Raw genomic sequence first — 72,089 nt, 5'->3', positions numbered from 1 at the left:
TAAACAATAATCAATCAACAAACTAACTAAAGGGAACTGAGCTTGGCAGTGGTTTATGTTCATTACCTCAGGGTAATGTTTTATAAAATTGGAATTTTCAAAGGGCTCAGTTGCCTTCAAGTAAGTCAGTTAATATTTAGTATCTCATCAGTCATGACCATACCATATTAGCCATTCAATATATACTAATGTGTACTTGTTAAAATGCGTGGATAATCCACTTTGTATTCTTTGTGATGAAATGAGGGTATGTAAGTAAATTTTGATCCACCAATTCAAGCCTTTAATTGTAGCATTGTTACGAGAGTGTATTTTCTGTAATTTGTAATATTATTCATTAAGTGATAGTTATTCTGGGTCACATTTCGTACCATCGATTATAGTGTTTTAGCGACACGCCTTTAAGGCATCACTTTACACCCTTTGTTGTGTTTTGACTGTTGGTAAAGGAGGCCGATCGCGAAGCTTCGATACTTCGCTGGAATACTCAAGAATCAGTGACTGTGTTGTTTTGATCGTAACAGTATAGTCACTTAAATTCAAAATTTAAAACGGATGAAATTCCACCTTTTCCTTTTTTTCGGTTTAATCAAATAATACTAACACTTAATATATTAAACATGTACAGTAGTAAAGTGTGTGAATGCTTTAATTACGTGGAGATGGAAAACACGAAATGCACTTGTGAAAATTCATGAGGACATTCTGTTCATGTTTGTTTAAACCGAACACGCTCATTGAATGTGAGATGGAAAAACAACTTTTCGTTTAAATCCTTGTTTGGAAATGCCTCGCCTTTAAAGAAAAGAACGCAGTGCTATTGGAAAGCTTGGTGCTTCTCAGTCTGTTGCCATTGTTGCAAGAGTGATACTCTTGTTGTTCCAGTACTCATTGAAGAAAGGTTATATAATACATATATATCCCTCATGTCAAATTTGTTCTCATCACGATATGACTGAAATGTTGCTGATTTGATACCAAGCCTTATCTTACTCTGTCACTGTGTATGATACCTCGCCTGACAGTATCCGATATTATCCCCTGTTATGGCCTTCATGAGTTTTCATTCGCTCTTACTTACTTGAACTTTTTTTAAAAATAAAATTTGTGGAAGTGGCACAAGACATGTTGATCGGTTTCGGAAACACCTGTTGTCATTACTGAGTGCTAGTGATCTTTTCCTACTTACCCCGTCTTACCCCTACTGTTCAAGACCGATGTCTGCTGGCGTTGACGCTAAGTGTTATCATGTAAACATACCGAGTTGAGAAAACGTGTCTATATCAACATGAATCAGTGGGAAACAGACAGAAAGAACAAACACAAACGTGAGAGTTTCACTATGAGTTTACTGTATATCCTTCTTCAACATGCATGACAAAGGATACTGGTTACTTTAAAAAGACCTGTCATTATTGTCGACAATGGTTTGCGTGCTCATCGCGGCTGTCGTGGTTGGCTAGAATTCTACCTGGATGAAATAAAACAAAGTATTTTACAACGTTTCTCACCTTCATAGTTTCCTAATTATTGTCATTAGAGGCGACTAACGACATCGAACGGTCAGGCTTGCATGCCATCATCCCATCATCCCAAGTCATTTTAGATCGTGTACATGCTGAAGCCAGGAAGCTGATTTCAACGTTACACAACAAATTTCAGAGGTCACACAGTTTTTTCTGATCAAGATAATCAAAAATACGAGATAATCAAGATTGACAGTTTCCTTTGTTTATGGTGTCATTTGATAAAGTATAAAGAATAAGTTCCTCGATATTGTTGGAAATAGCAAAAGAAATGCAAAGGTATTTGATTTGAGGAATGTCTGTGTGATAGACATTTCAGTATAAATGATTACATAACGGATGACTTTCGCTTAAAGACATCTTAAGACTGTCTAAAACATATATCAACCATAAGAAGATATGCATAGTACCGTCATTTTGTGGTTTTATGCTAGTCTTTTGTCTAAATCTGTGTTGGGTTATATATTTTAGTCCTTCGCTGACATTAATTCATGAAGATTGTAATTGCTTTTTAACAATATATAGGTTTGATAGTCACTATATCGCTGAAATACTATGGGATTACACACACACATTACGCGCGCGCACACACACACACCAAACAAACAAACATTCAGTCTTTACAAAAAATACATTTAATATTTATGCCAATACTCTAACCTGGTGAACCAGTAAACTTAGTGAAGCCAATGGTCACAGATGATAAGTGTTCTTCTTCACTTGGTAAAGATAATCAGTAAAACATTTAAAGGTCTTACCGAGGTGTAATTGCAGAGCAAGGTTGTCCGAATTTAGTGGGACAAACATCACAGCAGCCGCAAACGTCTTTTACGTAGTTCTTTTGTCGGCATCCACACGGCGGTGTACATGTGACAGCACTGCATGGCAGGCAACCTAGACACTCGGTTTGGTCAACCAGTACCATGAAGACTACCACGGCGAGAAGAATGCATCTCATGGCTAACTGTGATTCTTTACGAAAGTACTTGGACAAATACCAGGCTACAGCTTACCTATTCCTTTTGCATGTGTGAACATGCAGAAAACGTTCTAATATATATTTGGAGGTGATTAGTGACAGGTAGTCTAACAGCCGTTCATCCATTGGATACACTATTATGTGGTCTTATGGTGATGCCTCTATCACGCCCACTGTTGTTTGAGAGTCTTTTGAGTTTTGAGTGTTTTGAGACCGTCTCCTGCAATCGAAATGGCGCTATTGTGTAGTGATTTCGGAGTGCAGACGAGAAGCATGCGAGACAAGGGAATATCACTGCATGCTTTCTATCCTGTAACATTTATTCTCAACAACTTTGACTTTCCTTATAAATAATGGAACTGATTCGCCAAGTGTTGTGTTGTCGTAAAGCTGTACTCCCAAATGAAATAATTAAGGAATGGTCATGTTACATATTTTGCATTTTAATAGAAAAGTAATGACTTTGACTATATAGAATGCATGTTTCGTCAAGAGCCTTGTTGTGTCGTAAATCTATAACCACAACTGAAGTAATTAACAGATTTTGATGTTATATATTCTCTATTTTAATAGAGCAGTAATGACAGAGGACATTGCGGACTTACTCGTGTGGAACACCTATGGTCCCCAGAATGGTGTTCTTCACTTGTAGGCGATCTGCTGCCTGTTCCCGATGGTTTCATTGTCAAATGGACAGTTTTAATTTACAACTAGTTTTAAACCAGTCTGTGATATACGTTTAGACTCTGTCCTTTAATCAGTTCATGATTTAGGTGTGGGAGGGAATACCTTAAGTATACAAATCTAGTTGGGTTCTTGGCACGAACTAGCCATCTGCAACACAAATAAACCTTCTCCTTTAGTCCAAATCAAAGTACGTTTAGGACAAACACAGCAACTCATGTTTGGTGTTTCATAAGAGTCAATTATTGTGTATTTGCTTGCTGCCTAGACGCCTGGATGAAAGAACCTGTGTGTGCATTTTGGAACAGCATGATGTGTCAAAAATAAATAAAGGCCCTGTACAGTTCTGACTTTATTGCTAAACTCCAAAGTTTAAGGTGCAGCTTGATTTGTTGTGCTTGTCACGCATTCACAACATCACATTTGGCGGCACCTGAAAATATAAATACCATGATTCACTAAACCATGGATATCATCGCCGTCATACACATTTCAACAATAGTGAGTGAGTGAGTTTAGTTTAACGCCACACTATGCAATATTCCAGCTATATGGCGACGGTCTGTAAACAAACGAGGTATGAAGTATAAAGAATACACGCCTACACAAACTCATCTGCCCACTCATAGTCCCAAGTATGTGGATCTACCTTCAGTTGCTGGCAATCTATAGGCTGTTTTCATACGGTATTGAGATTTATAGATAAAATATTTCAGATTTAATTACTATTTTGAAATATATTTATGTGATAATCTAGGTATTTTACTTTTCTTCACGTTTCTTATATCTCAACATACCCACTTGCTCGCTCACTCACTCACTCACCCATCCACCCACCCACTCACTCACTCACTCACTCACTGCAGCTGGATCAGAGTCTACATGAAACCGTTGCTATATACATTACATATTCTGTTCCATAAAGTTATTTATCTACGTCTAGAAGTCACCATCACATTTTGCTTCATTGTCATAATATGCCTTTATAAAAACTAGATACGGATTGTATTATTTGAGCAAATACCTGAGGACATGTTTTACGCTTTTGGAACTTGAATCCTCCCACAGACGCCCTGGAAGGGATCACCGTAGATCAACTTTTTCCTCGCCATAGCACACACCTTACGCTTTGCGATGCACCAATAATTTTGTTCGCACCTGGAACCAAATAAGATATATTTCACAGCAATATCATCGCATTTAAACATCTGCTTACTGTAAAGTTACTGCTGGCCCACTGAGTACATTTCATATATACGAGGGTTGGCTGAAAAGTTCTAAGCCTCATTGTGAAAAAAAGTTACAAAGTCCACGTTTGTAATTTATTTTTCTACACAGTCCCTTTCCAAGTTCACACACTTCTGCCAGCGATGCTGCAAGGCCCGAATCCCGGTCAGGAAGAAATCTTCTTCAGGTACCCTAAAAAAATCAGTCACAGCGGAAATGACGTCATCATTACTTGCAAAATGGTGACCGGCGAGTTCCTTTTTCATTTTGGGGAACAGGTGGAAGTCAGAAGGAGCCAAATCAGGTGTATAAGGAGGATGGTCAATGAGTTCAAAGCCACAATAGCGGATTGTTGACATGGCCACCACCGATTTGTGAACAGGCGCATTGTCTTGGTGGAAGAGGACACCTTTAGCGATCATCCCTCGTCGTTTGGCTTTGATTGCTCCTCGCAACTGGTTCAGTAGATCAGCATAGTATCTGCCGTTGATAGTTTGACCTTTTTCAAGATAATCAATGAGCAGAATACCCCTGGAATCCCAAAAGACTGATGCCATCACCTTTCCAGCTGAAGGACTTGGCTTTCTTCGGAGCTGGTGAATCAGGATGCTTCCACTGTTTTGACTGTAGTTTTGTTTCTGGTTGAAAGTGATGTATCCAGGTCTCATGCCACAAAATCATCGGGATCTGCTTCAAAACGACGCAAATTGTCAAGGGACGTCTGGAACCTGACACGTTTCTGTTCTGCTGTCAAGAGCTTTGGCACCCATCTTGCAGAAACTTTAGTCATTCCTAATTGGTGATAATATGCTCAACCCTCTCATGAGAGATGCCCACTACACTAGCAATATGTCGAGTAGTCAATGGTCGATCATTCATCAACATATCGAGCACTCGCGTGATGTTTTCTGGAGTGGTTGCTGTTGAAGGCCTTCCTGAGCGTGGGTTCATCAAGGCTTTGTCTGCCACGCTTAAATTCTGCAGCCCACTTCTTTACTGTGGAAAATGAAGGCGCATCATCCCCTAGAGTGGAGACCATGTCAGCATGTATCTGTGTTGGGGACATCCCTTTCTTTTGCAAGTACTTGATGACTGCTCTGTATTCAGTTTTGTCCATTTCTGATGATTTCAGAGGGTAGGTTTACCAAAAGAGCTGTAGTTGAGATAAAACTATTAGTATGTTTGTAGTTCTTGTGTCTATGATTCACTAAATGATTGTCCTCATTGGTGGCAAACACCTGTCTCTACCTGGTGGGGAAAAACCACTCAGGCTGAGAACGTTTCAGCCAACCCTCGTATATAGTGGCATTTTTAAACGATATATATATTCGCTTAGGGGATAATTGTTTGTGCCTTTCGAGATTATTCATCAATTGCAGAATTACATGCTCAGGCATATCAAGTATCTCAGACACAGTGTACGTAAACGTATTGGTAAAATTTTAGGGGCAATGTTTGTTACTTTGTACCAAGAGCCTTGGGCAGTTATGACACTTTAGACGTCGTGTTGTGGTCGTATGTTAAGATGGTACCTCGAAAAATAACAAAGTTCAGAACGACAAATTAAACGGAACATTCTTTTCATTTTGACATTGTATATAAGACGTCTTCACTGTTTATACATGCCTTAATATGCCTCTGTGAAGATCCTTGTTAGAATAAACCGAAGGCACTGTATTGCCTGTCCTAAATAATTGGTTGTGGTATTCCGAGAACGTCAACTCGTTCATGATAAGTAGACGATTTAATACCTGAGACATTGGATGTAATATAAAACATTGGATATACTGGGGTATAGACAAATATGTTCATACTGACAGGCATCAAGTAGCGTCAAAGGCATACACACTCTGATTATTCATTACATGTATTGTAATGTTGATATCATAATGTCATCATAATGTGGCAGTTGGCATCTACTTAATAATGCATTACGCTGTTTATCTGCATACGGTATTCTACAGTCTCAAATAATTTAACACAATCACTATCAGTCTGACTTTATTGAATAGGGACAGGTTTTAAGTTACAAACTCACATAACACTCACATGAAAACATAAAGAGCAAGATATACTTGCAAAATACGGAAAATTGTATGCTGGTAATTTGTGATCGGAAGGAATGACAAGGTGACAGAAGATATTACCTTGTCTTCTTCGAAATCGGTTGGTATTACAACCGAAATTATATGTGAATTACTTACGGTGGTGTCAGTCCAGAGCAGATTTTTCCATACTTTGTGGGACAAACATTACAACAGTTGCAATTGTCCTTTACGGACCTCTTTTTGGAGCACCCTTCAAGCTTCGGGCACTTCTTGCGGTTACATTTTGGACACTTGAGTCCGTTGATAAGGTCTACTAATAGGAGACCCACAATAACAGCCACTACAAGGTGAATATATCTCATAACTGGTGGTACGTCTTTGTGGATCTGTGGACCTGCAGATAGAAATGAAATATTTCAGTTTACTTTTTGCGAATACTGATTGACATTTGAAACTGGATATCGTTTTCTACTTACACTTTATATGTTAATCTGTTTTAAAATTTTATTTGGCCATTTTTTCTAATGTTTGGCAATCCTGTTGTTTTGGCTGGCTATCCCATAGTATCGTCCAGCTATAGTATCGTCAATAGAATTAAATACTCACCCGGCCAGTATCATGTTGATAAAGTCACAGTCTGAATTAAATCCCAACAGGACTGTAACATTTATGAATACCAATTCAATATTAACAACGTTTCTGAAAAACGATCATAATTCATCCCAAAAGGACTGTACATATTCACAAAAATATGATAAAAACATGGACAAAATCTTCAGGTTCAGTTTTGCAAAATGTACAAATATATTCTTTTCGTATATATAATCTTATGAACACAGCTAAACTGAAAATACAGTAGCATAATATCACGTGTACATTGTCTATAGTTTTCTAAAATATCACTGCGTGGTAATAAACTTTCCCATTTGGTACACACATCAGGTACAACATCAGTTTTTGTTAGTTTGTCATACAGCATTCTAAATCCTTTGGCAAAAGAGAATATACTCCATCATTGATCACAAGATTTTGGTATAGGAATTAATGATTACTTTCAGGATCTCCCCGGGGCACTGGGATATGTTTTTTATCACCCTGTTCCTCTAAAAGAACGTCTGGTCTTGAAATCATCAAACCATAATAGTCCATTAGAGTTACAGAGGTCCTTTATATCTGTGATTCCGTTATCAAAACAATCTTTTAGAAATAGGGGTGAATCCAAAAGCTGATGGTTGAATCAGAGCATTTCAGAAAGTATTTTGGAAATATCAATGTGATAGGTTATAAAAAGGCCTCTCTATCTCTTCAATTCTGGTGCAAAAGAAGTGGGACACCCAAGTGGGTGTAAATAAATTACATGCAATAAACCCTTAAATTGGTTATACATGGAAGATTAAATTAGTAACTCAAATCGTTAGTGGCTGTACCCTCAAAGGGGGTTGACGTACTGTAAAATAATTGTCCTCCTGAGAGGGTACTTAAGTCCTAAAACATTTGAAGTAAATTTCAGTTTTCCAGGTTTTTATCGTAGAATAGGTGTTCTTTTACTTTATGGCTAGATTTGTCTAAATTGCTAACAGCTGAAGGGATGATGTAAATCCAGCTAGGGTCCATGCAGGAAGCAAATGTACTGTAAGTCCCCATGGTCCTTAGTATGGTGATCTACCTTCACTTGTTGGCAACCTATAGCTCATTTTTATATTGTACTGTACTCTATAGCTACATTGTTTTAGGTCTAATCACTAATTTTACATTCTACTCTGTGGTATTCTAGTTAGTTTTACTGTCCTTCGTTGACATGATTTTACAACGTATGTGTTATTAATTCATTTATATTTTTATAATTAATAGTTCTCGCCACCATATGGCTGCAATAATGCCGATGTGACGTTAAATATTAACTCACCCACTCTTCCATTTTTACAGGGAATCTTTCCAAAATGATTTGTTCACATTACAATACCTTTATGGAGCATATTTTCTGTGCATCAATAAAGGATCATATGTTAACACAGTAATAAGTGATAATTCAACGTACATACATGTGTTCAGTTCACATGGGCACAATGTGTGAAGTCCGTCGCAGGTATCCCCGGCCGTGATATTGCTGAATTATTGCTTAAAGCGGTGTAAAAAGATACTCATTCATTCAGTGTCAGCGAACGTGCCTACACAGTCCCAAGAACGTGTAATCCCCAAAATATAACATTATGATTTATGGCATATGGTTTCTGATGGAGTGTCTTATCTCAGAACTTCGCAGACAGTTTCAAACTTCAGATGTTGGAGACAACACTCAACCCAACAACAATACTGGAATCTGCATGTTACTGAGAACGTGTGATCTCAAATATAACACGTGTCACATTTGGACACTTTCTGAGTAGCATTGTATATTCCTTGGCATCTCGGCAGAGAGGATGAGGTGGTAGTTCTGTTGTATTACTGAGCGAAATGAAGCAGGTCTTACTCGTTTACCAACTTGAATCCAGTGGGATGACATTGCGCTGTCAAACCAAGGATATAAGCAGAGCGATTCCGGAACGATCACAGATTTAAGCACACGCCCGGGAAGGTATCAGTCGAGAAGGACGACCGTTAACATACAGTCAAGGACGAAGCTTGGTCCGCTGTAGGCGTGAGTGGTCACGATTTGAGCCATATCACGGATTGCCCACAACGTACCCATGATGTCAGCTACAATAGTAACAACGCCCTACACCCTGTCTTCATGAGAAACTTTAACGCATATAACTGTTACTCACCTTTACTTTGCCTTGCCTGTAATGGAGGACGGCTGTCTTTCCAAGCAAATCAATGCACGAAGATGTTCGTACAACTTGCTATGATGCGTCCAATGACAACCATCTGGTTGGCATGGTCATTTATACTGGAGGCAAAATTTGCTTCATACATCTGTAATGGAATTGTATATATATATGCATTACGTTTATCGCTATCACCCGGTTTCAGTGACAAACATGAACATTTATAAATAATAATACTTATACAGAGCGCCGAATTTCCCATTAAAGGAGTTCAGTGGAGGTATTGCAAGGTTAAAATAGTTTTCAACATTTGTTTGATTAGCATTATTAGAAGCTGGTATTGTCACTCGTATACCGTGGTCACTCTTGCTTGACAACGGTACCGAAACATCTCACCATATGTAATAAAGAAGTTGTTTTTCAACATTGTAAGATTGAAAGGCTGGATGAAACAATTGTACTGTGTATACAGGCACAAAGAGGTGAGATTTTAAGAGGGTCATGGGAGCATCCTTAGAAAGGGATATTTCCAGTTTCTTTATGTAAAAAGTTCCACAGCGACTCCTGAAGATTCGGCTCAGATTTAATATTTAGTATCTCATGCTTGTAGTAAGAAATGACTAGCGGGATCGGGTGATCACATGACACGTGTCATTTTATCTCAGGTGTATAGATAGATGCTCCTGTTGTTGATTACTATTGTCTGGTACAAACTCATTTAGAGACCGCCGCCATATAGCTGGAATATTATCGGGAGTCACGGGTTCGAAAGTTTACAACTTCGAAAACATGGAGCAATGTCACAGAATCCATTTCATGATTGCAGTTGAGTTAGTTAGGTATCGTAGACTTTGCTGAGGAGTGTGGAGACGGATAACATCCTTGAGGATGTTTTCATGTAGAAGCAGACATGGACTGTCAGGAATGAAAAACAGGATTGAGTGATCATTTCGGAAGCACGGCAACTAAATCTTAGATTCTCGAATGTTATTCTAATGGATTTAATTGTACGGCTGATATGAACAAACTTTTATAAATGGATGAGGCGTTTCGGTATAGTTGCTTACACCGTTTTCATAGGCTTGATGACGATGTTAACACGTACACTGAAACATCTCATCGACGGCAATAAAAACATCTGCCCATACACTATCCATTCCTCCCTCCCATTGATTCATTAAGGGTTGGAATTCGTCAACATACAGTGTATACTATTCACCTGGTGTAAACCATATGTCTTCAAAGCATGAAAAATGGGACGGCACTTGACAGATCTTATTCATACATGCAAACTGATGCATACTGCCGAGATCACAGACGTTAAAAGCAATCATTTGTGTAATCTGAATAACATTCATCACAGTAAATCACAGTTTAGTCAATGTATGGTATAGCAATAAAAGCAACAAACACGTTCTATATTCATACGCAGTCTCTGCCCAAAAGATACGGCTCCGATTACATAATGAGCATTCATCCCTGAATCGCCACCAACCAGTATTGATACCAGGTGCTCGTGAAGGACGTGGAGACAAGAAGTTGTTACAGTAACGTTACTCTATTTCTAATGAACTGTAATATAATCGAACGAGTTTATTATTCACAGAAACTATTGGGTTGGACTGTGGTATGAACCAGTGGTATACATAAGCACGAAACTAAACTGGTGTCTGTCCGCTAAACATAGATTTCTTGGTTTGTGTGTTTGCTATTGTCTCACCCAGCAATACCCAACCTACATGGTGGCGGTTTATGAATATCCGTCCGGACAACCCAGTGGTTTACATCACGAGCATCAATCTGCGCTACTAGGATACGATGACATGTGTCAACCACTCAGCGCGTCTGACCATCCGATCCCGTTAGTCGCCTCTTAAAAGCATGGGTTAGTTAAAACCAATTCCAGCACGGACCGTCACGGGTACACTAAACAACGAACTGTCGACTTAAATGTACTTTGTCTGTTTCGAATATCCCAGCGCGTCAGTAAAGAGGACTGTGGATCGCTTGATTTTCAAGTTGGTCTTTTTTCAACCATTTGATCAGTGCATAGTGAGAACAAGAGCAAAATTGAAAATAATTGAAAGATCTTAATAAGCAAATTTCAGCAACTGCTGATAATCCAAGGGTCGTCACGCACGTAATAGTGATTGATTCGTGTAGAAGCAGACATGTGAAAACTTGATTTAAGCAGAGATCAGTATCAGAACTGAAATATGGAATTGATGTGATCCAGGAAGTTTAATAGTTGGTGTTTCTTGCTGATGGAACGCTATGCCTCACCAGGGCAGACCGTATATGATGAAATTTTAAAGGAAAAAGTGGGAACTGATTCTTAATACACTCATTCTGTTCCAGCTTCACAAGGTATCACCAATAGCGTCGAGATGTTGAGCTGTATTCCTACTGACAAGCACTGGACTAACATTTCAACTTTGTGTACCAAAGTTCAGTGAAAACTTCCACTTCATGGAAGTATACCTTAGAAGTATTTCTTTCATTTTTTTCACAAAACGTTAGTGAGCGAGTGAATATTGTTTTCCCCTTTTTTGCGATATTCCAGCAATGATCGGGGACGTGTCTGGAGAACTTCTTGGCCACTGTTGTACGTTCACGTTGTTCCTCGTGAACCAACGACGACCAACTCGGCCCCAACGTAATCTGTGACGTGTGTGTTTAGGAGTCAACGCTAACAGTGAAGACCCACCGGCAATATATCGCACCACGAAATAAAAATAATACTGGTGTATTATTTTTGACCAATCAGAGAGCAGCTCGTCGTTGGTGCAAGCCTATTGATGGTGGAGGATAAACATGGTGGACTCGATTACTCGATACCGCTAATTTCCCAACAAAGTTGCGTAGTGCAGGTAAAAGAATAACCTATTTCATTTGAGAGGTTGTAGAAGGAAAGTGGAATATCTAGCGCTTACGGAAAGGTTAGGTTTCTTCGCCGATCGGGTGTTTTGGAGTGAAATACATTGTATTTTTTCTCCGAGAGGCGATGATTTTCGTAGGCAGGTTTATGGCGTACAAATGAACCGGAAGCTGGCAGGGGTAATGGAGGCGAAGAACGCTCTGTGAGAGCACCAGCGGCGCTTAAAACGTTGATTAAAATATATTTCACGTGAGTAATTGTTAAGTATGAGGTTGGAAATCTGACAGCACAACCCTGTGAGTAAATGTGTGTCTATATTTGATGGTGGCGATATTTTATTTTGACATGAAAAATATTTTTCGGACCGAAGCGAGGGAAGTTTGTTGCCAAACTTTGCTCGCTTCGCTCGCATATACGAAGACTGGTCAGTTTCGTTCTGCTGCGCAACCCATTTTGCGCTACACTTTGCCTGTGGTTTAATCGGTTAAATGATTTAAATAGCGAAAGGGAGTTGTGATTGGTTCGCTCAACTTCCCGCGTAGACACCTGACTTGATAAAACGCTAGCCAAAAGGACGTAAGAAATGTATCGCCATAGATGCATCCAGGGTATAGTGGAGATTCATCGGAACGTATACCCTTGAGGTATCGAGGATATGTGGACCCGGGACAGAATGTGTCCACAGCACGCCATTGCTGGTCGTAAGAGACGACCAAATTGAGCAACCTGATTGTGGTGGCTTGTGTCCCTGTGTCGGCGGAGGGGGGCATTCTGGTGGTTGAGGGCATACGAGCTATGGACTGCGTTCCTGTGCCCAGCATATCACTTTGGCCCTGACGTCCCCTAAGACGGGTGGTAGAATGGGTCCGGTTCTATCCATTGGCTGGTCATGCAGACCCTGTGCACTGACGTTATGAAATTGCACAAAATTTCACCTGGAATTATTTCATTTATGGCCTCGGCACCTTTTGTTCATGTAACACCGTTTGAATTTTATCATGAACTTTGCCTAGAGTCTTATGCCCAGAAGGCGGTGGCTCATTTAGTTTTGCTGCAGGAGTATATCATCCGAGTATCCTTGATGGTGTTTAAATAAAATAAATAAATGGTGGCTTGAAAACTGCTTTAAAGTCTCTAAGTCAAAAACTAACTGTCTACACTTTTGTAGAAACTATAAGCCGCATGTGGACCCTCAACTATCTTTAAATGGCACGCCCATCAAAGTTGTGAAGGAGGCCAAAATCTTGGGTTTAATTTTCGATTCTCATTTAACCTTCTTACCACACATTGAATCCCTTAAAGCTAAATGCCTGAGGGCTCTAGATTAGTTAAAGGTTGTCTCAAATTCAAACTTGCGAGGGGATCAAACTACCCTCCTTGACATATGCAGATCATTGGTACGGTCTAAACGTGATTTTGGTTCCATTGTCTGTGGTGGAGCCTGTAAAACCTTAAACTTTAAAATCCTTGATTCTGTCCAACAGAAAGATCTAAGATTTTTTCTTTGGTCTTTCAGAACTTCTCCTGTTGACAGTCTCTGCGTTGAGACCGATGAACCATATCTTATGCAACGCCGTATAACATTGTCTTTACAATACAGTAGTAATACCAAATTATAATCTAATGAATCGAACCCTTCCTATAACTGTGTGTTCAGTCCCCTTCATGAGGATTGAGGGCGCGGTGGGCGAACTGGCTGAAGCGCAAGGGTAGTGATCCAGCGAGGTTGAGGTGTCGGGATCGAGCCCACCTGTGACCGAGTCAGTTTGTGTGCAGACTCTTTCCGTGTTGTCACAACCCACAGTACACAACCCTGTACACTTAAAAGAACCTACAAATCAGTTGGTAGATGACCAGATGGTGACCACATGAATACGTGCAAACACCCAGTTGCGTTCACAGCAACATGCAGTGAACTTGGACAAAGTACTGCGACTATGTGTCTCAGTCCACCCAACTGTGAACTGGGTTCCTTGTTAGGGTGTGAGAGCCACAAGATATCGGTGCGCCTAGTGGCAGCATACTCCGCAGGGATTTCAGATTGATAATACGGCGTGATTGAGATTGACATCCAATGATCGAGGGAGACAAATACCAGCGCCTTGAGAAAGCACTGGGTGCATGGATATGTGCGTTCTGTAAATATCCTATAATACAAATAAATGTATGCAACAAGAAATCGTCTCTTCTTCGGCCTCAAGGGCACAGACTTAAATCATTTATTTCTGCTGCCGGCATTGAGCTGGAAAATGTAGCTCCTTTCCGTCTTCATTCTTGTCCTCCTTGGCAGTTGGTTAGGTCGAAAGTCGACCTAACATTAACTACATTTAAAAAATCAGGAACTAATGATTTAAAATATACGCAAGAATATGATCAATTAAAAATATTTGTAGCAATTACACATCGTTATTTACAAATGAGTCCAAGGACGGTGGCGCAGTGGTTTGTGCCACTGTTATTTGATCCAGGGCAATATCTTCTAGATTAACGGACTGCAGCACTATTTTCACAGTTGAAGCAAACGCATTATTAACGGCTCTTAAATATATTCGACAACACCCTAAACATAAACAATATATAATCTATTCAAACCCTCTTCCTTGCCTTCAGGCTATTAAAAACGCATAGTGTACACATCCACTTTTAATAGAAATTATCGAATTGTATAATGATCTTGCTACTGGCCAATGTGACATCGCCTTTTGTTGGTTACCCAGACATGCTGGTGTTTGTGGGAGGACTTCTGGATCTTGCTGGCAAGGCAGCACTCAACAAATCTGTGACGCAACTTCTTATTCCATACTCTGATTACAAAGCTAGCATTAGAAATCCGTTATGTGGTGCAAAAGAAGTGGGATACTCAAGTAGGTATCTTTCTTTCCTTCCTGGACATGTCGAAGATGAAACTTTGAAAGACGGTATGTGGTAGTTTTAGTAGGTGCACGTGTACTTACAGATATTGTACACATCATCTCCAGTACATGACAGCTGTCTAAGGGCATTTAACATCGTGTCTTATGTTCCGATGTGTGGATTCCCCCACAACTGTGCTTACTGTCATTTCGATCTCGATGAAATGAGATTGCTTCAACACTCTCGTCTACATGACAACTCTATATTTATTACATGATCACTCAAACTGAACTTGTGAAGACCATTCTGGTATCCCTCGCCGTAATATTGCTTGAATATTACTAAAAGCGGCGTAAAACTATACTCACCCATTAAGCCAAACCCTCCTCTATATTACGAAAGGAGTGGAAGCACATTTTCCACAGCTAAACTTTTTATTACACTTAAAATTCACGTGGAAGCGGATCTTTCAGGATCTCAGTTCCTTCACTGGGTGCGGACTGGGGATTTTTCAGGTTACAGTTGTTTGTACACACACTCACTCACTCACACACACACACACACACACACACACACACACACACACACACACACACACACACACACACCACCCATCCTGGAAAATGCACTCTCCAAGAGACCCTGTTTGACAGACTAGTTGCTGAATCAACACACCACGTGGGCACTCCCCGTTTAACAGAAAAGTTGATGATTCAACATGCGACATGGGTGGTCTCCGTTTGTTAAACTACTTACTAATTCAACATGCCACTTTGGTGGTCCCTGTTGCAGAGACTAGTTGCTGACTCAACATACCGCTCAGACATATTTTACTGGAATATATCCGCAACGACCATACAGTCATAATACATGATTTATAGTCATTATGTATATCGTTCATAAAGTCAGTATTTACACTACCTCCTCAAACGGCAAATATAAATCCTTTCACGGTGGTGCCGCGTGCCTTTATTCGCTTTAAAATGACTTAACGTCACTGCAGTTTCAGATCAATTTATAAGCAGTTAGACTGAAGTAAAATGAAACTGGGCAACATTAAATAATAAATATTGATTTGCTTTTGTAGATGTAAGGTTCCCGATGTGCACTGATGTAAAATTTAATGCTCCTTTCCAGTCAGGTGTGCAGATAGTTGATGGGAACGTAAGACGAGACACCACCGGGAAAATATGTCTGATGTAACACAGATGTCGACATATCAGCTGTTGCACTAAACAAATAATGACATAGACATGTCTGAATATGATGAGCAGACAATGCCGAATTGGCAGATAATCAAATGACAACTGAAAAAATTGTTAAGTTATAGGTTTGGCATTTGCTTAAAAGTAAGTATTAAGCAATCTACTTGTAACAACATGAAACTCATACTAACTCATAACCGCTATTGCATGTGCATTAAGGACCATTTTGTGCTTTCACTGTTTGTACTATGTGATAAATGTGGATTCTCGGTAATGCGCTGCCTCACACACTTAAATACTTTAAATAACTATAAACGGTAAAAATCGCCAGCTTGTCATCTTAGGCCTTTTGGATGATGGTCAATATCAGGTGATGTATACTGCACTCCGATTGGCTCAATCGCACACAACGAGTGAGCCAATATAAGGATTTCATACAAGCATAGTCATGTTTACGTTCAAAGTAGGAAGTGACATAGCTGTTACATCGGTATTTTCTCACAACGACAATTTCTATAAACTGACAATGCTTTATGTACAGTCGCTGAAGACGTATTAAATACGGAATCACGTGATGTAAACAACAGCTGTTGCATGTCTTATCAAACAAGATAATATACACTGAAGAACAGCAATAACAATGTTGGGATTCACAGACAATAAAGGTATGTGTGTAAGTTGTCGAAACCACATTATTAGTATGTTATATCAGTAGAAACTGTGCAGACGCGTTAAAATACATATTAATATGCATGTCGATGAAATTCTAAAACAGTTCTTAAGAGGGACCACATGCTTGCATTAATTGATTAGGGCAGCAATAGTGTTATTGTAAAGTTTTACCACAGCTTATGTTGATGACAGGATGTTGCTTTACTCGCCTTTCAAGGACTTGACAATATACATGAGTTACGGGTCTGTTGTTTAGGAACGCCTGACATCAGTTCTGACAACCACATGTTCTGATGGATTGCATCTTTTCACATGAGTTTTTCATTCGTCTTGTTTGGTTTGGATCGTATACAGGCTGTCGTTGGGTGTTTCTCACAGAAACAATGTATGCTCGTTTTTCATACAGCATATTATTTGTTAATAAATGTCACAGAAACTTCCACAAACAAACCTGAGTGAGTGAGTGAGTGAGTATGGTTTTACGCCACTGTTAGCAATTTTCCTGCTATATAACAGCGGAAGACACCGGAAATTGGTTTCTCAGTTTGCACCCATGTAAGAATCAGGTCCGGGCATTCGGCGTGAGGAGCGAGCGCTTTAGCCCCAAGGTCACCTCCACTCTTTGAGGAGATTTGATGGCCCGATGACTACTTTGATATGTAAACATATACCATAGTACATAATGGTACCTTATCTTTAAGCTATTATCCCTATTTGTATGCCCCTTTCTATTCAGTAGTCATGTAAGGAAGGTTGCGTTAATTCTGCAAGCAAACACAACATTGGGTATCACAAGTCACAAGGGGTAAATTATTCAATACCATCTACTAAAGTATATCATAAGCATTTTAACCCATGCATAGTGTCTTAGATTTTCATCGAAGTTTGTGAGCCAGTTTCTTTCGGCAAGCAATGAAAGGAATATATTAAAATATTCTCCAGTATTCTTCACACTGCAAAAGAGCTTCCTAAAACGGTACGATATTGCAAGGGTTGTTGGGTAGGTCCATACATATGCACGATAAAATGGAAGCACTTGTGTATTCATCTTTCCTGGAGAAAGTGAAGGACCTTGATTAAGTATTTCCTGGCATGTCATAGTAAATATTATATGACGTAAATATAATGTTGGATTTAGTTTGCTTGATTAAATAGTATTTTTACTCATAGTATATCACAAATGTTTGTTTACAAGTTGTGATCTGCCTTTTTTCTGATATTGCTGAAACTCGGGGACATAATTGGAAGAACAATGTCACCAAGTTTGTTATAAGCTCTGTCGGTTAATAAATTTTCACCGCCATCCAGTTGGTGAACTGTAGATTATGATCCTTTGCCCTTATTCCTTGTACCTTTTTGTCACAAATCTGAAATGTTCGTGAATTTAATTTAAAAGCATTTTTCTCCAAGACTGACGCTTTTTGTGTTCAAACACGCGTCGACAATTGGCATTTGATGTTTTAACTTTATTCAAATTATGACGTCGTTGAAAATACATTTCGGCGATCTTATTTCTCTATCTGAGTATGTTGATTTGAAGAGGACCGTGATTGTTTTGCCACAAGTATATTCGAAAACGGCTGTACAGGATCCTCAGTGTTTATTCATTTTAGGGGTGGATTTAGTGTCATTTCCATTGTACATGCATCTCCGTGAAAGTTATCATCACGATTGCAATTAGCCACTTCTTTTGACGAGACTTAACATTGAAAAAGTACACGTTACGTTTACAAATAACACAAATGCGAAAAAAAATAAAGTTGATAATATACACAGGTAACGAGTCATACAAACTCTAAGGTATATGAAATATCATAATTCAAAATGGTTTTGCAGGTTTTGGTACTTACATGCACAACATTTCGGGTGGCATGAATAACACCTAACATAACATCATTATTACTTTTAGTTCAAGGATCTTTACGGACATCATTATAAACATTGGAGTAAACCCTGTATATCATCATTATAAACATTGAAGTAAACCCTGTATATCATCATTATAAACACTGAAGTAAAACCAGTATATCATCATTATAAACACTGAAATAAACCCTGTATATCATCATTATAAACACTGAAGTAAACCCTGTATATCATCATTATAAACACTGAAGTAAAACCTGTATATCATCATTATAAACATTGAAGTAAATCCTGTATATCATCATTATAAACACTGAAGTAAAACCAGTATATCATCATTATAAACACTGAAGTAAACCCTGTATATCATCATTATCCATTCCAGATCACACCATCGAATCATACATGTTTGTATACGTGTCGTACTGCATTCCACACAGAGCCTTGTATTTTGATATCAATAGACCAAGAGCTCTGTTTGCCGAGCTGTTACTGCTTGTCCCATCCGTTGATAGTTGAGGTGCTTTGTTAGTATTTACTACAAACGAAGATTATTATAGCATCTCACTGATCCAATAAGTTTCATTCCTGACGAAAACGTTGATGAAGTTTCTCTCGCTGGTGTGGTCCTCAAGTTGATCAATTTCGATCTATTATCACTTTATGTCCATTTTATTCTTCATCACCAGGTACTAAGTGTATCAAGTAAAATGTTCAAGTTATCCTCGTTCTCTGTGATTAACACTGTGTCCTCAGCATATGCTAAAATTCCAACAAATAATGTTTTTAGTTTTGATCAAGTCATAAATATAGAGGTTAAACAGAAGGGGAGATAACGAGCACCCATAATCAAGGATGTGTGGTGCTGGTGTATGAATAACATGATGGGATCAATTCTGGAATTTGAACCTGTGACCATTAGTTCACATGTAAGGCGCTGCTTGAAAGCAGCTAATCCTTTCACAAGAATGGACCTTGGTTGTGGGATATGCCCATCAAGCATAGGTTTTCAACTGAATGACTCCAGCAATACCTCATTCATGTATATGCTACTGTATCTGACACATATCACGATTGTATCAGTACAAGTGTTAGTGGATGTTGTTTGTTGATGTAGCAATATTCCAGATGCATCACACTGTCCATGATGATTCTACAATTAAATCTTGATTAGTGCCAAAAGCGTCAAAGAGCCTGACATCCCACATACATACCGCTTCAAACCGTCCAAACAAGCGTTGACACTTTCAGGGGAACACAAGACTAGTTCATCTCTTAATAAATGAAACAAAAACATATTTGTCCATGACTTTTTGAGGGTTTGCTTACTGAAATGACGAGTCTGTTATGACAAATGTTATATGTTTTATTCTGAATTATTACAATCCGCGTTTCGATATATTGCTATATACTCTCTACTTTATATGTTACATTCCTACCCGACAACGATGCAAGAATCTGTAGCGAATCTATACAATGCCACTCAAAGAAGGTGCAAGAATATCAGTCGAGTCAGGTGCTTGTCAGTACAGTCAAATACTGTAGTAAAGTATATCAGTAGAACTATATCATGCAGTGGGGTATAATATACGTATATCGGTAAACATATATCATACATTATAATAAGTATTGTATATCAGTATACACATTTCACGAACTGTACCAAAGGCAAATGAGCGCATATATAAGCTACTGTATAATGTGAATACATAAGGATAGTATTAACATATCAAACGCCATTGTAAGAAAATGTATAGTCTGGTTCATAATTATTGAGAATTTTTCTTCTTACTTTGAGCTATCCTAACACCTCAACTGATTCACTGATACTTAAAACTAAGTAATGGTATAAGGGAGGTAACTCATCTTGGCCTATTGAGTATAGTACAATTAGAGTTACCTCCCCTGAATTTGTAGCAGACGTCATTTTCCTCAGCACTGTCAACAATGTCTGCTGAAGATAAAAGAAGGTTGATTTTTGAGTTGTGCATCTCCAACATCAGGTATGAAATGATAGAAAGGGGATCAACAGTTGTATCAAAATCTACAGTTAGAAGAAATTTGATTGATCTTGGGTGGGAGAAAAAGACTGGAATTCCTTCTCCTCTCATGAAACAAGAACATAAAGACAGGCGTGTTGGGTGGTGTTTGGCACATGAAAACTTTGACTGGGAAAATGTGTTTTTTACTGATGAAAGCTCAATATGGGTATATCCCAATAATGTGAAAATATGGACAAAGTCTGCGTCAGCACCGTTGTATCGACGACCTAAATACGGCCCAAAGTTTCATGTATGGGGAGGGATATCCTTATTAGGAACGACCCCGCTGTGTGTGTTTGAGGGAAATCTGACACGTCAACGCTACACTAACATATTAGATAATTTTCTCCTTCCAAGTGCACATGTGTTTTATGGAAATGACTGGATTTTGCAGCAAGATAATGATCCTAAACACACCGCAAAACATGCCAAGCAGTGGTTTCAGGAGAAAAATGTGACTGCATTACCATTTCCTGCATATAGTCCTGACTTAAATCCCATTGAGAACATTTGGGGGATGATGAAGGAATGTGTGAATCAAAAGGGGTTGACAAAAATTGAAGACATGAAGAGAGAAGTGGTCCGATACTGGGACAGCATAACTCACGAGACACTAACCTCTCTGATAGGAAGTATGCCTACCCGTCTTAGACTGTGCCGTGAAGCTCAAGGAGACTTGATAAAATATTAAATTGTTACCTATACAACATGAAAAGGTCAGTTCACTTTCACAATACATTCAATTTTATCTGATTTGTTCTCGTTTAATAATATGAAATGCTTTAGCTATTCTCAATAATTTTGAACCACACTGTATGTCATTATACACATATAACACACCACAATAAAGGACAATTACACAACTGAAACGAGAACTCAAATGTTGTTCTCTCTCTATGTATAGTAATGTGATCCACGACGTACCATCTGTGTAGCAATCTGATTCCACGACGTACCATCTGTGTAGCAATGTACGTCCACGAGGTACCGTCTGTGTAGCAATGTACGTCCACGAGGTACCTTCTGTGTAGCAATGTACGTCCACGAGGTACCTTCTGTGTAGCAATGTGATTCCACGACGTACCATCTGTGTAGCAATGTAATTGCACTAGGTACCATCTGTGTAGCAATGGGATTCCACTAGATACCATCTGTGTACGTCCACAAGGTACCGTCTGTGTAGCAATGTACGTCCACGAGGTACCATCTGTGTAGCAATGTGATTCCACGACGTACCATCTGTGTAGCAATGTAACTGCACTAGGTACCATCTGTGTAGCAATGGGATTCCACTAGATATCATCTGTGTAGCAATGTGATTCCACGAGGTACCGTCTGTGTAGCAATGTACGTCCACGAGGTACCTTCTGTGTAGCAATGTACGTCCACGAGGTACCTTCTGTGTAGCAATGTACGTCCACGAGGTACCTTCTGTGTAGCAATGTAATTGCACTAGGTACCATCTGTGTAGCAATGTGATTCCACGACGTACCATCTGTGTAGCAATGTAATTGCACTAGGTACCATCTGTGTGGCAATGGGATTCCACTAGATACCATCTGTGTACGTCCACGAGGTACCGTCTGTGTAGCAATGTACGTCCACGAGGTACCTTCTGTGTAGCAATGTACGTCCACTAGGTACCGTCTGTGTAGCAATGTACGTCCACGAGGTACCTTCTGTTTAGCAATGTGATTCCACGACGTACCATCTGTGTAGCAATGTAATTGCACTAGGTACCATCTGTGTAGCAATGGGATTCCACTAGATACCATCTGTGTACGTCCACAAGGTACCGTCTGTGTAGCAATGTACGTCCACGAGGTACCTTCTGTGTAGCAATGTGATTCCACGACGTACCATCTGTGTAGCAATGTAATTGCACTAGGTACCATCTGTGTAGCAATGGGATTCCACTAGATACCATCTGTGTAGCAATGGGATTCCACAAGGTACCGTCTGTGTAGCAATGTAATTGCACTAGGTACCATCTGTGTAGCAATGGGATTCCACTAGATATCATCTGTGTAGCAATGTGATTCCACGAGGTACCGTCTGTGTAGCAATGTACGTCCACGAGGTACCTTCTGTGTAGCAATGTACGTCCACGAGGTACCTTCTGTGTAGCAATGTGATTCAACGACGTACCGTCTGTGTAGCAATGTGATTCCACGATTTTTCGCTCATATGATATCATATGATACAGGATATGATAATTGCCAAAGTCTCTAGGCTGTTGCACATACCTTTTCTAACCATTCTAATCTTTATTCTAACCATTCTATTTCTAACCATTCTATTCTCTATTTCGGTACAGTGGAATAGGGCATTCTGTTCCCTATGTACAGAATGGTTCACGTACAGTGTTACATAATTTTCATTGGATCCAGACCAATATATTCTAGATTGCCGGATAACAGCTCTATTTTCACAGCTGAAGCTAACGCCATATTAACGTCTCTTAAATATATTCAAAGACACCCTAAACATAAACAGTATATAATCTATTCAGACTCTCTTTCTTGCCTTCAGGCTATTAAATATATTTCTTGTAAACATCCACTTTTAATTGACATTATTGAATCGTATAATAATCTTGCTACTGGCCAATACGACATCGTATTCTGTTGGTTACCAAGCCATGAAGGCATTTCTGGTAACACAGTGGCCGATCTTGCTGCTAAGGCAGCACTCAACAAGTCTGTGACACCACTTGTTTTTCCATACACCGATTATAAAACTACCATTGGATCCTGTATCCGTGATCTGATGTATATGAAGTGGGACACCCAAGTAGGTATAAATAAATTACATGAAATAAAAACGTATATTGGTTACACCTACTAGGGCTGTCAGTCCAGATTTGAAGAGGTTATTTTACCACGATACCTTATTGGCCAAACTAGATATACTCATGCATACCTTTTAAAAGGTGAGGATCATTCATTTTGTATACCTTGAGATGAGAGAGTCACGGTCAAGCATATCCTGCTTGACTGTGTTGAATTCTGCATCACATGGGATAAATATTTCAATGTCAAAACTATCAAGGATCTTTTTAACACCGTTAGTTCTCATTTAATCATTGTTTTTAAAGGAAATTGATTTCTTGATTGAATTTTGAGAAATATGTTTCTGTAGATAGATCTCTTTTAATGATTGGTAGTTTAGATTAGTAACAAGATTTGTTAGTGGCTGTACCCTCAAAGGGGCTTGAAGCATTGTAAAATTATTGTCCTCCTGAGAGGGTACGTAAGTCCCCAAACGTTTGATGTAAATTTAGGTCTACCAGATTTTTAATCGTAGTATTCTTGTTATTTTAATTTTGGTTAGCATTTCATACACTCTCCAGTGGCTGAAGGGATGATGTAAATCCAACTAGGGTCCATGCAGCTAGCAAAGGTACTGTAAGTCCCCATGGTCCCTAGAATGGTGATCTACCTTCGGTTGTTGGAGATCTATAGCCTGTTTTTATACAGTTTTGTCCAGATAGTGATATTAATTTTTACTCTCCATGCTAGTTTTAATGATAATTGTGATATTCTAGTTCTTGTACTGTCTTTCGTTGATAGGTTTTGTAATGTACATGTGGTCTTTTTCATTGTTAAATGTTCTCGTCACGACATGACTGGAATATTGCCGATGTGATTTTAGATATTAACCAACGCTGTATAAATATGTCCATGTATGTAAGACATGCTCCGTGAAGAGCCGCATTAGAAATTATCTCAGTAACCCGATTGACGGGATGAGCTGGTCAGATTCGCTGACGTATTGTGGCGATCCAAGCTGGTGTTGTTATTAACTGGACTGTCTGCTCCAGACTCCATTATTTACATCATACAGCTGGAATAAAACTAAACTCACTCACTGTAATGACCTTCGTGTAGGTTACTCATTCCCTCTTACTTACTTGAAATTATGATAAAGGATATGATCATTGACTTGATTAACATCACTGGTGTCGTCACTGTCATCAGTGATCTTTTCTTAAAACTTAGTCCAAGAACAACCCTCACTCATTCGTACAGCGTGTCTGTGGATATACAAAACTAAATAATGTCTGGCGTCGATGATTTTCTGTCTGACGTTGAGAATTATTATATAAACCAACAGATCGAAGCGAGAAAATGTGTGTATGTACAACATGATCAATTTGCAACATCTGTGATAAACAGAAAGAAAGACAAAATACAATCTGAGAGGTTCAGAAAGAGTTTATTATAAATTTTTGCTCAATATATAACACAGTATACTGTTTACTTTTTATTAACTTGTCAATGTGGACATTGGCTTGGGCGCGTGTTTCGTAACTGCCGTGGTTGGCGGTTAATAAGTCTGAAAACAAATGAATAAAGCATTTTAAAACTTTTGCCACCTTCATAGTTTCATTGTTCTCTATTCGCATACATACCTAGTCGCCTACTTTCTTAAAACAACACTTCATGGCCTTTTGACCGCAGATTACGCAATGATAAACGGGCGTCACCCCTATGATCTGAAACTGGACTCTTCCATTTGAAAGAAGAAAAAGAGGTATACGACGTCTGCTCAAAAAGTTCTAGACTTACATAATTTCAAGACTGTTGACTCCAAATAATCTTAGGAGTGTTGTTAGACAGTGTTCTTCATCAGCATTTCCAGTGACTTTACTCAAATTGATCAACTAGTTTGAAAGCAACAGGTCCTTGAAGCATACTGCGTTTATATTTTGACATGTTAGGCATTTCTAAAATTAATCAGTGCTAAAAGAAGAACGTTCATTCACCAGTGCTTTACATCTAAATAAATACTGGAATTCATATTGGATATACTTATCTTCCTACTCCAGTAAATATTCTACAGCAACAGCTATTTTTATCCTGATTAATGAGTTCGGTTTTTCCTGGCGATTGGAAACGAAGACGAATAGAGACTAAAACTGTTTCATTGTGCTTGTCATAAGAGGCAACTGACGGCATCGGCTGCTCAGACTCAATAACTTGGTTAAAACGTGTCATCAAAGCCCGACTGCCTACATCGATAGGCATGTCAATCATTGGAATATTTGGATAGCTTTGTGCAGCTGTTACATTGATGACTTAGTGGTTTTATAACAACCCGAATCAGTTTTATTTCAGATGTCAACAGTTATTTGGACCGAGCTAACTGACACTTTCTCCCCTACACCCACTGTATTCAACAGGCGAATTTCGAAATTAACCCCTTGATCTTGTTTCAGCATAATCAAGCAAACGCTCACCACTGTCAAAGGATTGTCTGTATACTGTGGGGCGTGTTAAGCATGAACACATGAACGTATTATTGCTCATTGTGAGTGGTCGGTTCAACTGGTTTGCGTATATTTTCTCAGAGGTTCACCATTTCTATTATAAATTCACATAATTTTGTTCACTATTGACGTTTACGAAGGATTACTAATTCCCTATGTTTATGGTTTCATTTGAGGAAAGTACCAAGAATAATACGATCTTGATATTGTCGTAAATGAAAAGTTATTCGACCTGTGGACTTACTTTAATTTCAGATGGAGGTTGTATGGGGACTCTAATTCTTCCACACACGCCAAGGAAACTGCCCTGCGGGTCTCTCGTGGCAGAAGCTGAATTTCCATTTATACTGATACACCACATTTTCCTTGCGCACCTGCAAATTGGGATAGTTTGGTAAATGAAAGCACTGCAGCTGGTCACAAATAACGACTACAAGAAAGCATGTAATACTGGTGTATATGACCGTTTTCAGATGTACAGAATCGTGACATTTTCATTTCATACTACATTCGTTATTTTGAACAACATTTTATAAACTGTTCCATAGATGATTTTCAGTTTGTGACATGTTTAGTGGCTATACGTTATTATCGGTTATAGTGAAATGTGCACAGTAAAATCCTGGTATGGTAACATGCTAGTCTTTAGTTTATATCTGTGATATGTATTTACGAGGGGATGTCGATAAGTTTTGAGCCTTGCATAGAAAAACAAAAAATATTGGTATGAACCACATTTATTTTTCAACATAGCTCCTTTGTGAGTCAAGACACTTATTCCATCTTTTCTGCCAGTCGCTGATGCCATTTCTGTAGAAGGCGCCATTTTGGTCCTCAAACCATGCCTCAGTAGCAGCAATAAGCTCATTATCATCCTGAAATCTACGACCACGCAAGTGTTTCTTAAGATTTGGGAACTGGTGGTAATCACTTGGAGCCAGGTCTGGAGTGTAGGGGGGATGCGGCAAGATTTCGTACCCGTATTCCTGGATAGCAGCGGCTGCAACGCGAGAGGTGTGTACTGGAGCATTGTCTTGATGTAGAAGAATACCACGTCTGATCTTGCCCCGGCGATTCTCCTTGATTGACTGTCGCACTTGCCTTAACAAGTTAACGTAATATTCCCCATTCATTGTCCTTCCTTTTGGTAAGAAATGTATGTGGATGACGCCTTTGCTATCCCAGAAGACTGTCGCCATTACCTTCTGCACTGATCTGGAGGCTTTGAACTTTTTGGTCCTGGGAGAAGTGACATGTTTCCATTCCATGGATTCTTGTTTGCTCTCAGGATCATAGTGGTGGATCCAGGTTTTATCACAGGTTACTAGCCCAAAGTGACAATCTTCTGGATTCTTGTTGTATCTGGTTAGCATGGAGTTGCTTATGGTGACCCTTGCTTGCTTCATTTCATCTGGAAGCATTCTTGGCACCATCTTCAAGACTCTCTCTACCATGCTTAAATTCATTGACCCATCGTTTGATGGTAGCAGATGAAGGGGAAGACTTCCCATAAACAGCTGAAAGCCTTTCTTCCATGTTCTTCACCGAGTTTCCTTTAAGAACTAAAACATAATTACTGCTCTATACTCAATTTTATTCATTTTCACTGCCGGAGTGGGGGTCTCTTTCTGTCAATGTGAGCTGTTCAATAACTTCTGAGAGTAGGATACCAAAACTTATATATCACATCAGCTACACCCCACGGTTCAGTGTCGTACCATGGGCTGTGACACCTGGGTATGAAAAATGCTCAAGGCTCAGAACGTATTGACATCCCCTCGTATCTATCCTTCTTGGACATCAATTTATAAAGATTTTACATTTTACACCGCACCGCACCGCACCGCACCGCACCGCACCGCACCGCACCGCACCGCACCGCACCGCACCGCACCGCACCGCACCGCACCGCACCGCACCGCACCGCACCGCACCGCACCACACACAAACATTGAATGATTGCAATAATAATTTAACATCCATGATACCTGTATCCTGGAAAGGTGGTGATTCAGTAAAGTTAATAAAGGCAGTTGAAACAAATGACAAATGTTCTTCTTTACTTGATAACGTATATCAATAAATAATTTCAAAGACCTACCGTGGTGTAAATGCAGAGCAAGGTTGTCCGAATTTAGTGGGACAAACATCACAGCAGCCGCAAACGTCTTTTACATAGTTCTTTCGTCGGCATCCTCTCGGCCGTGACAGCACTGCATGGCATGCAATCTAGATACTCGGTTTGGTCAGTCAGTACCATGAAGACTACCACGGTGAGAAGAATGTATCTCATGGCTAACTATGATTTTTTACGAAAGTACTTGGACAAATACCAGGCTACAGCGAGGTTGCCTATTCCTCGTTGATATGTGAACGTGCAGAAATCTTTCTGATATTTCTATACTTGAATTATTCGAGATTGGCAGTCGACCAGCCGTCCATTCATTGGACACAATATCATTTTGCCTTATTGTGATGCCTCTATCACGCCCACTGTTTTTGTGACGAAAAGTGTTTTGAGAAGGCCTCCAGCAACAAAAATGTAGCCGCTGTGCGGCTGTTTTGGTTTGCAGCATGTGGTCAAGCAAAAAAAAATACCCATGCACGTTTCCTGTCTTTTAACTGCTATTCAGGATATCTTTGATTTTCCTTCTAAACAATAGAACTGAATCTCACAGGTGTCTTAATTCTCTACCAACAGCTGAAATATTTAAGGGATTATGATATTATATTTTTTGCATTTCAATAGAAAAGTAATGACGTACTGAATGCATGTACGGACTTACTACTGTGGAATACAAAAATCCCTAGTGTCCCTAGAATGCTAAATGCTATCATTACCAAATGGTCAAACATTGTCTGCAAAACCATGAAACGTTTTGTAAATGACAGATGAATTTAGCATCTCGAAAACAAGAACCTTATTACAAAATTAAAATATTCAATTCGAGCATTTAGAACGATTGGAAAGATTGCTTTTTAGGAGGATTGGTTTTGTTTGTTTGTTTGTTTGTTTGTTTGTTTGTTTGTGTGCTTGCTTGTATTTATCTACCTTATTGGGTGACAATTACATATCACCTAAGACAGCGTCCCGGACAACCCCATTCCTTTAATGGCCTCTTGGAATTATAAAAAAAACATGGGTTTCTGAGGACCTTCACAGGTTGACGTATGTGTGGTCCCCACGGTTGTCTAGTTCCAAATGTCCACCTCATAGGCTATTTAGTGTCATTCTGTTACTTGTTTTCAAAACATAAATATGCAAAGACATTTGAAAGTAATCAAGTGTAAGAGATGTTCAATTTGGGATTACACCTTCTCAGTAACGTTAAGATTCTTGACTGAGTTGAGTCTTGGATTCGAACGCACACCCTCAGTGTCAGATTATTCACTGTGTTTGGAACATTGTTGACGAACACAAAAATGCCACGTCTAAGTGAAGCCAATCGTCATATCGCCATTGGTCTCCTTGAAGCTGGCCAGTCTCACCGTGCAGTTGCCCGACGCATGCATGTTCACCAAAGCACCATTTCGTGGATCTGAGAGAGATATCGCCAGCAGAATTCGGCAGCAGGTGCGACCTCGAGCGAACTCTGCGGCACAGGATCGCTACATGCGAGTACATCATCTGCGTCATTGAACAGCTACGGCGCCCAGTACTGCTCAACAAATACCCGGATCGAGGAGGCTTTCTGTACAGAAACAGGTCTAGAGAGGCTGGTTTACGTGCCAGAAGACTATATTTGGCCCCATGCCTCGACAACAACATCGTCGACATCGAGTTCAATGGTGCACCAACGTTCAGGCTTAGAACCGACAGAACTTGGGTAGATTTCTACTGGAAGGACGCGATGGAAGAATGCTGGTCTACAGACGTCGACGCGAACGCTTCGACGATGCTTGCATTCCCCAGGAGGACAGATTCGTCCGTGGCAGTGTTCAGATGTAGGGAGGGATAACCTTCCGTAGGAGAAGTGATTTGGTGACGATCAAGAGCAACTTGACAGCTGAAAGGTACTGTGACGAAATCCTACGCCAACACCTCCTTCCAGTCATCGGTCGCCAGAGGGAGTTGTTTCAACAGGACACTGCCAGGCCCCACACAGCACGTCTCACTAGAGACCCCCTCCAGAAACACAACATCAATGTGCACCCCTGGCCCTTAGCATCAAAGGACTTAAAGCGGATCGAACATCTGTGGGATGCCCTGGACAGACGTACAATTTTGCTATATTTCATAGACTCATAAAGCCTACGAGATGTTTCAAAATAAAGATATAAATACAGCTGAAATTCCTATATGCGTTTCTTTTTGGAGAGTATATTATACGTTGGAAGAACCACCAAGGTTCTACTTGACATAGAAATCTCCGTGTCTCGTGAAAGTTACAGAGTGTCCTTCAACAATATGTTAACGTGTTCCACAGTTACTTCTGTTATATCTGGACACAGTAGGATTTAATACATTCTGTTTCTTAAAAGTAAATTTTGCTGTGGTTAGGATATTTTAAAGGATTTTGTCTTTTGCTACTTATTATTTCTCTTTTTCTTATTTTTTCTAGATTGTCAAATCAATAATGAAATCTAGAAATGTGCATTACACAATGTACGTTCCTACCTGCCTGCCTGCACGCATGCAAGCACATACATACATACACACACGCACACACACATACACACATGCATGCATGCATGCACGCACACATACATACATGCACACATGCATACACACACACACACACACACACACACACACATACATACATACATACATACATACATACATACATACATACATACATGCACCTCTGTTTGTAAAATGATTTGATTTTCCGCCTTTCTATTTGACTGAGTGAACATAACCCGGAATATAGGACAAGAGAACCACCAGGGTACGGTCAAAAACTTTGAGGCGGATAATTCGGCGATTGTCATTTTGGGAGTTGAAACAAAGTAAAAAACTGAGACACGTGCTCTTAACGGTTTATAGTTAGAATGTATGAGATAATAACCGTGATATCCACAGACAAATAATGGTGATGACAGGTGTTGATCTTGTCGATCAAGCGAGACAACTGGCACAAAGGGACATTTCATCTGAAGTTTGTTAAGAAACCGTGTCTCTGGAGAGCTTCCCATAGCTACGTGTATTAGAGTGAGTGAGTGGACAGATGATTCGGTTCGTCATCAGTTACGCAGAGAAACCTGTATATCTGAAGTCCACGTTGTAGACTGACGTAACGTATCAAGATATATAAGAAGTGTGAAAACGAGTGAAATGCAAATGTTATGGTTTCAGATGAATACTTTCAACTTCCCATTTCTCAAGTCGCCAAGCAGTCCCTTTCCGTGGGCCGGTGGGGTGGCCTGGTGCTTAAAGCGATCGCTCGTCACGCCGAAGGATTACGATCTATTCCCCATATAGGCACAATGTGTTGAAGCCCAGAACCTGTGTCCCTCGGTGGGATTTTGCTGGAATATTGGAATAATGGCAGCGAAAAGTCCAACCCACCTCATTTGTACTTGTTCCCGGATTATTTGATCTGCCTATAATCGATCATTTTTGTTTCCCTCAAAACAATATTTTTTCATGCATCTTAAATGTACTAAATTTGTCATGCCTAGCATGCCAATTCAAAAAATTGTATGGTTGAAATTAATCCAGAACTCTATCCATGTAACATCTGTTACGAGAGTGTATTTTCTGTAATTTGTATTGTTATTGATAGATATAGTTATAGTTTTTGCGTCACTATTCGTATCACGGTAACAGTGTTTTAGCGGCACGCCTTTAAGGTAGCGCTTTAGAGTTGCCTCTCTTTGGTGTGTGTTTTGACTGTTGGTAAACACGAGCCCGACTGCGAAGGTTTCATACTACTTGCTCAAGATGCTGATTCAACCCTGGTCCCTGATTCTCAGTCTAGTTGCTAACTCAATATCCTACGTGTGTGTCCCTGTTTCTCAGTCTAGTTGCTAACTCAATATCCTACGTGTGCGGTCCCTGTTTCTCAGTCTAGTTGCTAACTCAATATCCTACGTGTGCGGTCCCTGTTTCTCAGTCTAGTTGCTAACTCAATATCCTACGTGTGTGGTCCCTGTTTCTCAGTCTAGTTGTTAACTCAATATCCTACGAGTGTGGTCCCTGTTTCTCAGTCTAGTTGCTAACTCAATATCCTACGTGTGTGGTCCCTGTTTCTCAGTCTAGTTGTTAACTCAATATCCTACGAGTGTGGTCCCTGTTTCGCAGTCTTGTTGCTAACTCAATATCCTACGAGTGTGGTCCCTGTTTCTCAGTCTAGTTGTTAACTCAATATCCTACGTGTGTGGTCCCTGTTTCTCAGTCTTGTTGCTAACTCAATATCCTACGTGTGTGGTCCCTTTTTCTCAGTCTAGTTGCTCATTCAACATGTCACGTGCGTAGTCCCTGTTTCACAGTTGCTAGTTGCTGATTCAGTGCGTACGTGGTTGGTCCCTATTTCTTAGACTAACTGTTGATTCAACATGCCACGTAGGCGATCCCTGTTTGATAAACTAGTTGCTTAGTCCCACGATTTGTTGATTCACCATGTAACGCTGGTGGTCTATGTTTCTCAGACTTGTTGCTGATTCAACATGCCACGTGGGTGGTTCCTGTTTCACAGAATAGTTTTGCCTCTCAGACCAAGTAAAAAATATCCGCAATGATTATACAGTCATAATACATGATTCATAATGTGCATCGCTGATACAATCAATATTTACACTCTCTCCTGTAATGTCAGATGCAATAATTATTCCTTTCACAGTAGTGTCGCTTGCCTTTATATTGTGCAGCTGGCCTTTATAGACTGTAAATGTATGAACAGAAGTAAAATGAAGCTGGGCAACATTATAATAAAACGGATTTTATTTGTTCGTTGTAGATGCGGGACATTGGCGAATTTCAATGTCCACTTCAAACTGTATGCAGTAACTTGATCATGAATATAGCTGGTGACTCCACTGAGCAATGATTTCATCATGTAACACAGATGCTGGTATATCAGCTGTTGCATTAAGTAAAGAATTACACATACCGCGCCACATGTGCCTAGTAAACAATGCCGAAATGGCAGACCACAGATAATCAATTACCAAATGGATACAACTGAGAATTTAGTTAAGTTACAGGGTGGCGTTTGCTTCAAGGTACGTAAAAGTTAATCTGATTCTGTAATCACTTGACCGCCGTTTATCTGCATGGGGCACGTGTTGACAGTCAGTGTTTCTATTACGTGTCCATCATTGTTCATCGTTTAGCATTTACTGTTTGTATTAACCTTTATATGTGGAATCTAATGTGTTACCCGATGCAGAAAGTGTTCAAAATAAATATAAGCGACAAAATTCGCCCGCTAGTCATTTTCTCTTACCATGGTCTCTCGGGTGATGGTGAACATTACGTGATATATACACTGTGTTCTGATTGGCTCAATCCCCCATACTTCAACTTTTGCTTGACAATGATCAACAGTTTGTTCACTGAAACAAAAAGAGTTTTGCGTACAAGCATAGTCACGTTCACGTATCTCCGGGATGAAAGTAGGAGGTATTGTAGCTGTTTCACCATTTTTGTTATGTTTTTCCCTACGGCAATTTCTAGAAGTTGACAATGCTTTGTGTAAGATCGCTGAAGACGCAGCAGAATGTGATGTAAACAGTATCAGCTGTTGTGTGCACGTCTTTTCAAACAGGATATATACAGTGAAGAATAGCAATAACAATGTGTCGATTCACGCACACCAAAAAATATTGTCGATATAAAAACTGTGTCGATACCACGTCATTAGCATGTTATATGTGTTGCTTAATAGTCACAGTAACTGGATAGGCACGTTAAAATATACAGTCATGTGCCTAAAACAATTAATTATCTATAATTACACATGATTTGTCAATATCAATAGCTTCATTGTATAAATTTGTACTTGCATTCATTGATATGAAAATGATGTTTCCACAATTAAATTTGCACAATAAAATAATGTGGAAATAATGTAGTTCTATATTTACACAATTTGGTGGTGATAATATACTGGGCCTTTAAAGAACTTGACGAGATGTATGAGTTATGGGCCTGTTGTTTTGTAACGCCTAACATCAGTTCTGACAACCACATGTTCTGATGGATTGCATCTTTTCAGACGCATTTAATCTTTTTTTGGTCATGTCTGGAACAGACAGAGGTTGTTTTTGCACAGCTTTCTCACTGGAACATAACAACAGAAATAATGTCTTCTCATGCTTAATTACTGCGTCATATGTTTTGTTAATAAATGCCACAGAAAGCTTCCACAAGCAAACCTGATGGAGAGTGAATGAGTATTGTTTTGCGCCGTCTTTAGCAGTGTACCACCAATATCATGGTGACGGACAGCAGAATTGGGGTGCACACATTGTACCCGTCAGAGAACAGAGACAAGGCCTTGGGGTGATGAGCGAACGCTTTAATCACAAGGCAACACAACTTCCCCGCCTGCTGAAGAAATGTGATTTCCCTTATAACTCGATATGAAAACATATGCCATAGTAATTACATACAGGATTGGTATGGTACTGTACCTGTAAGTAACCATACCTAATCTTATGTATCCCTCTATAATAATCGAGTCATCTGAGCTGCACTCTGTTTGTTCAGTCGACGTACCAGTCTTGTGCAACACATGTGCCCAAAGGCTTGTGTCTTGTTCACGACTACCATTCCATACCATTTTCGAACCATCAAACACTATTTACAGACTTACAGGCACTAGTGATAAGAAACATATTTAGTTAATCATTGTATTCATACGGACAAATGAAGATACTACTTTGAGAATACTTACGAATTTTGTTTGATTTGTTTTACCACAAACAGGGCTTTAAGTACCGTAATTGGGTCTAAGAATACCATGAGTGGGTCGCTGAAGATTGATAACTAACCGACGGTAAACTCGTCGTATTTCCACGGTCTTTCTAAAGTCCATGTAACGACAATGATCTGTAGTATGTTTTAACATTACATTTTACATCAACCTCTTCATCTAAATGCCAAACAAACACGAATTTGACTGAAACAAATAAATTCTCCTTAAAATTTTCAAATGTTACATAAAAATAATCTTAATCAAACATTCTTATCTCCGTGTGTAAATACACCACCATATGACATTTAAATAGACATTATCTTTCCCAGACCAGTCCTAAGTCCTTATCTTTGACCCGAAAGTCCCGGACCCTCTATCCACGTTTCGCCATTCAGACATTTTGTTATTGAGGTCGTTATGATGAATATCGTACTGTGCATCGCGGGGGTGCTTGCGTCGTTGACGCAGCTGTCATCAGCATTACAGTGCGTCAGTTGTGCAAACGCTACCTGTATCCCCCCACCGCCGACTTGTGAGATCGGTCAGCGGCCATGCGCTTGCTGTATGGACTGTAGAGTTGGATTGGGAGGCGAATGTGGACCATTTTCTGTCGAGTAGGTCATACGGTATTGCTATATTCTTCTGGAAATATATTTTATATATTTGTGTCGGAGGCATCATGTCAAAGCATAATCGTGACTTCTCAGTAAGATATATAGTTTCATTCTTCATTACTATCGGCTATTGAAGTATTTGTTTTAAGTTTAATGTTACTTTGCGTTCGTTTGACTAAGATGTGATAATGATAATGCTGCTGTACTTATCGGAGATGTGGGTTTCTGCCAGGAATCTATCGAGAAATTTCATGCGTCGCATTTCAAGTGACTTTTAGGAGTTGGAAAGTTTGCAGCAAACATAGCGATTCTTGGAGAACCTGCGCGTTACACCATGCATAATTGTTGTCAGTGTATAGAAATTAACTACTGGCTTCGTCTTCTGAGACAAGACACACGGAGATACCTACACAGTTGTTATTTAATGTTGAAACAACTGGACGAGGATGGAAGACATACCTGGGCGTCTAATGTACGAAGTTTATTGTTTGCAACTGGAAATTCCGATGTCTGGCTGGCTCAAGATGTTGGTGATCCGAAACACTTTTTACATTTTCAAGTAGTGCCTAATTGATATGTACTTACAAAACTGGCATTACTCAATCAATAACCAAGTGAAGGTATTCCTTCACAACCGGAAATGTATACATCGCCAAAAGACAGAGACCTGAGCTTTCTGTAAAATAAGAATATCACTCCACCATTTTGAAAAATTAATGCTGTAAATCACCTAGATATAATTTGTCCTCATTATTATTGTGGTAGTGAAGATGAGTTTCATGTATTCCTTGTCTATAGTACATATACATCTCTAAGAAGTACGTTTTAGCCAAACAATGACGTTGTTGCTTCCCAGGGTATGATACATTTGTTAAATAGTCCATACATGAACGTTATTAGATCTGTGGCATGTTATCTAAAAACGAATGTAATACCTTTTCCCACACGCAACCAAATTGAATTCTGTTGTGTTGTTGTACAATAGGTCATGTGGCCAAAGAACAGAATATACTACTTGAAATATCGTTAACCGTTAACACTGACACAAGTGAAGATCTCGGTTAGAATGGGTCTTCAGCAACAATGCTATTGAAGATCATTTTGCCAAAAGTTTCACTGCTGATATTATTTTTTTTACCAGCCACCGACATATTTACCTTTATTAAACGTAATGTCTCTGCGCGCGCGTTTCACTAAGATGGCAAATGCTATGATGTTAACTGTTAGCATAGAATCCGGTGAAGGTCATCATCAACCATGCTATTGAATTTAATACTACGTGAGTAATTGTATAGCCAATGAATCTGAAATTGTTCACTACCATTGGACTCATAAACATTTTTTATTGGTCTGTTTCAATTGTATCGCACAGTTGTTAAAGCGCTTGAAGAGTAACAGAGTTACGCCCCTTACGTGAACTTATTTAGCCTAAAATGCACAATACGTAAAATGAATTCATTTCATTATGTTGTAAATACGTCGAAACAGATCGATTCTCTCCGAAAGACATGTCAAGAAATGTTTCAAAGGTAAACAAAACATAATGTGGCATGACTTTATATACGGTTATAATTTCACCATTCAACTTATAAGACAAGTGACCCGTGAAGGTCCCGGGGTAGGCCTTCAGCAACCCATGCTTGCCATAAAAGGCGACTATGCTTGTCGTTAGAGGCGACTAACGTGATCGGGTGGTCAGGCTCGCTGACTTGGTTGACAAATGCCATCGGTTCCCAATTGCGCAGATCGATGCTCATGATCACTGGATTGTCTGGTCCAGACTCGATTATTTACAGACCGCCGCCATATAGCTGTAATATTGCTGAGTGCGGCGTAAAACTAAACTCACTCGCTCACTATAAGACAAGTCGATTTCATAAGCATTTACTGCTTGGAAATACCAAAATCTTATGACGTTTGGGACTTACTCTCGTCCAGGATGGACTGTCTATCGAGGAAGTTGATGACAACCAACTTCCGGTTGAGCATGTACAGGGCTTATCCCCTTTCATGGTGTTTCTCGGTTTATAAGCGATAAACCTGTGCTCGTTGATCTTACCAAAGACGTAAACGGCTTGTTTTCTGTGTGATTATATATTTCTTGTAGATGCGAATCTCGTCTAGTATGTTTGACTAACGGCGGCGCCTACAATGCCCGTCCCCCTTATTGGTCAAATCTCGTGGGGAAATGCATTCTACCCTCGGACCTACTTCCACCTGCTGCTACACCGTCACAGATCACACCATCGTTGATAACGATACTGAAGAAAGTGAGTAATTCAATACATCTTTTACTTCAGATTTGCTTTAGGTAAAGACGGCTCACTCCTTTTACGGGTGTTTCTTGATACATAATCGGGGCGGTGGGGTAGCCTAGTGGTTAAAGCGTTCGCTCGTCACGCCGAAGACCCGCGTTCGATTCCCCACATGGGTACAATGTTTGAAGCCCATTTTCTGGTGTCCCCCGCCGTGATATTGGTGGAATATTGCTAAAGGCGGCGTAAAACTAAACCCACTCACTCACTCTTGATAAATAATCAACGATAATACAGATAAACAATACCAACTTTTTGGACGGAACCCAATTCAAGATATGAATAGATGTAATCATGTCATAATATTCTTTCAGGATGCCAACTAGTTGGAAGATGCCAGTCCTTCGAAATTTGACCATGTATGATTGTGTTTACTGATTAAAGGGAACATCACCATTTAGGTCTTTTCTTTCTCATTATGCTTACAGATCATAGGCTGTAATGTAGCACGAAATTGTTTAAGGGCTATTATACAGCAGCAACAGAGAGCCCCTTGAACCAATTTCTGATGGCAACAGGACCACATGGCCAATGTACGCAACACATGAGGCACGTCATATTTAGACATGAGCAATATCAGTATGACAGCCTCATACGCAACCACATTCATCGGTAACGGTGAAGCTTTCATAAAATCTAAACGACTTGGCAGTTCACGGCGTACGGTCATGTGCAGGGTTTGAGTGCAATAACAGTTATCCGTGGTCCGCATTGTCCAGTGTAATCATACAAGATAGGGTTGATGTTCTGAATTTATTACATTTTATTACCCTGGAATACCCGTCTTCAGCAACATATGCTTGTTGTATGAGATGACTAACGAGATTAGGTGTTCAGACTCAGTTGCTACATTGCTTCGAGAGTGTGTTTTCAGTAATTTGTATTATTCTTTATTAACCTTTAGCCTGCTGAATTAATTTCAGCATAAGGCGCTAATAAGAGGGTGGGTGATTTCAAACGCTCAGTGCGTCACTAAATAAGGGACAACTGAAAAAATATTCAGCTCATTAATACTACATACAAAAATAAACATTATTATAAAAAAATATCCAGATAATTTCAAACGTACAGATATTAATTACAAGACAAACATAAATAGAGTAAATTTTCCTGAATTTACCTGAATTACTCGATTGGTAGCCGGATGCGTTTTATACTAGGAACCGTATAAATTGTCCAATTATCGCAAACCGATTTCAATATTCTTACTACTGATATTTCATAAGTATCTGACTTTAATTTCGTATATTTGTATCGGCAAATATCCGCGCGACGACAAATTAAAAAATAATTCTGAAAAAAATAATCGAAAACGTTCGTCGTAAACAAATAATATTTTCGATGTCATGACAGGTCTTACTGAAATGGCACTATTACGTTTATTTAAACGTGTCATGTGATGAAAATAGCAGAATAAAATACATGATTCATAAGCATTCATGAGTGCAAATATCAAGTGTTATGGTTCATCAATTTTTGCACGAACCCACAAAAAGACGGTGTTAAATCGTGTTACGCATACGAAAAAACAAACATGGCGCGCTTCGTCGAAATCCTACATAAAATATAGCTTTTATGGTCAGAAGAAAGATTACAGAACTCTTCTGTGTAAGACCTGGTGACAGAGGGAGAATTTCTCATTCTACAAGTGTTCCATGTATCATTTTCCGTTTAGTATGACGAAAGACGGACGAAAATTAAGATCGTGAAATCTAACTTGTTTTCTAGTAAGTGCATAGGTCACCGGATGTGATGTCACAGACGGGGATTGCTTGATGAAATTCATTCGCAATTGAATATGAACAGAAAAGTTGGAGATATTTCGCCTGAATTTAGCACAAATAACTGTTTAAAGTGATTAATCAGAGCTCATAGAATTTTCTTGGTGTATTTTTGACTATATAATTCGCACATAGCCGAACCAGTTTGACCTTGTATGCTCCCGTGACCCGGAAACAGTAGTCGATCAACACTGCAGATGCAAGTTTTTCAGTATCTTTTATTTGAATTTTTGTTCATATTAGGCACATTACTATATTTTCCACTGAATATAAAGATAGCAAAGATATAATTGTGATGCATGTTGATCCCAGCTTATTCTTTTTTTCACATGGTCCAACACAGAAACGTGTACAAAGATCATTCTCAACAACAGGTGCGCGGATATGGGCGTGGCATTTGTGTTTCAAAATAACATTCATGCTTTTCTTTTTATGACGATGTAGTGTAGTAAGAACTGCAGTATACATGTTTTATAAACAAAAATATATTTTCAGTTATAGTTTCACATGAAATCGGAGATGATTTGATAAAAATTGCGTTCATATTACATGATTGGGAAAATTATATGTCTCACTTTAGAACAAGTTGAATTACATTCATAATTTTATGCAATGAATTAACGTTCTTGATGAATAATTACGATAGATTTGTCAATGCTTTATGTTTCATAACTGGTTACAACTTTAAATCTTTTCATATACTTTAATATGTTAAATGATATTAATAATATGACAATTATTTTTCTCTCTCAAATAGACAAAGGCAAAGACACTTAAAATCTGTCAATGCATTAGCAACGTGTAAATAACCAAATTTTAATTAATGTCTTTCAGTAATGTGGAAAGCTGACAGTTTTGCACAATTTTTTATTACAACTACATGTATGCCATAAAATATATGGATAGATGTTACAAATTATTTTGTGTATTTTATTTCTTCATAATATCGTGCCAAAATGTACATCAAATACAAATGGGTGATGAGTTATTTTTGTTTTCAGCAGTACCACTTTGTTTGGTGAATTATTTTGAATCGCACATGACAAATAATGTCATTTATGTTGTTGAAGTAACAGTACATGTACATTTATCGGAAAATGTTATCATTTGATAAAAAAGAAACCATATACATATAAGAAGTTATATTGTCTCTGGTGAAAGTAAACATGCTTCATATTCTGTAAATATATATTATTCTACCTTATTGTCTTTTCCTGGGTTTTGGAGCAATGTCACAATATGAAATGGGTCTAATGAACTTTCAAGGATTGTTTCTGTTTGCTGAAGTGTCTGATGGTGATATACTCCAATTATTTAGTGTTCAATAGCCTAAACCATCATGAAACAAGAAACATGAAGAACAATCTTCCTTGAATAACAAAATGCCAAGGACTGAGCAGTCTTCCGTTAAAGATCTGGAAGCATTTGATATATATGTCTTTGCCATATACACATGACAATGAAAAAAAATCCAAATTGAAATCTTAAAGAATAGCTCCAAACTGGACAACAAAAACCACTCACTGAAGAGCTCAGTATTAGGAAAAAAAGAAATTTACTTGCCACCACATGATTACCTTGATGCCAAAGACTAACATAGGTTGCACCTCCTACTCAACACTTAATTATCTGTAGTTGTAGTTTGATATTCCATATTCAAAACATCACTACGACAAAATTATTCTAGGTCTGGTATGATATTTTCATATTACTTCATGAAATTTCATCACAAGAAAAAAATGAGTCTGTCTTTCGATCACTGTTAGTGTAATCACTGCTCTAAGAGTTTGGATCATCAGTCTGTTTCCCAGATGAAGTCTGTTTTAACAGTAAAATATGAACATAGACAGTGTGCAAGTAGGTAAAAAGTATGGCCATAAACATGAGGTACATTTTGCAGTTCAGATTGCACTAGTGCAATATCTAAAAGCTGTATGGAACCACGGACTGAGCCACATGACATGATTTTTTTTTATACAAATATGCACACACGTCAAACAATTTGATCTGAAACATTACCTGCATTATACTAGGTAGAATTAACTCCGAAAGCTCTGCTGTTTGGAGTAACAAAATAATTTCAATTTTGCTCCAAATTCGTGAACAAAATATGTGATGTTTAGCTGTTTTAATGTCTAAAATAAATACTGATTCACAAAGACGATGACAGTTGTTTTCTAAGCAGTAATTAATTTTTATGAAATACATTTACTGTACGTTACATTCTCACACTAGCTGTGGTTTCGTTCGTTTCTGCAAAAGGAAAAATGATTTTTTTCATGAGATCTTCAATCATCAAAATTGTACTTCTTGTAACGATATACACAGAAGAATATTCTGTTATTGTTACGACACACTGACAATTTATATGTCTCCCCGTGTCAGAACATTCTTTGAAAAAAATAGACCGCGAAAATCATCGACTTCGGATTTGCTAAACTAAAGATCAACACATCGACGGCTAACCTCAGGAGAAATACTACAACACAAGCAACAAATGACAACTGCTATTGAACACAACTAATAGTAAATGACTGAGGATGACTGAAAGGTAATTCTGGTGTATAGTATGGATCTTACGGGAATTTGAATCAGTTTAGAAAATGTATCAATGGTCGTTTTCCAACTCGTCCACATTTTACTTCCACGAGTGCCATGCCGTGTACGTGCTTCCGGTTTCATCAAGGGTGGGTACAATTACAAATATTGTGATATTGTTTCATGATCTGCATTATATAGGTATTGAGTCGTTTTCTTTCAATGTATATGTGTTCAGATTCTGCTTATGAACGCATATTTTCAAACATCCTTCGTATCTTGTCACTTAGAAAGACCGCGAGTTTGGCCACGCCCTTTCGGGTCACCAACGGCTGTCAACTTTGTGAATGTTGGAAGGTTTATCAAACCAAATCAAAATACAATCGCTAAATCTGGTAATTTCTGTGCAGAGGCAATAACATTTACCTATTCACACCGTGTAATTAATTCCAGATAAAATAATTGGATATGTCAAAAGGATGGCACATTTTCTTCGGCATCACGATACATGTGGAGTTGTTTGTTTACCGCCGTTGCCATGATCGTTTCTGTTCGTCCAATCGATGATATAACATTGAGATTGGTTTTGTTTATATTTATTTGAGCCGAAAGTTACTAATTTTTAGAAAATGGGAAACTTATGAGCTTTCTCTTCGTCAAGGAACATAAAATATCGACTAAACTATCAAAATATATTTCATTATGAAGAAAATATTAGACTGGGTACCACACGGCGTGGTGCGCTGGAAGTCAACAATGGCCGTTATTTTCGACTGCGTGCCGAGAAATTCGGCGATCTCATTTTTAATTCGCGGGCGTTTCGTTTTAAGGTATATAAACGTATTGAACATTACATATTTAAAAAGGTGAGAATTAGTACATTCCATACATAATTCATATGACACGTAAATCCGACTCGTTGAATAATTATTGCAAGTTTTATTTGGAGATGTCATTATCCTGCACTCCTGTCGAATGGGTTCGACGATAGCATTGAGAGGATTAAGTGATACGCAACACATGAGCCACGTTACATTTAGACATGAGCAATATCAGTATGACTTCTTCCGTGTTTTGCCGACATACGCAACCACGTTCATCGGTAACGGTGAAGCTTTCATAAAATCTAAACGTCTTGGCAGTTCACGGCGTACGGTTATGTACAGTGTTTGAGTGCAATAGCAGTTATCCGTGGTCCGTATTGTCCAGTGTAATCATACAAGATAGGGTTGATGTTCTGAATTTATTACATGTTACTACCCTGGAACACCCGTCTTCAGCAACATATGCTTGTTGTATGAGATGACTAACGAGATTAGGTGTTCAGACTCAGTTGCTACATTGCTTCGAGAGTGTGTTTTCAGTAATTTGTATTATTCTTTATTAAGTGATAGTTATTATTGGGTCACAGAGTTTTGAGTGGTAGCTGTTATGGGTAACATTCCGTATCACAGCAATAGCTTATTACGGGCAGACCGTCTTGATACGCTCCAGTTACTTGCCCTTGACAAGCTGCTGTTTACTTCCTCTCGCGGAGGCTGCTTGTGAACGTTCTGACTTAAGGACGAGATGATCATGGTTTGCTGGAGTATTCTCGACTGTGTGTCGTATATATATTTATAACGGCTGGTTGCTGTGTTGAGACACACACACGGACTCACACTCGGGGTTATTCTGGAGTTATCATCGACTGTCATCGACTGTCAACTACATCCCGACCAACAGTCGGTACCCAACAGTCTACATCCAAGATTGACACCCCAAACCTGACTGCTCACTGGAGAAACAAGCTTCATTTCTCTCGGTAATTCCAAGATTCTTGTGAGTTAATAATTTTATTCGTGACCCATTGCCTTGGAAATGTGACTCAAATGCATTGTACTAGAAATCTGTATTGTGATTCACTGTAACGTGCTCATTACTTACTCAGTATATTGTTGAATGTTTTCGACTTGTCTGTGTTACATTTGGTTGGCTGGTTCAGAAAGGAGTTCTTATACCTTTGTCACGGCAATTTTCTAGCTGTAACACATTTCAACGTGTAGCTGCGTAGCTCGACGTTCACACTGTTGATTGCCTGTTGGATGGTCTGGTCCAGACTCGATCATATACGAACATCCGTCATACAGATGCAGATTGCTGAGTGCAACATTAAACAACCAAACAAATATTTCATGTTTCACGTTTGTAAACCGCATTGTGAAATATGTGAAAATGGCAGGGCAGGACATGATAAAAACTTCAATGAAAGGACATAGAGACAATCCGTTCATTGATTAATCACTGTTATCTTACACTGTAGCTATGGATTCGTCACGTCAGAAATGTTTATATATGTAGGTGTACAAACACAGAAGAGAATATACTCACATATGCCTGACTAAAAGCAACATGTCTTGTTGAAGGGATTAGAGGGGCTGTGGATTAGCCCAGAGTTTAATGCGTTAGCTCGATACGTCAAAGAGATCGGGGTTCGATTCCCCACATGACTACAATGTCTGAAGCTCATTCCTCGTGTCCCCCGTCGTGGTATTGTCGGATTCGTACTAAAACCATAAACTTCACTTATTCACTCACTCAAAGGATGGGCCGACATGTTGGTTGATTATTCATCATTGTCTCGTTGCAATGAATATTTACCTAACTTGCTAACACGCTTTGAAACAGTTGAACCAATCAGTTCAGAGGCGAACACACGTGTCACTGAGCACGGTTCTTTTGCTATGCTGCTTTAGATGTATGGAAAAGTTTTTCCATCTGTTGATATTGACGGATATATTCCTGTAACCCTGTAACTGCCTGGTAACGTATTAGTCGAAACCCCTATTCCGTTCATGGGCAGAGTCTGTGAAGCCCATTTCTGTTGTCGACCTGCAGTAATATTTCTAAAAACGGTGTAAAACCTCACTTACTCACACATGACTGAGGAAAGCTGGGTCTAAGCTGTGCCCATCAATCATAGGTTTTCAAACCGGCAGCAAAATTACTCTTTCGTGTACATCATGGAGCAAATTACCTTTTTATATATCTTCATAATGACCCTTGGTTGTAGGATATGACCATCAAACGCCGTTTCCCTATTTTCAAACCAGAAGCAAAATTTCTCTATCGAGTACATCACGGATCAAGTTGCCTAGTTTCCAGATATAACAAACTCACTCACTCACTCACTCGCTCGCTCTCTCTAGCAGTAGTTTCCACATTTATGTTACTGTACCTGACATATACAACAACTGTATCAGTATATGTGGTAGTGTTGGTGATGAAATCTCTACAATTAGGTCTTCATTAGTACCAAAATGCCCCAGGGCCTCACAAATTCAGCATTTAAACTGCTTCTTCGACAAGAATATAGTACCATGACATTTTGGGTGTGGAATCCAAGCAGGAACTTCAGGCAATTTTCGAAGAATAAACAGTGATTTATTTACAGAGAGCATATTTGACATAAATGTATTACTGCATGATAACAATTCGACTGATAACAACTCAATATATATATAGCTGTTTGCTTGTGTGTCTTCACGTGATCAGAGGTTGTTTCTGAAAACAAATAAGTAATAGTGGCATCAGGAGATCAAACCTTTTCAGTACTTGAAATCGGATGGTGAATATGTGTACCGAGTCTTTCACTCGTCCAACGTGTTCATAAATACACTTCATGACTGGAAGTTTGTTCAAGATGGGAACGTCTCTGGTCCGTGATGTCATGCCCAGTTGTTTTAGCCAAAAGCCATTCTTACGAGTAGTTCTCAATGAGTAAGAGGTAGTGACAACAGACCTAGGTGCTCAAGAATTCTAGTCCCTTTCTGACACCAATACTTCGAGTAATCCCAGGTTTGATACAAATGCAACATGACAATAACATAACTGCATGCAGGGACAAGATCTCTACTCCGTGACAGTCGGTACCCCCGACACCCTCAGTATCCCCATGATGACACTTACCTTAACTGACACTGGAGAGTTTTAGTTTGTCGAGATGTCGACATAGGCACATACACCCTGGAAACTGGGAAACAACGGCACGTTCTTATATGCTTCTATCTTGTTTCCACTTGTCCTAAAGCACCAAAGATCAAACTGGCACCTGGAAAATAAAATTTTCCATGACGAGTCCGCGTCGGCATCTTGTATATATTAATGATCGCGCCCAGGTATATATAGATTCGCACAGTGATGTCTGTCGTCTTAAATTCGACATGAAACCTCATGATTCAAAACTTGGATATTACCATTTCGCAAAACAGTAGGACCCTCATGTATACCTGCTCCACTACGTCTCCTTCCAGCCTGACAACGATGAAAGAATATGCATCGAATCTAAAATGCCCTTAAGGGAGTTACCATTCTACATGTCCAACACAGTGCACGCTTGTAAATGTCAGGAGGCGGTGGGGTAGTCTAGTGGTTAAAGCGTTCGCTCGTCACACCGAAGACCCGGGTTCAGTTCCCTGCATGGCTACAATGTGTAAAGCCCACTTCTGGTGTTCCTCGCCTGGATATTGCTGGAATATTTCTAAAAACGGCGTAAAACCCAACTCACTCACTCACTAACTGTAATATATACGCTTTCCTCGTACCATGATAAAGTGTACATATGTCAGTACACAAGCTACAATAGGGTATATCATTGCACTCATATCCCACACTGTAGTATAATTCAAACATACACACAACATATGCTATAGTAAAATGTCAGTGTAATTATTAGTAAAACATATATCATATGGAATAGTACTATATACGCATATATATAGATATGCACGTGCACCAAACGGTATATCAGAGTAAAATCAGTATTTTACACGTATCATACTCTGTAGCATGGGATAAATATTTCAGTACACACTTATCGTATGACATAGTAAAGTATAAAAATATCAGTAAACTCATGATATGACACACAGTAGTATAGTATAAATACATCAGTATACGCATGTCACACTCTGCACTATCGGACATGCAAAGCACTATGTACACGTCACAGACTGTAGTGAAGGCAGTTATACAAAGTTATACACCACATTGGATAAAAAGCCAGCCAAGGGAGGTAATAAATTTACAAGACATGGCCGTAGATACATCTAGGATATAGTAGAGAGACTTATTGGAAAGTATACCCTGGAGATATCGAGGATGGAGCGATAGGATGCTCGGGGTGAACCCGGACCTTACTCAAATAGAGAGACAGACTCGGAAAATACTGGGGAGTACGTGAAAGAATACAGACAGAAAGTAGACGAATGTTACATTTTGTCTGACAAATTGGTCGTAAATAGCTCTGTATTCATGTGCGACAATACAAATAAATGCCTCGTGGAGATACCAGGATAAACCGAGAGACGCACCCCAAACCCTGACCGTCGTGACTCGCCCCGAAGACGAGAGACGAGTAGCAGACCAGCCCGCCTCGACATGCCGGCAAGGAGCCGAGAGACAGATAGGATGGTGGTCGAGGTCAGACACGTCCACAGGTTACGTATAACCAGAATGTTCGTAATACTGACTTTGATCTAAACCATGAGCATGATGAACACGATACGACTCCTATTAGCAGTACATTGATATCATTCCTATCACGAAACATCCACCCTCTCTTCGAAATTACAAACCATAACCTTTTAAAAGCAATTGACGTTTTCACACGAAACATGGGCCAAACATACTACAGATTTACAAAATCCATTTTCAGGACATGCCTGCTATGGGAGAGGGCTTTCTCCGTGAGGTGGTATTGTCGTATACATCATATAGTCTATATCCACACAGTTCACCCGTATACACTGTAAATAGCGGACTGCTGTTCACACAGAGTTATATATGTATGAAGGTGTGTGGATGTATGAAAGTACATATTTTAAACGTGAGATCGGGGTCAGATAAACAAGGGGACTTCACATAATAGGGTGACAAGGTAACGGGGTAGTAGACTACTGTATTGTACCAACAAATTTATATGACTATTACAAAGAGTTTGAAATAATCACAGAACAGTGTCTGATCACTTCCCGATTACAATAAGTTAGTTGTTGTCACGTGACCCGCACGCAGACTCCTGCACGTGCAGCACACACTCCCACTCAGTCACCTGCATTCGACAGGTACGCGTGGAGACGGGAGCAGCTGGGTGAGTTTGTTGATATTATGTGTAGTTCTGTTAACACTCTCATACAGGCCTCTGATTACAACATCCATAATGACATTGATAAAACCTTAAACTGCTTGCTTGACCTTTTCAGAAATTGTCTCTCTGTGACTGATACTCGATACTTCCATACATGCATCACTCACAGAACAAAGCATGAAACAACACAACCCAAGTGGTTTGACAAAGAATGCGAAATTTCAAAACGCAAAAAGTATACAATTTTCAATAGATTCAGAGTGACAAACGATCCTGTGCATTGTACCGAGTATCTCGCAGCAAAACGAGATTTTAGAAAGGCAGTATTAGAGAAAAGATATTGAAAATGAATTTCTAGATGCAGCAAGAAGCAATATAAGTGAAGACTTATGGAAAGACATTAAGAAAGACATTAAGAAAGGCATCGAAACCTAGTTGTGGTAATATATCGTCTGATAACTGGTTTGAATATTTCACGTCAATGCTCAGCCCACATAATGACCATAGGCCCGCGAAGGTCCGGGGCTGAATAGGTCTTCAGCAACCCATGCTTGCCATAAAAGGTCGTAAGAATCGATCGGGTTGTCAGGCTCGCTGACTTAGTTGACATATATCATCGGTTCCCAGTTGCGCAGATTGATGTCCATGCTGTTGATCACTGGATTGTCTGGTCCAGACTCGATTATTTACAGACCGCCGCCATACAGCTGGAATACTGCTGAGGGCGGCGTAAAACTAAATTCACTCATTCATAATGACCATAAGCCCGAATTTTGATGATGTAAACCACTGTATTGATAATGGAGTTATTAATTGTGGTCAGTGCAGCGACTGTGACCACATGCTGTGTAATGAAAAACGGTACCCCCCAAATCCCCTTGAGCAGATGATATCCCGACGGAGGCTATCAAAGCTAGTTGTCATGTATTGTCACCTTTTATAAACGATTTTTTAATGAAATTCTTAGTATGGGGATATTGCCTGAAGCCCAGCACTTAGGCCGTATTGTCCTGCTTCAGACAAGAAATAGAGACGATCCAACTAATTAAAGGGGGATATTACGTCTAGACATTATCAGTAAAACTTACTGATTTCATAAATGTATAAGGAAAAACTCCTGGCAAATTCTATTATATTTGTAGACTTCAGAAAAGCATTTGACACAGTTGATAAAAATAAGTAATTGTATGTTCTTTTAAATAATGGTGTACTTGGCAACATAACCTCTGTGCTTCGCAATATGTCCTCGAATGTGAGAACAGCTCTGAGAACCAATAAGCAGATTATGACTGATGTATTTAAATCAACTGCTTGAGTCCGACAGGGTTGTGTACTGTCTCCCGTTCTGTATATTGTATATAGAGAGGAACTCGTGAACGATATTGTGAATAGCGAATATAGTGATGCTTTCATTCATGCATTATCTGTCTTATTATTTGCGGATTACTTTGCCATATTCGGACATAGTGTCATAAACTTATGGAAGAAAATAGATTTTCTTGAAACATATTACAAGAGGTGGGGATTGTCGATTAACACCGAAAAGACTAAGATTGTTGTATTCCAAAAAGTGGCGGGTTTTCGAAGAATGAAAAATGGTATATTGGCTCTGAAAGACTGGAATGTGCTTCGTATAGCAAATATCTAGGATTAATGTTTTCATGCCGGAACCTGTTTTCAAGAGCTTGTGATGGTCTGTGTAAACAAGCCGAAAATGCGTTATATCGCAGCAAAAGATTTGTAAGCCAATTTAAATCGCTTTCCCCAGATACATTCCTTAAAATTGTTTATGACAAAATCCAACCAATCTTCCTCGACGGACCCGAAATTTGGGGAACAATGTATCGTAATAGCATCGAAAAAGTCCTCTCCATGTTTTGAAAGTGCTATGTGTTAGTTACCGCTCTGCTAATGATGCTGTTTCAGCGGAATAATCAATAATAAAACAAGAGTTATTATATCCTGGTAACAACTACTCTGTCAGCTCGAAACAAGATGGTTTAAACGTTGCTACAATATGATGAAAATCTAGATGATAGATGAACTAGATGAACTGGACCTCTCCAACTAGAACATTGTCATTTCAATACGTTTTGCATTTGTATGGATCCACCAAACAGTTTGAAATCCTTATATATTCTTACGGCTCTTCAAACAACGCTGTAGAGATATATGTTACCAAGAATGGTCATCCGATATTGCAAGCTCCACGTATGTGCATACATATTCATTATGTAAACACGACATTGCCTATGAAACATATTTGAAATATTATCCTCTATGCAACTCGGTAGATCTCTTACAAAATTTAGATGTGGTATTAGTAAGCTGAATGTTCAAAACTACAGAAGACCCAAAGATGACACCAGGTCTGCCATTGTGCCCAATGTGTCTATATTGCCCAAGACAAGTACCATTTTCTGTTACAATGCCCTGTTTAATCTCATTTACGCAACAGATATATACCCCCATATAATTGTGTAAATCCCAACATACAGAAGTTTGTGAATTTACTAACTCCCCAAAATCCAAATGTTATTATGCACCTAGCCATATTTGTCAGCAAAATCTATAACGTTTTATGATGTCTGTAAACAATAATGTACTATCCATGCCTGTGCGTTAAAGAAGATTATGTAAAAATGTCACTGTACTCTTGGCCTCATAACCACTCTAAAAATACGTCTGTCTGTCTGCCCGCTTAGCCAATCAGAAAACGACTTTTATGTGTGAGGTAGTATAATGCAAAATGAACCATTTGGCAGTTATTTTCATACGTAAAAGTGACGTGTAAGTAAATCAACATGCACGTTTCACATGCTGTAGTAAAGTATTGTCTATCAGCATACACATATCACACTGTACTAAAGGCAAACGTACGCATATATCATACGATACTGTATAATGTAAATATATCAGAAAAAATAGTAAGCGCATGTGTGTTATTAAACAGAGTTCTCGCTGAAATTTTACTACGAATCCTTGTTCTGTGTGTATAACGTAATGCAAAATGAACCATTGGACACTTATACAATAGGATGAGAGTAGAATGACAGGATGGAGGTTGCTTTAATGCAACAATATTGCATTGGGCCCGAGTCTGTGCTGGGCTTAGGCGACACAAAAATCGGGAACGGATTTCACACATGACACAAAAACGAAAACAGATTTAAATACCTTTGTGTCAGGCTTCCGCATGGTTGTCCAAGCTCAAGTGGACATTGTGGACAACATCCGCAAGGGGCGTAGACGTAGTCTGGAGGTTGACAGGGTAAGCCCGCGGTCGGGCAAGCAACATCTTCACAGCTAGCACAAGTCAAGGCATCAGAAGACAGTGCAAGACTCAGGAACATTAAGACACCCAACATCATACTGCAGACTGTCTTACACGAGTTGATTACAACACTTGTCCAACCCCTGCAACAGGATTATTACAAAACGGGTACCTGCATTGTTTATATAGGCGTTCGAGGCATGGCGGGGATTAGAGAGACGTGTTTTATAGCTTAAAATTCTATTCTTGATACGAGAAAAGTTCTCTGGAACTGCCTGTTTGGCATGTTCAAGGAAATAGCGTTTCAAACAGAGACACATCAGTTTACATTTGACAGCTCACTTTACATTTGATGCCTTATAAATGACAGTTGTCCTACCTCATCATCCAGTTTAAATCTTCCACTTAAGCAGTGCGGCTAGTTTTTAAGGAAACACAATTAGGCCCATTGTAAACCGTTTTGAATACAGTACGTACCTGCTCTCTTAAGAACCATTTATTTGCTACGCTTTGTTTCGGAACACTTTACACTTTAACGTCTTTTGTTTAGTACAGTCCATGTGGCAGCGTTCCATAAACGTGATTCCATGAGCTACTCTATATCATTGTTTTGCATGACATACTGTATGGCTGGTTCTCTGTGGCGCTTTGTGTGGTACTCAATGTAGAGTGTATCCAAGCAGTACTGTTTCTGTGACAGCGTTGGTACATAAGATACTGCCTGTATGGAAGTTTTATTCCATAAGATACCCTCTGTGTGGCAGTGTTATTCCATAAGGTACTATCTGTGTGATTGTGTTATTCCGTAAGGTACTGTGAGTGTTCGTATTAATCCATAAGATACTGTCTGTGTAACAGTGTTAATCCATAAGATACTGTCTGTGTAACAGTGTTAATCCATAAAATACAATATGTGTGCATTGTTATTCCATACGATACTGTCTGTGTGGCAATGTTATTCCATAATGTACCATGTGGCAGTGTTATACCATAAGACACTGGCTGTGTGGCAGTGAAATTCCATTAGGAGCTGTCCGTGTGGTTGTGCTAAACGGTATTGTCTGTGTGATTTTCACCAGACACCAACACCATGTATATAACATCCAAGCAATAGCTACAAGGCAAATAGGATAATCATCCATACGACTCCCAGATACGGACACCTCAACACAACGTTAACGATTCACTGTGAAATGGAGTGGTTCTGGTACCAATCATAAGGCAGCTTTCAAAGACGGTATGGATTCTTGTCTACTTTGTTGACGTGACCTCACAAAAGAGCAGCCTATGAACTTCTTTTCTTCCATCATTCGCTCGTTCCTTCTTTCCTTCGTTCTATCATCCGTTCGCTCCTTTCGCTCCCGTTCCTATGTTCGTTTGTTTGACGCCGCACAAAACACTATTCCAGGTATAAGACAGTGCTCTGTAAACAACCTGGACCACAAGCAGTCCAGTGGTGGACATCTTGAGCATTGATACATTACAAATATGATACAATTGCATGTGTCATTCAATGTTTCAAAAATATTATTCACTGTCCCATCAAACTGCTCTCGCATTCGGTGATGTTGGATAGTTTCAGTACATCTAAAATCGTAACATACTAAGGTAGATAATGGACCAGTGGAGACATGCATACCATAACCAGGAGTTAGGCAACAGCCCAAATACTACCAACACAAAGTTCCGAACGAATTCCCACAGTTCGGCATTTCCACCTGGTAACATAAAGATGTGACTCTCTTGTAACTGTGGTACATTGATTGAAAACGACATGTATGTGCAAGGTAAGATTAATGACACTGGAGGCTGCTAAATATGCTCCGGTCATTCTTATTGTTCATCAACATGACAGAGTTAACGGATAAAGACAAAAGTACACAAAGTCTATGTCAGTTCAGCTGACTTGCGACACATATACCTTATTTTTTTTAAAAAGTCTATAAATGTGACTTTGTCAGACCTTGCCCCGGGGTGAAACATTAGCGCATATTATCCAACTCTCAGAGGCAATGTACCTCTTGAACTTCTGTCTTAAGATTAATCATAAAACTTTAGAAATAATCAAAACAGGAAAATAGTAACATTTCTATAACAAATTACATTGGTGTAAGAACACGTAAATGTTGGTATATAGGTTCTCCGAGATGTCCCTGCACACACAAATGTGTGTCCAAATTGCCAGCAAAGTCAATGCACACACAAATGTGTGTCCAAATTGCCAGCAAAGTCAACTAATCCTGTGACTGGAATGAACCTTGGTTCAAGGATATGACCATGAAACACTGCTTCCCGTTTTTCCAACCGGACATCTTTCGAGTACGTCATGGAGCAAGTTACTTTTTCATATATAACAAACTCACGTGAATCATTAAATCACTCATTTATATGTTGCTGTATCTGACAAATATAGCGACTGCATCAGTCCAAGTGTTTGTGAGTGCTATTGCATATTCCAGGTGCATCACCGTGCCCATGAAAATCTATAATCAAGTTTTCAGAAAGACCACAAAACGTCGTATAGTCTAACACTTCCTGCATTTAGACAGCTCTTCCATGACAGGGGCGTCAGTCATTTTCCGAAGCTAACGTAATTCATTTACACAGAGCACATTTTGCATAAATGAATGACTGTTTTAAATAGTGCCTCCTATCTGTTTCCTTGTGATCAGAAGCAGTTTCTGAAAATAAATAAGTAAAGCCGATACTCAAACCCAGCTGCTGTGTATATGTCCCTTCTCTTCATTCATTCATTCATTCATTCATTCATTCATTCATGTACATACATACACTTCATATTTTCCACGTGGAGTCATGCCCTGTCTATTTCGACAAAGCATAATTCTCAAAGCTATGTGCAAAAGCACTTGTCCTGGTGACAAGCCAGAGGCGTGTTCAGAATCGCGAGCGCCCGCGAACTATCCTCCCAGCTGACTCGCCAAGCGAACAAAGATGGCGACATGTTTATTAGAAAAAACCCATTCAAATCATTGTCATTTGTTAGCATCCGCCTGACGAATGGGCAAGGACTAGCCAAGAAACGTTGTGTAAAGCATAAAGAAGACGTTGACATCCATAACATTTTGTCTTATACATGTTTAATGTCATTCGTCTATACTCGCCCCTTTCCGCAACATCCAACGAGTGCCAACAACGGTTCAGTGTGCGAAACAAATTTTGTTGTCACCAGCTTAATATTTCCGGAATGCTGTCAAAAGCGGCGTAAAAGTAACTAACTCAAGCACTCACTCACTTTACATCGATGCTGACCTTGAGAGTTTTAGCTTGTACAGACGTCAATCCTGGCGCACACCCCCTTGAAACTGAGATACCATGGCACGTTCTTGTACGCTTCTATCTTGTTCCCATTACGCCTGAAGCACCAAAGATCAAACTGGCATCTGTAACAAATCGGTGTCATTATATTGTTTGTGCATAACAGATGTGTGAACGTGCAAATGGCATTTTTTGGGTTGGAGATAGGTAGATGCTGGTATTTTGGTGTATATTCTCCCTGTTCTACGCCCCCCTCAGTCATGGTAGTCATGGTTCGAATCCAAGAATCGCATTTACAGAATAGATTATCTGTTAGAATTGTAACAATGTTTGTGTTTCCAGAAACTGTAGAACCCAAGTCTTGTAACATCTGTGATTTTGCTTCGAATTTGAGACGAAACACCAGTCAACGTCCAAAGTGGCATTTTGCAGTAGAGCTACAGTTTTTATCAAACTCTGACAAACAGTCAGTTTCCATGACTAAATAAGGGTTTGGTAGAGATTAGTCAACTGAAGTGTTTGTTTTGACCGATACTATAGTATTGAATATTTGTGACCGCTATACATATTCAGTAAACACACCACAGGTTGTTGTGAAATATAAGTAAACCAGTAAATACAAATCACAAACTGTTGTAAAGGATACTGTGTGTAAGTTAACCACTGAATACATGTCACACATTGTTGTAAAGTATATAAGTAAACCAGTAAATACATGTCACATTGTTGTAAAGTATACTGTATATAAGTTAATCAGTAACTACATATCACACATTCTTGTAGAGTTTACTTTTTATAAGCAAACCAGTATATGCATATCACACACTGTTGTAAAATAAAAATAAACCAGTGAAGATATATGAGAAGCTGTTGTAAAGTAAACCAGGAAGCTAATGTCATACACTGTAGTGAAGTAAAATTATACAATAAACACACTACATGATTGGCCTCAGGTAGCCTAGTTTTAAAAAGCGTTCGCTCGTTACGCTGTAGACCCGGGTTCGATTCCCGGCATAGGTACAGTATGTCACCTCCTCAGCGTGTTCTGGTCAGCAGTAACGTGGCTGAAATAATATTAAATCCAGCGTAAAACTAAACAAACTCCATCATATGTCACACGCTGCAGTAAAGTATACACATGGCACGCAATATTGTATATATGTAGAAAGTCATAGTAGTGCATTTTGGTGTCTTGCATTGAACTCTAAGAACCAGTTGTTCCTTTGATTCCATGACATCTGTCATATTCGAATAATTGCAGCGAATAAGTCAAATACGTTTATCGTAGTGCAAACACTAAATCAACCATTGCACACTAACCAATAGGATGAGAGTACGCTGGGAGGAGCGGGAGATGTATTAATGCAACACTGTTACGAATTGCGTCCGCGTCTGTGCTGGTTTTGGAGGACAGAAGTATCGGGAATGGATTTCACAGATCGTACTTAAACGAAAACAACCTCAAATACCTTTGTGTCAAGCTTCCGCAGGGTTGTCCAAGCTCAAGTGGACATTGTGGGCAACAACCGCAAGGCGTGTACACGTATTCCGTTGGCTTACAAGGTAAGATGATTAGAGGACATGCAACACCTTTACAGCTAGCGCATGACAGGGCATCAGTATACAGGGCAAAACTCAGGAACACTAAAACACTCAACATCATATTGCACACGTGTTGCACACTAATTAAATACAAGATTTGGCAGCACTCATGCAACAGAATTAGTGCTACAACAGGGGTTCCTGGGTCTTTTACATGGGTGATAAAGTGACATGTTTACAGCATTAAAAATACTAACAGGGAAAGTAGGGTTTTTTTTCTTGAACGCTACGTTTGTCACGTTTACGATGAGGAAATGTTAGCGTTTCAAACAGCGACACCTTGCATTTCATACCTTTTCAGTGAAAATCTTCCTTGGCACTTCCAATAAGCCATGGTTCGAACCCGCATAGTTAATACTGTTAATTCCATTTTCTTTGTAGCTCATTGTAAACAGGTAACGACTGATCTACACGCGCCTTAAAGCAACAGTCGTGGAACTGTAAACAGGTAACGACTGATCTACACGCGGATTAAAGCAACAGTCGTGGAACTGTAAACAGGTAACGACTGATCTACACGCGCCTTAAAGCAACAGTCGTGGAACTGTAAACAGGTAACGACTGATCTACACGCGCCTTAAAGCAACAGTCGTGGAACTGTTTGCTCGCTATATAGTTGCTGAATGTTTTGTAGTGAGTTAGTGAGCGGGTTTAGTTTTACGCCGCAACAATCACTATTCCAGCTATATGGCTGCGGTCTGTAAATAATCGGGTCTGGACCAGACAATCCAGTGATCAACAGTACGAACATCGATCTGCAGAAATGGAAACCGACGACATATGTCAACCAAGTCAGCAAGCATGAACACCCAAACCCGTTTGTCACCTCTTACAAAAAGCACAGTCGCCTTTCAAGGCAAGCATGGGTTGCTGAAGCGGAATGTTTTGTATTTGATAAACACCTTTGTTCGGTCCCATGGTCCCTTAGTAAGTTGATCAATGAATACCAGACTGGTATTATATTGTTCATGAGGTACCAGGTCCATGAGATACTGTGTGGTTGTTGATTCCATAAGGTACTGTCTCCATGGTTGTGTGAATCCCTATGGTACTGTCTCTATGGATGTGTGATTTCATACGGTACTGTTTCCATGGTTGTGCGAGTCCGTAAGGTACTGTCTGTATGATTGTGTGATTCCATAAAGTACTGTGTTCGTGGTTGTGTGATCCATAAAGTACTGCATGTATGTTGTTTGATTCCATAATGTAGTGTCTGTATGGTTGTTTGATTACATAAGATACTAAGGTATGGTGGCGGTGGTGGGGTTGGGGGGTTGGGGGTGGGGGCTGGAAATCAAGCAAGGGCGACGACGGCAAGTGATCTGTATGTGTGACAAGTGCAAGGGTATAAATGTGGCAGCTAAAGGATGTTTTCGTTTTTAGGTTTTGAATAGGCCTGGCACTATTTATGGCATTTCCTTAATTGTTCATCATCACGAAACTACTTCAACTTGTAATGTAATAATCGTCCCGCCTCTAGACATACCAGACAGTCTGACATGAATAATCATAGCGAACACACCCTAAACAACTGTCATAAACCGTCAGCCAAAGTAGGAAATTGAAAACTGGATTTGCTCTAACAAGGAATCGCTACCGGAACATTACCAGGTCGATAATACACGTCGAAACGTGATGACTTCAGTCCAAACCACAAAATATGATGCCCTTCTCAACTACATCACCATCGAAAACATAGTGTGTTTTGATTTTAGCCGTTTTCGAGGGTGATTGTTTACATTCTATTTCTCGAGAGTAAATCTTAGTTTTTCATATAAGTACGGGACCCGTGAAGGTTCCGGGGTAGAATAGGCCTTCAGCAACCCATGCTTGCTATTAAAGGCGACTCAGCTTGTCGTAAGAGGCGACTAAAGGGATCGAGTGGTCAGGCTAGCTGACTTGGTTGACACATGTCATCGGTTCCCAAGTACGCAGATCGATGCTCATGTTGTTGATCACTGGATTGTCTGGTCCAGACTCGATTATTTACAGACCGCCGCCATATAGCTGGAATATTGCTGAGTGTGGTGTAAAACTAAAACTCACTCACTCACTCATATAAGTACGGTATGTGAATAATGAGATGCAACAATGAATACTGTAAGTCATCACCCCTGTAGACAGGGTGAATCGCTGTTCGTAGCTTTATGTCCTGAAATGTATTTCCATAACACTGTCAACATTCCATTGTCCGTGTGCACTCTTCTCTTGAGTGAGTGAGTGAGTGAATTTGGTTTTGCTCTGCCTTACATTCATATTGCGATGAAGGAACGCCGGGAAAGACGTTTCACGTTTAAGTGTCGGTGAAATCTATGAGGATGGACATATTACTGACAAGGAACATAATTACTGACATGGTTCTGGTATGTCTAAGGGACATTCACCTGTACAGCGTTTAATCTGTCACCATGCATACAATGATGGACACACACCTGAATGTACAGGGTACGGTGACGGTGGGGTAGGCTAGAAGTCACAGTGTTCGCTCGTCATGTCAAAGACCCGGGTTCGACTCCCTAATGGGTGCAAGGTGTGCATCCCATTCCAGTGTTACGGTTAAAAATTTGCCGTGACAAAAGGTTCATGAAATCCCCTCAGAACCAGCAAAGCAATATGTTTGCATTCAACAAAAACAATATTTTCAATATGTTTGTATTCAGCAAAAACAAAGTCAGATAGAAATCAAAATTCTGAGATTCACAATAGAGGTTTCATGTACAATACAAATGAGTCAAATCAACAGTAATGGGTCACAAATATATTGTCAACTCCGCGAAGTCTTGATGTGAGAAACAGTTATGCAGATCTTAACACAGCGAGCGGTCAGGCAGCGGTTATATAGATCAAGCGTTTGCGGAGAGGCAGATATATACTCCAGCAGTCTGTGTGTATTTCCGTTGCGACAACACGACAACGAGCCGGCAACGATGTATCAAATCTTCGTACGTATTATCCAGGAGAAATATTAACATTAAATTCTGGAATCTTTTGGAATCTGTTTCAACCCCATCCATGAAATACATGCAATGATATTTACGTGTCGTTAATGACCCTTCCCACTTGATCTGAACTAGGTCGCCTGCACCTTATTGATGCCATATAAGGTAACGGAAGTGACGTTAGGAGCTGTATTAATCTGACGGTGGATGCCAAAAGTTGTAATTCAAATAAGGAAAGAAAATGTAAAATGATCCCTGATCAATGAAAACGAATTTGCACGCTCAAACAAAATAGAAATTAAGAAACAATTTATTGTACTCTTGTACACATGGTTATTTATTCAAATTCATTATTTAACATCATATTTTGCATTGAAATATGGTTGAAATCATGTCTAAAGTATAAAATCAAACAAGATATGAAGTATAAAGAACATTACAATGAAAATGAAAATTTTCTGAAATATTCTTTTCTCTTTTTTATTCAAATGTTTTAAAAAAGATATCATTTTTGAAATAATAATTTCAATTTAAAAGTAATATTTTTTCAGGATTTTCGCAAAGCTAAGTGAAAACTCAATTTTCCTGCTAAAGCAAGACGACAGTATGATCCTGTTAGTTTGCAACAAGCATTTGCTGCCTCCCAGACTGGGATGTCAGTTTATCGTGCTGCGCGCCCGTATTGTGTTCCGGAGTCAGCTCTCAGGGACAGAACAAGGGGTAATGTTGTAGTTGGTGCACAGCCGGGTGGAGATTCCCTTCTCTCCCATGAAGAGGACAGTTAGTTCCCTTCTCTCCCATGAAGAGAACAGTTATTTGAACATGTTAAATGCATGTCTTCTATAGGCTATGGGTACACCAAACTTAATGTACAATATCTTGCTGCAGACTTCGCAGTCACTCAAGATAAAAGAACACCAACTGACAAACCTGTGAGTGACAACTGGTTTTATGGTTTCCTGAGACGCTGGCGAAACCTCAAAAACTCTCAATGTTGCGAATTCAATATGCATCTGAAGAAGTCCTCTCTGCATACCTCAGAGAGCTGGCCACCTTCACGACGCTTCATGGTTTACATGACAAGCCTGAACGTGTCTTTAACTTGGGTGAAACGGGTGTGACAACTGAACACGCACCACCTAAGATGTGATGTGATGCTACATGTCAACCACGGGTTGTGACGTCACCAAGGTCCTCAGCAGTAACCATCACTGGAGGAGGTAATGATGTAGGAAATCACACACGCACACACGCACACACGCACACACACACACGCGCACACACACAGACAGAGGTATTGCGGCAGATACGTCAGGACCCAAACTACTTCTTCTCTTTGACGGCCATAGACCACGTGTTTATTTGACGCTAGTGCAGTGGGCTAAAATGCACAACATCATTTTATTCCTGCTGCCACCTCACACACCTAACACAACCACTGGATGTTGCTGTATTTGGACAGCATACATTTTAAATGTATGTACAACAGAGAATGCCAGCTCTTTCTTCAACGGAATCCAGGAATGAAGATCACAGCTAAACCATACTTGTTACTTGTTACTAAACCTCTCTCCTAACTAAAAAGTAACATCAGCATTCAGAAAATCTGGCATCTATCCTCTCTGCAATCATGCATATCCTGACATGTAGGTCTCACCGGCTAACATCTATACTGCTGTACAAGATCAGGATCAGAATCAGTGCAGACATCAGCTGGCATTCCACCATCATCTTCATGACCACAGGCATCCGCGAGCATTCCACCGTCATCATCACAGGCATCAGCTACTAGTCCATCATCATTTTCACAGAGAGCGCATAGGTCCTTTAAGGAGAGGAAAGTCACTTCAGTGACCGCCAAACCGCAAAAGGAGAGATTTGCACCACCATACACTGCAAAAATGACTTGGTTTCCAGAAAACTGGAAACCATCCGTAATGTGTCTAATTGCGGAATCCAGTTGGTTTCCATTCCCCGAAACTCACTGAGTTTCCAACTGGATTCCATTTTGGATTCTGTGATTCTGTAAATGGAAACCAAAATGAAACAAGTTCGGGGGTTTCTTGTTGGTTTCCATATCTGGAATTTGCAATTCTCAGATCTCATTAAATGGAAACCAACATAAAAGCAGAAAATGTAGTTTCATGTTGGTTTCCATTGCGCTCTTTAGAACTAAGTGACATAAAATGTGCAATTGTTTGCCATCCTGACATCCAGGTGGTATCCATTCATTGAAACTGGGTGACCTAGTTTCCAAATAGAATCCACAATGGAGATGAAAACTGACACGAAACTATATGGTCATGTGTATACTGCTGGTTTCCATTCCTGACTGAAACTTAGTTTTGAACTTGGAATATTCATGAGGTCTTATAATTCAATCTCAATGTGCCTGGGGAAAGAATAGCAGATTCATATCACCACTGCTTAGATGAACAAGACAAAAGTAACTTGTTGACGCATCATTCGGTGGATATCAGAATTTTAAAATGTTTCTTCAAACTAATGATACAAGAACAAACGATACACATTCAAACGTTTCTTCACATTCTTGTTTATTCATGATGTAATGAAGTATCATATCATATTCCAACTACCATGCACACAAACTTCACAATAACCGTACTAAACATACCATGCAATGGTGAAGTAAAGGAAAAATGACTATAAATGAATAAATGAATGAGGCAAGTCCAGGTTTCGGTTGTCAGCTTTGTCAAATTGAGGATCAAACGCTTTCTTTATCTGAAAAGAAATAATAAAACAGTGATATCTATATACAAGAATAAAAGGTGAGTTGACTCTGCATAGATACATTCCTCAAACTTTTATTATATATTAATTATGACTTATTGGATCATTGAGTTGTGTACGGGCTTGTTATTCATAGCATTTGTGTATACTCACTGCTAATTATTACCTTGCTTTTATTTCATTTACTAATTTGAATATTCCGAATATTATTTGTTTACAAACAGATTGTTGAATAAGTAAAGTTTCAATGAATTTGTGTTATATTCTGTTATTTGTCATCCTGAAGCCTTTTACCATTATGCAATTGAATAAAATACCTGATTTGCTACATGTGAGACATGAAACAACCTCTTTTTGGAGGACCGGGTAAAGGACCGGCACGAGCAAGTTTCAGTTCATGGAAACTAGGTTGGAAACTATAACACGGAAACCGGGTTGAAACCTACAGTAAACTCATGCATGGAAACCAGGTTGAAACCTTCAATAAACTCGTACATGGAAACCAGCTGGATCCCGCTTGAGGAGTGGGTAATGACACGAACTGGAAACCATCCCGAAATGGTGCAGTTTCAGTTGCATGAAAACCACAATGAAACTATAGGAAACTCCCTGGAAACCAACTGAAAATGTTGGTTTCCATGACGTTTCCTCTCGGTTTCAGTGTTCCGGAAACAAACTTATTTTTGCTGTGATATCTTGGAGGAAACCTGGTCAAACAGAAAAATGTAAACACCATGAAATCAACAAAAAAAACAACACTCGAAAGAAAGATCTTAGAATTTGTTCCTCCAGTAAAGAAAAAGAAACCCTCAATAGCAGTACCAAACACTTCTACATCCGGTCCACAACCTGGTCCATCGGCATACCTTGTAGATGATTCGGACCCCATGATTCTTCCCATGCATCTGATGATGACAATGAAAATTGTTGTCTTTGTGGTAAGAACAGTCCTCCAGCCATGAGGTCCCTCCCCTATCTTGTCATTGTGAAGTGGGCTCAGTGTGACAAGTGTCAGCACTGGACCCATTTGTCATTTTGCACTGACATCACTTGTGTGAGGCGCCACAGTAAATTTATCCGTCCACATTGTGAATAAAGTCTCTAAATGACTGTGAAACTAATTTGATTGAACATTTGTGCATTCTATTTTTGGAAGTCTGGTGATTTCCCGAGATAGTGCTTCGTTATGGACACAGTTTTGTTCAACTTGGATAGCAAAAAATATATCTCAACCGTTTTCACATTTTCATTTTTTAATCCCTATTTCACCTTGCAATACGAGTTTTAGTGTTTACCGCGATACGATGGAGTCATCTCCTTTGGAAATATTAGCCGGCTTCGTTCGTCTAATGGCTCTCGCTGAAACACTATTAAAGTTAAAATAATATTTTCTTCACAAATGTACTGACTAAATGTCATGGTAATCGGATTTCATGATGAAATAGGCCATATAAGTTCCAAATTCTGTTGACGATTATGGATATGCCAAGTACCGCGATACAACGTGGTCGCAGGCTATATATAATTATCGTGTTCAATAGCAGATTTCTCTTCATTATAGCCTGATAAATAAGAAAATTGTCTTTTCACGTAATAAACCGTTAGCAACTGACAATAACTTGTTAAACTTGGGTTTTAACGGTTGTTTTAAAAAATAACTGGGTATATGAAATATATTTGCCCAGTTGAACTCATTACACTCGGCAAGTCTAGATCGCGTATCATTTTGTCGGATTTGGGTGGATAGCGCGAAGAGAACATGGAGATGAGTTTTAACCAGTAAGGAATATAACCTTTCAATTGTCAACACATGAATACGATATACATGTACCTGCTTCTCCAAAGACAAATGTATTTGGTATTCACATTCGCAAGATACCGTTTACATATATTACAGCAATATCCTTCCCAACCATTTGTGTTTTTGAGAGCCCCATAATTCTTACCCGTATGATAATACATGTAATATCGTTCAGACGAATATTTGAAAGTAAACCTCATAGTGCAAATCTTTAAAGCTACAAAGGCAATTAAAGCTTTCTTCTCCCTCGGCAGCGAGGAACCAATTCAGGGTTCTACTAAATGATTCAGAAACACTGGTAGGACGTGACAATATCAAGCGTAGTTTTACGGATATCTGAGGTTCGGATAAACGGGGCACGACTGTACACATTTCTGATTTTGATACTTTCGGTCCTTTTTCTTAAAAAAATAAACATAATTTTGGTTTTACCAAGATTAGAATTTAAGGTCCACGTATCGCAATAGGTTTCTAAAACATTAATTTGCTTTTAATTACGCTGAGTTTTTTTTTTTACAGGCGCATATTTTCATAAGCTTTGAGACCCGTGAAGGTCCCGGGGTAGAATAGGCCTTCAGCAAGCCATGCTTGCCATAAAAGGCGACTCAGCTTGTCGTAAGAGGCGACTAATGGGATCGGGTGGTGAGGCTCGCTGACCTGGTTTACACATGTCATCGGTTCCCAATTGCGCAGATCAATGCTCATGTTGTTGAAAACTGGATTGTCTGGTCCAGACTCGATTAATTACCGACCGCCTCCATATACTAGTAGCTGGAATATTGCTGAGTGTGGCGTAAAACTAAACTCACTCACTCACTCACTCATAAGGTTTGAAAAGTGACCGTTTTGCGGGAAATGCGCTCGCGTGGTCCTGGATCTGCGTACGGCTATGAAATTACACAGAAATGTAGAATATTTAATTTCCTATCCGCTGTTTTAAATATAAGTGCAACTACATTTGCGGTTGGAGAAATAGATACTGCTAAATGACGTCCAACATTTTCTATGCGTTTAAAAGCACTCAGTTTTTCTTTGTTTTATCGTGCACCGATACAAGCACTCTGGTATCTTTACCGAAAGTGTTAGCGAAGAAATTACACCTTGATATCTGAACGACATAAGTGTATATGAAATGGATTCATGGGCTAATGCATAACGCCATTCGCACTAAATCTAAAATGACCGCAATATCTATGTCAAAAATCAATTTTCTTCCATGACCTCAAACGCACACAGAGAGGCTATGCAATTATGGGGATTAGGGGCATAACTCCGCTATGCATAGCACTAGGCCAATGTAACTCAGATCACATGCAGAGAATTGGTTGTGGATACGGACACAATATTGTCCTTTTTTAACGGTGAACCAAACTATTCCAGCACAAAGTTCCCCAGTGTGAGCGGATACGTTTTGGTAGTTTCACAATTTGTAAGAAACAAATGCCAATACTACATGAGAAAACAGGCAATGAGGATTTGGATGGCGATATCAGATACACAAGTGAGTTCTTAGATTTTCATATTCTCCTGTTTGTATAATGTATTTTGAATTATTTGCATCATTAGTAAAGGAGTAACAGTCACATCCCCAAATGTAATGAAATTACTGAAAATAATAACACTTTAGTTGACGTCATGGCATGTTTTGTGAATTTTGTGACCTCGGAAAAAGACGACATTGCTTTGCTGATTAGTACATATCTCAACTTATTTCCATTAATTGTTATAAACTCTCGGCTGCTATGGTAGAACTCAATATTCTTTTAGCAAAACATAAAAATTAATGGTTTTAAAATCGAAATAGTGTCCTGAATGTATCAACATTTAGACGGTTTAACTGCGCATCTTATTGTGAGCAAGGCGAACACCTGTTTGGAAATAATTTAATGTAAATGAAAAACAATATTTCACAGCACCCGAACATTCATTGAATATTCATTTAGCATATAAGTTTTTATTCTTATGATTATGTATATATGTGAAACGTTCAAAAATATCGTTTTCTTAAAGTATGGAACTATTAGAAAATGGACGTAAGGTTTGTCGAGCTTAGACATGACCTGGTTTATATATTTTTAAACATTTTTCGTACAAATATTGTTTGAGTTAGATATCCTACCATCGCAATGTATTTGAATAGATTGTGAATTGATTATATTATCGAAAACACTGGTAATAAATCATAAAACATTTTTGACAAACTCGCACCTGATCAATCAATATTCATAATTGTTTTGATATCACTGACTCCACATCATGAGAAAGCATCAAAATATTATTTTCAATAAGATCTGAAAATTACTGGACATAGTTCGTTGGAAAACAAAACGAAAACAGACAAAAAGACTTAGGGGGCAACTTTGCCTGGGACCAGCAGCACAACCAAATACATTCCAGGAAGCATTGTCTTATATACGAACACAGGCTTTACCATTTTCAAAACTAATTTTAGTTTTATCCATATGTGAATGGACACCGGATTTATAAGAAAAGAAGTTGTAAGAAGTAATTATAATTGGATGTACAATGGTCATTGTGTTCACAGCCTTCCACATAGGCATTAACGTCACAGTATTTTCTAGTTTCTGCAATTACGACAGTTATCATGAATTACATCTATTGACTTCTGAGCCATACAGCTCTCTTTTCTGTCATTGATTATAATTGCTAGACATTGTTAACGGAATTTAATTAATATGAATCAGCATTGAAAAATTCTGGTCAATAACACAACAGGTGTATAGTCATTTATAGTTAATGCAACGTATTGTGACACGACTACCGCATGTTACCATGGTCGCTCAATACAGGTGAGATCGTTAAAGAGGCAGGACACCCGACCTTAACAGTTCATTGTTAGAAGCATAAAGTGTTATTAAGTCAGTTCACGGGCGGTCTTAATCGAAGACGACCGGTACTTGATGTAGCGGATTCGTTTTGACGAGGAATCATAACAGTAAGTTTCCGTTTAATTTTTTTTATTGTGATACTGCCATGCCACTATGTCATTTTTCAATAACACTGAATGGTACCTTCGTAATTTAAATTATTATCAGGTAAGGTAAGCTTGTCACCAGCATTGCAACTAGTCCCTGGTCTACGAATTCCTAATTCCTAAACTGATTCTCTGGCCACTCTGCAATCAAGGAAAACAAAACCACAATCTGAGGACATGGCGCAGGATCCATTGGTCAGATGAAAGCTGTTTTCGTCTTCGTGTTACTGATGGCTGTTGGCGAGTTTGGAGAAGGAGTAATGAGGCTTATTAACAGCGGATGATCCATGTAGCTGAACCCTTTGTCGGTGGCTCTGTAATAGTGTGGGGGTGTATCTCTTATGACTGTAAGCTGAATCTCATCACCATTCAAGGGACACTCAATGGTCAGAGATACCAACAGGAAGTACTGGAAGCTGATGTTGTCCTCCATTTTTATAACCGCCCCGTCGCCAGCCGGCCAGTATTTATGGACGATAACGCTGGGCCCCATCATTCCAGGGCTTTTATCGCATACTTGCAGAACAACGCAGTTGACAGATTACCTTGGCATGCGAGAAGCCCTGATCTCAACCCAATTGAGCACTTACGGGACCATCCGGGGCGTCAAGTTCAAGTAAGGGATCTACCTGTTCAAAACCTACAGGAATTACCCCAGGCTCTTCATGAGGAATGGCAGAGGATTCCAATGATGAGCATTCGACGTTTGATTTCCAGCATGAGGAGGAGGATTGCAGCAGTTATCCGTGCGAGGGGAAGATACCCCAAATACTGATGTCACCATTAGTGGGGGGGGTTAGAACTTTGTGTACTTTGGAGCACAGACATTGTCATGGTGACCATAGTTTTGGACATGACTGTTGATAGCGTGTTTAGTAACCCCCATATGACTGTCAATAAGTACAGCCAAAAGTAGCAGCAGTGTTGGTAGTTGATGGATTGACACTTTAGATGGTTCAGTTAACGAAATTATATCCATGTGTTTGGTTTCCATATCATGAATTACGAGTGTGCTATGTTAAACACACTCTTATAGCATGAAAATGGGTAGTGCTTAATTAATGCTCATGTGTATATTTTCGAAAATTTACTTTAGAAATCAATAGAAACGTCTACAAGGGGATTACAATGGCTTTTAACAATAATGATAGTGTAAGGGCTATAACAGTACAAATACAATGGCAATACGTTATAGAAACAGTTAATGCGGGACGAAAGACAATGATGAAAATATTCAGGCCTCCAAAAACAGGCCTAGATTGAGGATTCAGGATGAATAGCGATCTCCACACAAATGTCTTTGCTTCTTAAGAAAATGTAATGTAACTCCCTGTCACACCACAACACTCCCCTATACCTTTGCAGAAATAATGTAATACAAAATCAACACTGTGCGGGCAATGATTAACACTGCACATCATTGTCCACATCCATATGTCCACTGACGAGTGTAATCAAATGTTGTCGACTAATGTCATCAGCCTACATGGCTCGTTACGTCAACTGATTATTACGCCACAGTATAAGATCCGGGTACGTTTTGCATTAAATGACATCAGACCAGAAATGTGGCATGCATGTCGAGTGACATACATAAATGTAAAAGCGGTAATCACGTTGAGGACGTACAATTTGACGCTAGCTTTATTTCATACTATTTCGACCTCGACCGAGCCGCTCCAACAGTGCATGATTCCGTCTCTCTACAGCTGCGTCAATACTATGGTTTATGAGTCATAAACGTACTTAAACCACCCAAAAGGCCATATTGAATATCCTTCAAAATCCACATCCCAATATCTTCCTGATTCATTCACCTTAAAATGAGTATAATTTCTTCACCTATCGAATACTGAGTCCCAATCAAAACAAAAAGGCAACGTTTCTATACCTTCACCCGCATTGCTATCCAAAACAATGCTTCTGTTTTGATCTAGAAACATGAACAAACATAAATTGAAATTACTGAGTGCGGAGCAAACAGTGTTCAACCAGGTATGTATACTTGGAAGCTTTGTGTACACAATGAATTTATACTCATAGATTTATTAATAGGGATGAATATGAAAAAAAGGTATTCTTCAAGATAACCTGTGCTTATCCTTTACCATATTCTTCAGAATAGCTCACAATGAGGGTTTACACAATCCTCGCCGTTGTAACACTGGTCATCCTCGGCTTGGTCAGTGCCACCTTGGGATATGACAAGAGCAAACTGTGCCGCCAGTCCTGTGCCAATATCAAGTGTCCCAAGTTGCGTCGACGACACTGCCAGATGGTGATAAAGCCGTGTGGGTGCTGTCCAGTGTGTGCGTCAGGCATTGGGCGACCTTGTGGAGGGCAGCATCCGCCGTGAGTAGTACCTATTGCACGTCACCATTATTTATCATCCATTTTCCATTGCCCATCACTCAATGGCAATTAACTATTGGCCATTATTTATTATCAATTATCCATTACCCACTGGCCACTCGCTATCATCTACTAGCTAGGCAATAACGATTTTCTATTGTCATTACCCAGTATTTATTAGCCATTACCAACTGGTCATAATCTATTTTTTTTCGCCATTAGCCATTATCTATAATCTGTTATCCATTGGACATTACCCATTGCTCATTTGCAAATATCCATTACCAATTACCCATTGCCATAAACGCATGTCCCGATGATATTGCTTCATTATTGTTATAAGAGGCGTAAAACCACACTCGCTCACTCTAACGCAATCAGTTCCATTCTTTTCAAATAATACGGCACATTTCTCTGCCACGCACAACGTACTGAAAACACTAACCAAATCTAAACGCATTAGCAAAAGAAAGTGAACACATTTTATATTGCGTTTTTAGCAAAGTTGTTAAAGATAGCTTTAAAATCATTTTAGGAAGAAAGGTTCGCCCACACACTGACTAATCATGTGCCCATACGCACAATGATGGTTGTGTAGAAGTACGTGAATTTGCGAAAAATGGCAAAACGTGCATCTCGGAGAAGATGCTTGTCGAGTACTGGTGTGAAAAGGCGGCGAATCGGGGGCCATACATCTCAGCTGACAGAAAACCGCCGAAATTATGCCACGGCTAACATGCCACAGAGAGAGGGCCATATATAGGCATGACGCAGATGGACGCCAACAATGGCCATACTGCAAGGGCCCTGAACAGCACACGTGGTACCACCATCAGGCTGTTCCAGCATTACAGTCAGACTGGCAGCACCCAAAGACAGACCACGTGTGACGACCGCACAGGAAGTCCACCATCTGCGTACTTGTCATCTGCGCAACCTGTTCATAATGGCAACGGAAACGATGGCAACGGCTCTGAGACATGTCATCAGTCGACGTACAGTGCTATGACGTCTACGTGCAGCAGGTATCAGAGCTCGCCGTCCCCTACGGGGAAACCTGGAACATCGTGGTGTGACAGGAACATCGTAGGTTGCAGAGGGCAAAGACTGTAGGTCCTTGCCTGGTATGGAATAGAAAGCGGATGATTTTCACAGACTAAAGTCGACTCATCATGTTCCATGATTATTGCATGTTTTTCTTTGATTTTATCGATCATTCGATCGTTTACTTTCTTTTGCCCGACGATTTATATATCGTGCTGTTTAGAAAGAGCAGTCATCTGAAGGAAATTCAGCTACTCAGTGTATGCAAACTATCAGTCAACATTAACATTAAATGTATACGAACGATCCTCGGCGCCCTGTCCAGATGTACGAAATATTGTTCTAAATGTAAAATGAGTAGGTTGGCCCTTTACGCCAGTAAACTATTTTTGTAGACCCTACCTTCCACCCCGACCCCACGGTGACTCGATGCGAAGAAGCTTTTGTTGTCAGACGTTTTAAAACCAGGGTCGAGTCATGTTGCTACCTCTTCAAAGGTGTCTCGATAAACGTACTATTGTCGTGACATGTAGCTCGTCCTTGGGCTACAATTGGTCGGTTGGGTAACGCCACTCTCCAGCTATATGACAGCGGCCTGTATATAATCGCATCTAGATCAGTGATCCAGTGATCAACAGCATGAGCATAGATCTACACAACTGGGTTGCGATGACGTGTGTCAACCAAGTCAGCTAGACTGACTATCCAGTACCTTTAGTCTCCTCGTACGACAGTATGCTGAAGACCAATTCTAACCCGGATATTAGTGGGTTCCGTTGGACTAAATGTGAGGTAACGTCACAGATGACATTCATAAGACACTGCCTAAAGATCCCTAGCCTCTTGAGAGAATTTTAAAGTTCGACAGATGGGGTAACAGGACATAATGACATAGAACATAACAGTACATAATGACATACTGACACACTGACACACTGACACACTGACACATAGCATTTCAATGAACGATTTGAGGTATATTTAAGAGCTGATTTATTTAACAGGTGTATGAAATATCTGTGGTGCATCAAGAAGACGGCCATGTCCATAGAGGCCCATCGCGGACCATTGCCGGATCAGTTCAAGGGCGTGTGTGGTCACGTGAGACCCATTATGAGGAGGAGGCGTTATCGGAAACGGAAGCGGAAGTGGAGGCCGAGGCCAAGATGGATGTGGCAGCTGCAGAGAGGAGGGCATTGAAACTTCGATATATGATGTCGTTAGCAGGTCTTGTCACTTTGTTTGTTCCATCGTATGTTGAAAACGTGTCTGTAACATCCAGATTTGCTACGAAGATTGGGAATGAAAGCAAATGACGTCTGAAAACTGGTTTTGTTATTGTAACTGATTGTAATCCCGCGGGCACGAGTGTGTTCAAGATTTTTGGAAATCGAATGAATAAAATTTTAGCGGAGACTTGACTTTTTGCTCTCGCTGTTACGGGGACATAATTTGGTGTGAATAGTCTAATAGGGTTATGAATCGAATCCCAGATTGAGCTTGATTGTGTTTATTGATACATCATCAAAAATCAATGGAAAGGGTCTGTAGTGAACAGCAAAAGAAACGCATATCTGGCTTTTTGTCACGTTCGTAAATAGAAGACAGCTGAAATTATGCTAAAAGTTTATTTTTTAGAAAGCACTGTCATCTTAACATCTGAAAATTGATGCTGACATTTAACTGCAATAAATTCAAACTGACCACAGTCGGTCAGTTAGAGATAACCCTGAACGCGAAAAAGTGACAGCGTCTTTACTAGCCCATATGGCCCCCTTGACCATCCATACAGG

General features: G+C 39.4%; 4 long non-coding RNA genes and 1 pseudogene across 5 annotated transcripts; 2 read left to right on the top strand and 3 right to left on the bottom strand.

Annotated features, from left to right (window-relative positions):
• Positions 1–3,528: 3,528 nt before the first annotated feature.
• LOC137296165 (uncharacterized) lies at positions 3,529–9,356 on the bottom strand. The gene is made up of 4 exons (XR_010957626.1): positions 9,230–9,356; positions 6,621–6,858; positions 4,214–4,347; positions 3,529–3,622 (listed from the first exon to the last, which is right to left on the bottom strand). It is a non-coding gene; the product is annotated as an uncharacterized lncRNA (long non-coding RNA).
• A 15,591-nt stretch (positions 9,357–24,947) lies between these two features.
• Positions 24,948–27,818, bottom strand: LOC137296206 (uncharacterized). The gene is made up of 2 exons (XR_010957632.1): positions 26,265–27,818; positions 24,948–25,086 (listed from the first exon to the last, which is right to left on the bottom strand). It is a non-coding gene; the product is annotated as an uncharacterized lncRNA (long non-coding RNA).
• Positions 27,819–46,080: 18,262 nt separating this feature from the next.
• On the bottom strand, positions 46,081–52,369 carry LOC137296204 (uncharacterized). Its single transcript, XR_010957629.1, has 2 exons — positions 51,437–52,369; positions 46,081–46,222 (listed from the first exon to the last, which is right to left on the bottom strand). It is a non-coding gene; the product is annotated as an uncharacterized lncRNA (long non-coding RNA).
• LOC137296205 (uncharacterized) lies at positions 48,204–71,712 on the top strand. 2 transcript variants are annotated; one of them, XR_010957630.1, is made up of 3 exons: positions 48,204–48,262; positions 69,021–69,252; positions 71,301–71,712. It is a non-coding gene; the product is annotated as an uncharacterized lncRNA (long non-coding RNA). The 2 variants fall into 2 exon arrangements; XR_010957631.1 differs by lacking the exon at positions 48,204–48,262 and adding an exon at positions 66,719–66,861.
• Positions 60,184–61,000, top strand: LOC137296456 (uncharacterized; annotated as a pseudogene).
• Positions 71,713–72,089: the final 377 nt, after the last annotated feature.

This window comes from Haliotis asinina, chromosome 9 (genome assembly GCF_037392515.1).
Source record: "Haliotis asinina isolate JCU_RB_2024 chromosome 9, JCU_Hal_asi_v2, whole genome shotgun sequence".
Taxonomy (NCBI): Eukaryota; Metazoa; Mollusca; class Gastropoda; order Lepetellida; family Haliotidae; genus Haliotis; species Haliotis asinina.
This window is presented reverse-complemented; position numbering and strand designations above follow the sequence as displayed.